This window comes from Silene latifolia, chromosome 11 (assembly GCF_048544455.1).
Source record: "Silene latifolia isolate original U9 population chromosome 11, ASM4854445v1, whole genome shotgun sequence".
Lineage (NCBI taxonomy): Eukaryota > Viridiplantae > Streptophyta > Magnoliopsida > Caryophyllales > Caryophyllaceae > Silene > Silene latifolia.
Window position 1 is genome coordinate 107468154 of NC_133536.1, and position 72089 is coordinate 107540242.

The window sequence follows — 72089 nt, forward strand, 5'->3', positions numbered from 1 at the left end:
CGAGTAGTTCTTGGAATGTTTTCCTGCAATATGGTTATTTTATCTGATTTTAGAAGATGGTGGAAGAATTGAAGGGAAAGAAAGAAAGAAAAAAAAAATGTTGAATTGAGAAAAAAAAAATGCGAAAAAGAAAAGAAGAAGAAAAAGAAAGAATAATCACATATGAAAAAGAATGAGAATTGTATAATGATTCACACTCCCATGTCTTATCGATATTTTATGGGGAGTTGACGATTTTTGGTGTTTTGTGAGTTTAGTGCATAATTTTTGCACCGTTTCATCTTGCTGTTATGAGTACGAAGTTGGGATGCAGTTTATATTTGGATCCGTTGTTGCTAGCCTGGCTATTAACCCCACATATCCAAATTCATTTTAGCCCCTTCTTACCCATTACCTCACTTACCCAAATGTAAGTCCTCGGCATGTGTCTTGGTCATTAGTATGGTTGGAATGCATATGTACGGTTGTAGAGACTTTATTCATGTCAACTGCATGCATGTTCTTATAGGTCGAGTTAGGTGAGTGTCTTACTTCTTCCTATCTTTTACATATATACTCACCTTGTTCCTGATTTTGAGTGACGAGCGACCCATGAGAGTCCGATATCTTTTGAGTCTTGCAAGGTCGACGGTTCAGTAAGTTTGAAACATTGATTTAACTCGTTTGCAGTTCTCATTTGTCACTTGTCATTTTGTTGCATTAAATTGGTTTTAGTGGGTGATTTGTAGCTGATGCGTTGGTCCCGTTCCATTGTTCACCTTAGTTACATTCATATTTGCTTCGGGACAAGCAAAGGTTTGGTTTGGGGAGATTTGATGCGTGTCTTTTATATAAGGTTTTCACCTCATTTTACACGCATTTCTGTACTTTTTATGTGGCATCTGGCTACAACTACCCCCGAATCTTCTACTTTGGCCCGTTTATTGTAATTTGCAGGAATTGACCGAAGATGAGCTAAATCGAACCTAATCCGTCCCATTTGTATGCATTCATGGAAAATAAGGAGCCGGAGCTTGGAAATCTAACACTTGGAAGACGCGTGAGCTGAGTTTGGGAAGCAATTCTAGGTCTAACGTGCCTATATAGCTCGATCGAGTAGTAAGCCACTCGATCGAATGCTTTATATACTCAAGACTGGTCGATCGACCAGTTTAAGGAGCCAATCGAGGAGTTTTTTGCAAGAGGTGCTCGATCGTGTGGCTTGTTACCACTCGATCGAGTGGTTTGGTGATGAAGTGCTCGATCGAGTAGATTATTTCTACTCGATCGAGTGGTTTCTTGCGCTTTAGTTAATTTCCGCCTAATTTTCATGGGCTTTTGTAATTAGTCTATAGATTAGGTTTTAGGATGGATTTTAGTATAAGACTGAGGAGTGAACTACGTTACTGAGCCCCTCTGGCTCTCACGTTCGTTTTACTGTAGTTCTTGTGACTGTTCTTTGGATTTTATTCTTCCTCTATACTTTGCTACTCGGATTCGGATTTGACGATTAGTATTATCATTCTAGTTTTATTCTTAATCTTATTTACCGCTTTAATTCTTCTTCTCTTTATTGTTATCATAATTGCTTAATTGAATCCTTATTAGTTTCATCATCATGACTAGTTTTAATTATCTGTTTGTTGTCATTGATAATTCAATGATTATGAGTAGCTAATTTTCTTATGCTAAGACTATAGGGGATCCATAATATGAAGGGAGAGTAATCGATTTACTAGGTTAATGCTGGTACTGTCTTTGTTGGTTAAATGTTACAGTTAATTGTAACCGCCTAATTGAGTCGACGCAATTAGACCTTTAATTCTTAGTGATCCTTGACCTGGACCGAAAGGTTGGAAAAGGCGAGACTAGTGGCGAACAATAGAGTATTGCAGTGAGGGCGAAAGTTAAGCTGTTTACACTTTAGGGTGAATTAGGGACCGAAAGGTGACGTTCGCTACCCCCTTAGACCGTATTTGCATTGACCTGAGACCTAGATTACTTGACCGGATGATTATTGATGCGTGTCTAAAATATGACGTTTCACACTCTTTTCTACACGCATTTCAGAGCTCAGATGTGCAATATATGCCTATATTCCCCTATTTTCTTCTACTTTCGTGTTTTTGTACTTTATTGCAGAAATGTGAAGAATTCAACGGGAAATCAAGCCAAATCCGTCCCCGAGTAGTCTGCTTTGCAAATGACGTAAAGGAATTGCTTAAGGAACGAGCTTGGTGCGCGATCCAAGGCCCAAAGACGAATCCACGAGAATAAAGCAGTCAACTAGCAGCTCAAGCAGTCGATCGACTAGACCCATCAGTCGATCGACCAACTGTCGGGATCCAGAAGCTACTGTTGCTGAGATCCAGTCGATCGACCTCCATGGTTAGTCGATCGACCACATTGCTGCTTCAGACGAGAATTAAAAGATTGAGGAACTTAAAGCCCATTGTGTTTAGGTTTTGGAATAAGATGTTACGTATATTTCCTATATAACGTAACCTAGATCACCAGTTTATCATCAAGTCTTTTATTCAGAATTTTATATCAAGTTTTAGCATTAAGTTTTCATTCAAGTTCTTTATCGAATAGTTAGGGTTTGGGATTATTGTGAGCATCGGAATTTCGGATCTTAATAATCAATCTTTCCCCTGCAATTCGGTATTCTTCCTGTTTAATTTCAGTTCATTTATTTTGCTAATAGATTAGAATTGCTAGTAGATTCCCGAAACCATCTTCATTATTGCATGTTAATTGCTTCTTTTCCTGTTTTAAGCATGAATTCAGTAGCTAGTTTTATCGTTTATGTTATTGTTTCTACCCTTAGCATGAGTAGCTAATTCTATAGTGCTAGGATGTAGGGGAATTGTAGCATACGCGGCATTAGATTGAACACGGACTGAACCCGCGTGTTAGTCGATCGACTGACATTGTTGGTCGATCGACTGACCTTGTAAGGTTATCCTTCGTTTTAATTGTTCTTAATCTTGTATTTAACAAATCGAATGCATGCGACCAGTTAAATACCTATTTTGTGACTGACCCATTAGATCAAAAGATAGGGAAGGTTATTTGACCGTCAATTAAATCGACTAGACTGTGCTAAGATCGAAAGATAGGTATAGTTTAGACCATTAGTCGCTTTTCAGGACGAAAGTTAGTATTAGTGACATTAGGGACCTATAGCGAGATCGAGAGATGCTGTTTGTTAAAGAGTGGACCGAGAGGACCTCTTTGTTTCCCGCCTTACCTGTGTTCGATTCAGACCGACTTAGTTGCTGCCGCCGAAGCTATAATGACCCGACCATCCTAGTACCCTTCTTTTATCTGTTTAAATCGTATTTTAGTTTATTATCTTAGTTCACTTTTAGCTATAGATCAATTCAAATCAACCCCCATAATTGTTACCTTTGACTGATCATAAAACAACTAGAATTTACAACTGCCTCCTTGTGGTTCGACCCTGTTACCGCTAGGCTAGGTTAGTCTTAATAGGAGATTATAAATTTTATCTTTGGTACTCACAACGACGGGTATCAAATTTTGGCGCCGTTGCCGGGGAGGCAATAGTCCTAATTTTAGTTGTTTTATTTTTTTGGTCTTTCTTAGTTTAAGGGACATCCGTTCCTTAAACTTTTCTTATATTCTTTTTGTAGTTTCATCTTATGCGCAGGTCACAGGGTGGAGAATTAGTACCGTTGAACCCTGAGCTTGAGAGATCCTTGCGCGAGTTGAGGGGAACACAAAGAGTATTACCGACAGAGGAAGAGCTGAGTACTCTGTCAAGCTATCACGAGAACGATCTGTTCGAAGAAGACCCGCAGTCTTCACCCGTTTCCACTTCTGCAGCCGAGACAGTTACTTCTCCGGAAATTCCAGTCATGGCCGAGGAAGCAAGTATAGCTAGTTATTCTGAGCCGACAGCCGACAACTTATATAAGGGGTTCGAATTACCGGGAGATGCCAGGAAATTCGAACCAAAGCCTGCCTACATTACCATGGTCGAGAGAAATCAGTTTGGTGGAGCTGCAAATGAAGATGCAACAAGACATATGGAGACCTTTATTGACTACTGCTGCTCCATTCCCCCACCAGCTGACGTGACCCAGGATCAAATCAAAGAGACCATGTTCATCTTCTCCCTTCGTGATGCCGCAAGGGAGTGGTATAGAGATTTGGACCGGACCGCTCAAGAGATCACTGATTGGAATACATTGGCATTGGCGTTCTACAAGAAGTACTTTTCTGCTTCAAGGACGATCGCTATTAGAGCTCAAATCACGGGCTTTAAACAAGGGCCAGATGAGAATTTCCACGAGGCATGGGTCCGATTCAATAAGTTAGTGCGAACCATACCGCATCATGGGTTCGAAAAGTGGAGTTTGTGCAATCATTTCTACAATGGGTTGTACGACGATCAGAGGGCCATTTTGGATGCTGCAGCCAACGGGAGATTTGCTGAAAATTTGGGAGCAACCAAGGGGTGGAAGATCATTGACGATCTAGCTACCCACAAGGCCGAGTATGGCAATTCGAGGGGAAACCAGAGAAGAGCTGCTGAATCCTCTTCTGTTGCTGCACTTGAGGCTCTCACCGCGAGATTTGACAAGTATAAGCTAGGAGGAGCCTCTAAGGGTGGGATGTACCAAGTCAACGCTGTGTCGGACGGTCCTTTCGTCTGTGAAAGGTGTAGAGTTGAGGGCCATGTCTCGAAAAATTGCCCTAGCCCTTTTGAATCTTGTGCTGCCTTTCAACACTATAGGTAGACAAACACCTACTACGAGCCAAGCCACCCAAACTTGAGTCTGAGGAGTCAAAATGTCCAAAATCCAACCCAACATCCGCAGCAGCAACAACCATATGTGACGCCTCATCAAAAGCAACAGCAGTATCAAAAGCCCTCTTATGTGCCGCAACAACAACAATCACAGAATTCTGAATTTTCTGAGCTTAAGAATCTGTTGTTGAAGGAGTCCCAAGCAAGAGAGGCCGGGATGAAGCTACTGGAGAGCCAAATAGCTCAATTGGCTAGCAAAAATAACACTCGAGCTCCCGGACACTTGCCCACTCAACCGGAACAAAAGGAGACCCTAAATGCCATCACTCTGAGGAGCGGGTCCACCCTTGATGGTCCTGCCATGGTTGAGGATGCTGTCGAGAAAGATGAGCCAGAGACAAGTCAAGAGAAAGCTTCAACGAACAAATCAAAGAAAAAGACGTCTGCCAGGCATTTCAGTCGATCGACTAAGATACCTAGTCGATCGACTGAAACACGAGTTCCAGGAGCTTCTGGAACTATACATCTCAGTCGATCGACTGAGCAGAGTGGTCGATCGACTGAGATCGTTGCTGATGCTGAAGAATTTCGTCCTTTGATGCCAAATAATCTGCGAGACCACTTCTTTCGGGGAACCACCGTCCCGAAGATTTTAGGGCGCACCGAGTCTTGATGGGTCGGGATCCCGGCTCCAAGTTCGATCCAATGACGGTCAATGGTTCTCATTTGAGACGGTCTGAGGAGGGGTCTAGCTTCAACAAAGAAAAGGTGACGGACTTTCAGCCTAAGTCCAAGGATACCGGCACACGCGACTTAGAGGAGAGGGCTAAGGTACTCCTTACAGCCCCATATCCGGAGAGACTCGTGCCGACGAAGGAACATGTATCTTTTAGTAAATTTGAGAAAGTTATTCGTAGCTTGAATGTTCAGGTACCCTTCCTTGAGTTAGTTAACCAAGTGCCAGCGTACACTAAATTTATGAAACAGTTGTTGTCAAAGAAAAAATCTCTTGAACATGTTCACACTGTTGCGTTAACTAAAGAGTCTTGCTCCTACTTGTCTCACACTGCGCCCCATAAGTTAGAAGACCCGGGCAGTTTTTCAGTTCCTTGCAGCATAGGTACCTTTTCTATCGAAAAGGCATTATGTGACTTAGGAGCTAGCATAAATGTCATGCCCTTGAGTCTAGCTAGAAAGCTTAAGTTGACCAGGTTTGCAATAACTGAGATGACAGTTCAGATGGCTGACCGATCTGCGGTCGAGCCTATAGGAGTCCTAGAGGACATACCGTCCGATAGGGAAGTTTTTCTTCCCCGTTGACTTTGTTGTCCTTGACATGCCCGAGGATGACCATATTCCCATTATTTTCGGTAGGCCATTTTCGCACACCGCCGGTGCGATTATAGATGTCGGTCTAGGAACCCTGACTTTCAAAGTGGGAAAGCACTCTATTGTCTTTGCCCAGCCGGCTAAGAAAAAGGATCCCATGTGGCCTGTTACATGTAATACGGTCTCTGAAAAGAGATCGTACTTTGTACTTCCCGATATGCCTATTGCTATTCCTGTTGTAACCCCTCCGTCCCGGATTGGGAGCAAACTGGAGGAAGATTTGTCTGTTTCTAATAATGCAGGAGCTGGTTTAGGGAAGAGCAAGCCGCAAGTTATTCCAGCCGCGAGAGAGCCTATCACTCAAAGAGGAGGTCTTGGATGCCTAAGCTATGGGACCGATGAGGAAGTGGAAAATGAGCCAGCCAAGGTGAGATGGTCTGATTTTGAGTCTAACGATCCCAAGGAAGTCCTTGATTGGGGAGATGACGAAGCTGATCAGCTGCGCTCTCCGACTGTTGAAGCTAAGAAGGGTGCAACTGATAACATGAGCACCTATGAGGCTACCTCTAGTAGCCAGAAGCCGACGAAGTGGGCCATACCGTGGTCCTTCTTGATCAACTATTAGTTGATCATGCTCGTTATAAACTTCATTCTTTTTGCTTTGTTAAGACATTTTTATTGCTTTTGTGTGCGCGAAAACTTCGCTTTTATTCTTTTTGCTTAGAATTTTTAAGTACTTTAGACCTCGTTCTGGGTTTTGCGCAATTTTGGGCGCGTGCTATTGTGCATTTGCAGGTATTTGGAGCTTGTTAGCTCAAATCATCGAGCAACTACGAAGAAATAAGACACTGCAGCAGTGTTGTCAGTCGATCGACCGACATTGTTGGTCGATCGACTGAATTGCAGGCTTACAGGAGCTACTGTTCACGTCAACCTGGTCGATCGACTGACCTCAGTGGTCGATCGACTACCGCTGCTGCTATATTCGTTCTCGACCTCTCCCCTGCTGTGTTTGGTCGATATGCGGACCTAAAGGAGTCTTCTACTCCACTTTATTTTCCGTCGAATTATCTATTTCTTCGCTTGTCTCATTTGTGCACAATTCTTACGCTTCAAAATTGTTTCCTTCGGTCTTATGCGTGGTTTTGATTGTCTTTCAGGCACTCTTATTGGTAGCACTGCTGGCTACTGAAACCTCCTAGCTCACGCTGGTTTGGGGAGGTTTCCTTTGCTGCGCTTAAAGTCTTGTGAGTTCCATATCTTTCCTTTATGTCTTGCTTATTTAAATTCTCGCAAATTCCCGCTTCTCTTTCCTTCATCACATGATTTTGCACAATGGGGACATTGTGCGGTTTGGTTTGGGGAAGGGTTTTGCGTCGCATACCATTTGCTTGCATTCACGTTTTCATTTCTGTTTGCATTTGTTATTTAATTTCCTATGTATATACAGAAAAATTCAAAAAAAAAATTGAAAAAATTCAAAAATTCCCATAAAATGCACGTTTATTTTAGCATGTAGGTCGAGTCGGAACAGTAGTATGTCAAGGATGATTTTGCATTTGCACCTGTTTAGCCTGAGCCTTGCTTGACTAACATGTTATTAGTAGAATCGTAAATGCATATCTACGAGTTTTCGTTGATTTATTTGCTGAACTTTAGACTTGACTTAGATTATTGGCAAGCTACATCATTTTTCTGAGTTTTAGAGCCTATAACTGGTGACATTCATGACCGGTTTATCTAGGAATGTGAGTAGTACTCCTTATGAGACATGTTCCCTTAATTTGCATGAATATTAATTTGATCTACTTAATACCTGTATGCATTAGGTCTGTGGTTTGTCGACACATGTGGTAGAGGTTTCCTTTTCTCATTTTGCCCAAAAGCTCCACACTGCCAAAAATATCCTTTTTTGTCCCATTTGCTACATACTACATATAGCCTACCTCTGTCAAGCTAGTAGTCTGGTTTTTGGGATTGTTACTCGTTTTTGGTAGCCATTGCTCTTTTGAGATGAAGTTGGAAAGATGAAAAGAAGGAAAGAAAGAAATAAAAAGAAAAGAAAAATGAAAAAGATGAAAAAATGATTCGAAAAAAAAAAGAGTTCTGTACTGTTCAAGGCAGTCGATCGACTGCCCAATATAGTCGATCGACTGAAGTTCGAAGAGAGAAAAGAAAAAGTCAATTCGCATAATTTAATCCTTATCTTTTGGCGATTTTTGCTCCCATGTTTTATTCTTATTTTATGGGGAGTTAGTTGATTACTTTTACATCTGGAGATTGTGAGATTTGTGCTTGTTATAGCACCATTTCGTTTGATATTGAGCAAGAAGTTGGATGTTGCCACTTGGTTCCGTTTTGGTACTAACTTGATCACTTGTACCCCCACTTTACCATAAAATGTTTTGCCTCTTCTTACCCATACCTTACATATCCCATATATACCTCGGCATGTGTCATTGGTCATCTGTTTGGTTGGAATGCGTATGTACGGTCGTAGAGATCACTTTCATATTTTATTGCTGGCATGTTCTTATAGGTCGTAGTTAGGTGAGAGTCTCTACAAAAATGAATTCTTTCTATCCTCTTATATAATCACCTGTGCTTATGTGTGATATGAGCGACCCGCGAGAGTCCAATTTGACAAGTCTCTACAGTCAACGGTTCAGCAATATTTTTAACGACTTTATAATTCGTTTGCATGATTCACATTACTAATTGATTGTTGGCTATGCATTGAATTGGCTTAGGCTTCACCTGTTGCATTTCGCTCTGAGATTGAACTCGTTCCATTAAGTCATTAGATCGAGTCTAGTTCTTGCTTGGGGACAAGCAAGGTTTGGTTTGGGGAGATTTGATGCGTGTCTAAAATATGACGTTTCACACTCTTTTCTACACGCATTTCAGAGCTCAGATGTGCAATATATGCCTATATTCCCCTATTTTCTTCTACTTTCGTGTTTTTGTACTTTATTGCAGAAATGTGAAGAATTCAACGGGAAATCAAGCCAAATCCGTCCCCGAGTAGTCTGCATTGCAAATGACGTAAAGGAATTGCTTAAGGAACGAGCTTGGTGCGCGATCCAAGGCCCAAAGACGAATCCACGAGAATAAAGCAGTCAACTAGCAGCTCAAGCAGTCGATCGACTAGACCCATCAGTCGATCGACCAACTGTCGGGATCCAGAAGCTACTGTTGCTGAGATCCAGTCGATCGACCTCCATGGTTAGTCGATCGACCACATCGCTGCTTCAGACGAGAATTAAAAGATTGAGGAACTTAAAGCCCATTGTGTTTAGGTTTTGGAATAAGATGTTACGTATATTTCCTATATAACGTAACCTAGATCACCAGTTTATCATCAAGTCTTTTATTCAGAATTTTATATCAAGTTTTAGCATTAAGTTTTCATTCAAGTTCTTTATCGAATAGTTAGGGTTTGGGATTATTGTGAGCATCGGAATTTCGGATCTTAATAATCAATCTTTCCCCTGCAATTCGGTATTCTTCCTGTTTACTTTCAGTTCATTTATTTTGCTAATAGATTAGAATTGCTAGTAGATTCCCGAAACCATCTTCATTATTGCATGTTAATTGCTTCCTTCCCTGTTTTAAGCATGAATTCAGTAGCTAGTTTTATCGTTTATGTTATTGTTTCTACCCTTAGCATGAGTAGCTAAATCTATAGTGCTAGGATGTAGGGGAATTGTAGCATAGGCGGCATTAGATTGAACACGGACTGAACCCGCGTGTCAGTCGATCGACTGACATTGTTGGTCGATCGACTGACCTTGTAAGGTTATCCTTCGTTTTAATTGTTCTTAATCTTGTATTTAACAAATCGAATGCATGCGACCAGTTAAATACCTATTTTGTGACCGACCCATTAGATCGAAAGATAGGGAAGGTTATTTGACCGTCAATTAAATCGACTAGACTGTGCTAAGATCGAAAGATAGGTATAGTTTAGACCATTAGTCGCTTTTCAGGACGAAAGTTAGTATTAGTGACATTAGGGACCTATAGCGAGATCGAGAGATGCTGTTTGTTAAAGAGTGGACCGAGAGGACCTCTTTGTTTCCCGCCTTACCTGTGTTCGATTCAGACCGACTTAGTTGCTGCCGCCGAAGCTATAATGACCCGACCATCCTAGTACCCTTCTTTTATCTGTTTAAATCGTATTTTAGTTTATTATCTTAGTTCACTTTTAGCTATAGATCAATTCAAATCAACCCCCATAATTGTTACCTTTGACTGATCATAAAACAACTAGAATTTACAACTGCCTCCTTGTGGTTCGACCCTGTTACCGCTAGCCTAGGTTAGTCTTAATAGGAGATTATAAATTTTATCTTTGGTACTCACAACGACGGGTATCAATTATGGTGAACCGTTTGTCTTAGCTGTTCTTCTCTATCTGTTTATTTCCTCCCTTTCATTCTCTTCTCCTTATTCTCTTTAGTTTAGAAAATCACATTTTATAAACCCCCAATTTGGTTACCTTGACGAACTTAGATTTAGCTGACAAATTCCTACCTCTCTGTGGATTCGACCCGACTTCCCTAGCTATATTAGTTAGAGCCAGTTGGTTATTTTTGACAGGTACGCGACAGACGTGTCAACACGGTAACATCGACACCATTAACAGTTGCATGCAACACACCATCCTTAACTTTCACTGATGCGAAAAATTGAACTACCTCAACCGGGTAAGTAGGACCCGAAAACCGACTTATATCACCCCATCCTTGAAAATCAAGAAAGTCGACAAAAAACTTAAGAGAAGGAATTTGTGTCAACCAAGATTTAGGGTAATACCTTCCTCCATGGATTGAATATGGCAAAACCCGAGAAACAAGAATACTTTGATCCTTTGTCATCCGAAGTCGGTTTAACCCAGCCTTTGTCGCGTTTTTCGAAGCTTCCCGAAACAGAGTTCTTGAAACCCCATTCCTAACAACGACCTCGGGTTCACTATCCTCCTCAACATTACCTACTATCACCTTATTCGACGCCTTTTACCCTCGGAAACCGCATCATCTCGACCACGAAACAGGGGAGGTGATTGTTGTGGGTTTGGTGAGGTAAAAGTGGAAGAATTAGGATGATGAGATGGTTGTTGTTGTGGTTGATTATTCGGATTTCATTGATGTTGGTTGCGGGTGGAGGACCGTGTTTTTGCATGTGAGGGATTCATGGTAAAGGTTGAAGATGATGATGATGATGGTGATGGTTGAAGATTTTGTGATCTTTTAGTAAGTGAAAAAGTAAATGCAAGTGGGTTGTGTGATCAATTGTACACGGTTTAGAGGTAATTATAGGGTAGGAGTCTAGGTTTAGTCTAGGTTTAGGTAAGTGGGTGGTAGTGAATTAAATTTGGTAAGTAAATAATATGAAAGTTGGAATAGGTGACTTTAGACGAGATTTTGTGTAGCAATATAGGAGGAATTTTTATAAAATATGGAAAGTAAAAGAAATATGGTGTATCTCAATTTTTTGTAAAAGATAAAGTTTGTATGCCAATTAAATTCCAAAATACAAATAGAATATAAATGATAAATAAATTTCTATAAACGTACATATTCATGCAACGCAATATACGGACACAGTCATACAATCTTATCTTTACTAGTCAATCATTGAGAGATTAAACACATATAGAAGCTTAGGTACCACTGATTAAACCAATTTCCAACCGTAAAGTCTCAAATCGTTCTCTAGCTAATGATTTTGTCAAAATGTCTGCCCATTGTTTCTCAGTACTACAAAATTCAAGTTTTATATTCTCTTTCTCAACATGGTCTCGAATAAAATGGTGTCTAATTTCAATGTGTTTGGTTGCGAGTGCTGCGCGGGATTTTTGGAAATAATAATAGCACTCGTATTATCACATAAGATAGGAATACAACCTACATAAACGCCATAATCACGTAATTGTTGCTTAAGCCATAATAATTGAGTACATACCAATCCTGCTGCAATATATTCGGCTTCTGCTATAGAAAGGGCAACTGAATTCTGCTTCTTTGAACCCCACGTGATAATACAAGTGTTGGAGTTTGTGTCCTCCAGTGAGTGCGGATAACGTCATTGCACGTACACTTGTACGGACAAGTGGGAGCTTGTTGGGGCTGGTGTCCTCTACAGTTAGTGCAAGGACTTATAAATCTCTAAAAGGATCAAAGGGCATACTTTTATATTATTATCAGTTGATCCACGTTTATCAATAACGGTTGGCTTGCTAGATAAGTTTGACGTTATTATCATACAGATGGCGGTGATCAACTGGTCCCTAAAAGTCACACCTATAGGATACGTTTGAGAGATGTGACGGTATGAAAATACAGTCATATTGATGCCTGATTTGACTAAGCAGTTAGTCGGAGTTATTGACTAATAATTAGTCAACCGCGATGTTGAGATATTTTATTTAATACGGATTAAATAATAATGGCTTAGGCGAATTAAACAGTTGATTCGTAAATTAAATATAAACGATTATATTTGATTAATGTATATTGAATAAATTAATTATACAATATTGTCGTTGTCGGACATGTATTATTATATCGACTAATTCATGTTAATAGACGATATTTTAATAACCGATAACCGATGACGATTTATAATAAAATTCCGTCATATACATTTTAGCATCGGACCAGAGTTAAAATAAAGAGGAAGTGAAAGCCCACTTCCCCATGCAAACCCACGGTTTGGCCGAAACACACAAAAGGAGAGCTCCTCTCTTTTGTGACCTAATTGTCTCATTTGAAACAAAAATTAGGGTTTTGAGAGTATTTACCTCTGAAAATCCTAGATCTCACATCAAGAAAACTCACAATAGCTCTCTCAATATTGCAAGTCAATTAGAGAGCATTTCTAGCACAAGGGGCATAGTCTCAGACGGTCTTGGGTGCAACGATTAGGAGGAAATCTCTGTTGATTTCTGATCTTAGGCCGAATTCTCAAAGACCCGAGGTTGATTCTTTATTCCTTATCGTTTCTCTTGTATTTATGTTTTATGACGATAATCACATGTTAATAATACGTTATAGTCCTAAATTTTAAGGGAATTTTACGGATATTTCCCTACAAGTGGTATCAGAGCGAGGCCACGTATTTTTTTTCATTGTGATTTTCATAAAAACGTTTTGAAACGATTTTTATTGTCTCGAAAACCGTGCGGCCTCATGTGTTTCACGGCTGTTTCGTGTTTGTTTTCGATCTGTTTTATGTATATTGTTATTTTATACGGAAATTATAGCAATATGTTAAGGTTTTGTCAAATTGTTGTTTTGATTTTATACGTATTAGATCAAAATCACCTTTGGTTTTGCTTTGACAAATGTTTTCACGAGGGTTTTTAATTTTCAGAACTGTTTTGGTCTCGATCGAGTGGATTTCTAATCGATCGAGAGTTTTTCTGACTTGTTGTTGCTCGATCGAGTACATGTTATACTCGATCGACCTGTTTTAAAACCCCATCTGTTCGATCGAGAAGTCCTCGTGCTCGATCAAACAGGTTTGCTAATATAAGTCCTCGATCGACCCCTAGTTTAGTCGATCGAGCACTTCCTGTTTGGCAATCCTCTCGATCGAATGGCAGCCTCAGTCGATCGAGCCCTTTTCTTCCTCGATCGAGGACATTTCATCTTTGGCAGCGTTGAAATTTTATTCCTTTTGTTTTAAATTTTCTTTTGGCCATAATTTGTACTTTATACGGATATAGTACACTCGCTTGATAGTGAAACGGTTCACTCACGTACCAGATAGTTATTTTAAAGCGAATTTAAAATAATGGATTGTAATGGATTAAAATTAAGTTGATAGAAGCGGTTTTCTCACATAATTTTAATCGTTAAAAAGGTGGTTTGGATAAATTTAACATAATTACGGAATTATGTCATGAATAAATTTTAGTTTTAGTTGATGCATTTTATTAATCGTTATTTTGAATGCCTTGAATGCTTTTAATTACGTATTTTTTTTTTTTTTACAAACGGTTGTAACTTAGTGTGGCCTTAGTAGAACGTGTTACCGTAATGATGGAACACGGTCTTGGTTGTATTTTGAGATCTCGCATCTCCGTTTTGGTTTTTCCTTATAATTGCAGTTTTTTATTTAGAATGTAAATAGGTTTATATTTTGTAATATTTAAATTGTAATTTTGAGAAGACCAAAGATGGAGAATCGGATGCTCACTCCCGCTGCATGGAACAAGATGGAACATCAAGACAAGCTTTTCGGGTCCAACGGTGGATTCCAAAGTTGTATTATGTTCATTTTTACTAGGATAGGCCACACTAGGACGTTTATTTACGTTTTGCATTCTTTTATTTTTATTGTAACGATAATTTGCATCATATTCCGCCTAAAACCAAACCACCTAATTATTGCATGAAAACTGACTCATATAGAGGTCACGCGTTAGTTTTCTTTGATATACAGATATCACATGTTTTTTTTATTAAGCCATCACCTAAATTAATTCATTCACGCAATGCTAGTTTTTCGTTCACTTAATATGAATTAAAACTAAGTCGATGGGATCTTCCTCGTATAAACAAAAATTGAGAATAGTCTTTATAGGTCAAACTCCAATGAATCCCTTCTTCGTTGGTAGGCATAATATGACCTCTTCTACGTCGGGTAAGTTGGAACTGATTGACTTATTTTATCTCAACACTATGGTCACTCGTACGATTTTGTGATTATGGTGGACTATAGATAGGATTTACGGAAATCTATCGACCAAGAGTTCTTACGGAAGAACTAGCTAAACAGTTGGCTTATCAATTTACGGAAATTGAGTCTTGGGATCACTTGTATTATTCTTGAGGGAGATCGATTATGCAAGTGCAATGAGTCTACACGATTAAAATGAATTTTAAATAGACTTAAATCACCTCGATGAGTTGCTTATTTCGTTTTGTTTTTCCTTTCTTTTTCAGTCTAGATCACGATCACTTAAACTCGCTAATAACAAAATGGTGGCCGTCCGACGACCCAATGCCAAGTGCCACATTGGACCGTGAGTCCTAGCTTCGGATCTTCATGAATCGGATGAATCATCAACTCGATCGAAGAATGATGGATCAAACTTCGCGGACCGGGAGGCGGCATTACGAAATCTTTGCCGCGGTGACGGGAAGCTCAAATTCGACAGAGCCCATCCCCAAAACCAGGTCCCACGGCTGGAGCTAACGAGATCTCCAAGTATAACGATTTCGTCATGGAAGCGGGTGTGATTAAAAACGTACTCATTTTTGCAATGGAATCCAATTTGCAGAAACGCTTCATAGCCCAAGGTGCAAACAAGATTTTCACCACGCTCACTAAGAAATTCTCGAAAGCACCGAGAATCGTGACCTATGAGCATACCACTCGCTTCTTTGATGCGAGACTCGAAAAATGGGCCAACGGTTAGCCCACACATTCTCAGCATGATTGAGAATGTCGAGAGACTGGAGGCGCTTGATTGTAAAATCGGCGAGAACATCGTGATTGACCGCATGCTTCATTCACTCCACGATGGTTTTGCGCTCTTTAGAGCGAATTACTATATGAATGATTTGAAGAAAAGTCCTCATGAACTACACTCCCTTCTCGTGCAGACCGAGAAGGACATGAAGTTCAGTGGGAGCTTAAAACAGGATGTTCTCGTTGTGTCAAACAAGGGCAAGGGTAAGGGCAAAGCTCGGCGGACCTAGCAGAGGTAAACCGAAGTTCAAGAAGTCGGGGTCAGGTAAGAGTGGGCCTGGTGAGGCAAGTAACTCATCGGGCGCGACAAAGAGCAAGACCGAAAACATGGAATGACATCACCGCCACAAGATGGGCATTGAGGCGTACATGTCCTGTTTACCATGAGGACATAAAAGCGGTCGCGTTAAACCCGTGGGTATGTCTTCTTCCTCTTCTACTTTTATTCATATGATTGAGATTAACCACGCAAGTTACGGAACTTGGGTACTAGATACTGGTTGTGGTTCTCATCGGTGTAATCATGTGCGGGGCTCAAACATCGAACCCCTCGTAAAGGGTGAGGTGGTGGCCTGCGTGTCGGGAATGGAGCACGAGTGGTGCCGTCTCGAGGGGAACATACGTGATCCGACTTCATAGCGGATTTGAGTTATTTTCATATAATCGCTATTATGTACCCAGTCTTTCTAAAAACATTATTTCGGTTTACGCACTTGACAAACTTGGTTTTTCATTTGTAATAGAGAATAATACTTGCATTTTCTCATTACACGATATGATTTATGGCAAGGCAGTCTCCATGAACGGAATTTATGTTTTAGATCAGACCACCGAAATATTACACGTAATGAATAAGAAGTTAAAGGTTGGTGACAAAGATCAAACGTATCTATGGCACTGCCGTATGGGACACATTAATGAGAAACGCGTAAAACAGCTCATAAAGAATGGAGCTATCTCGGCCTTTGATTTTCAATCATTTGGCACGTGTGAATCATGTCTCATTGGTAAGATGACTCGAATTTCCTTCAAAGGTGTTGGAATGCGCGCTGCTGACCTATTAGGACTCATACATACGGATGTGTGTGGACCTATGTCAATCACCACACGAGAAGGCTATAGGTATTTCATCACTTTCACGGATGATTTAAGTAGATATGGCTATGTCTACTTAATGAAGCACAAAAGTGAATCCTTTGAGAAATTCAAGGAATACCAGAATCGGGTACAGTACCTACTGGGTAGAAATATTAAAACACTGCGATCAGACCGTGGTGGTGAGTATCTTTCTCACGAGTTTTATCAGCACCTCAAAGACTGTGGGATTGCCTTACAGTTAACTCCACCTGGAACACCTCAATTGAATGGTGTGTCCGAATGGAGAAATCGAACACTACTTGATATGGTTCGATCCATGATGAGTCACACCGTGTTGCCTGACTCATTGTGGGGTTATGCTCTTCTGTCAGCTGCTCTAATACTTAACCGAAGTCCGTCTAAAGCTGTTGACAAGACTCCATATGAACTATGGAAGGGAACGGTCCCTAACTTGTCCTTTATACGGGTTTGGGGCTGCGAGGCTTATGTCAAGTGGAGACACGAGGATAAGCTCGGCCCGCGATCAGTCAAGACATACTTTATAGGTTATCCTAAAGGAACACTTGGTCATTACTTTTATTCGCCAACCGAACAACGTGTATTTGTTGCGGCTAGTGCGACATTCTTAGAGAAGGAATTTCTCGAGAATGCAAAGAGTGATAGATACTTGAATCGTCGGAGATTCCGGAACCAAATACCGAGCAACCATTGGAGGAACCAATTCCTTCAATCCCTACTGCGGTTAATATTCCGAGGAACCTAGGAGGTCGGGAAGAGTCTCTATTCCTCCGGACAGATACATTGGTATGGTCGAGGAACATGACATAGATGACATTCTACTCTTAACGAGTAGTGAACCCGCAACCTATAAAGGTGCCATGACTAGTTCCGACTCAAAGCTATGGCTTGAGGCCATGCAATCCGAGATGGACTCCATGTATGAGAACAACGTATGGGATCTTGTTGACTTACCTGCTAAGGTTCGTCCCCTTCAATGCAAATGGCTTTACAAGATAAAGCATTATGTGGAAGGTCAACAAGATATCTATAAAGTACGACTAGTTGCTAAAGGTTTCACCCAAGTGCCAGGTTTGCACTACGATGAAATTTTTGCACCCGTAGTCATGCTGCGTTCCATTCGGATTATCTTAGCGATTGCCGCTTTTCATGACTATGAAATTTGGCAGATGAATGTGAAAACCGCCTTCTTAAACGATTTTTTGGAAGAAGAGTTGTACATGGTACAACCCGAAGGTTTCATCGATCCTGAACATCCTAAGAAAGTATGCAAGCTTAAGCGTTCCATTTATGGACTTAAGCAAGCTTCTAGGAGTTGGAATCATCGTTTCGACCAAGTGATAAAAGAAAATGGATTTACTCGATCGGTCGAGGAACCATGTCTATATATCAAGTCCAGTGGGAGCAAGATTGTCTTCCTAATATTGTACGTCGATGACATACTCCTGATTGGGAATGACATACCTCTCTTAACTTCGGTAAAAGTATGGTTGAAGAACCATTTCCAGATGAAAGATCTGGGTGAGGCACAAAGAATTTTGGGCATCCGTATCTATCGAGATAGATCACGTCGGATGTTATCTCTCAGTCAGGAGTCTTACATAGACAAGATCCTAGAGAGATTCAGCATGACTAACTCCAAAAAGGGGTTTATTCCTATGGCTCCAGGGGTGCATTTGAGCAAGTCACAGGCACCAGAGACACCAGAAGAGAAAGAGCGCATGACACGGATTCCTTATGCCTCGGCTATAGGATCAATCATGTATGCCATGATATGCACACGTCCGGACGTGGCATATGCATTGAGTATGACAAGTCGATTCCAACAGCATCCAGGTGAATCACATTGGATGGCTGTCAAGAACATTCTTAAGTACCTACGGAGGACTAAAGCTTGGGCATTGACTTATGGAGGCGAACAAAAGCTATGCGCAACCGGTTACGCAGATGCTAGATTCCAAACGGATCGAGATGACTCAAAATCTCAGTCTGGATTCGTTTTTACTCTTAATGGCGCTGCAGTCAGCTGGAAGAGTTCCAAACAAAGTGTTACAGCAGATTCTACGACTGAGTCCGAGTACTATGCCGCGTCTGAAGCTGCAAAGGAAGCGATATGGATGCGTCAATTCTTACAAGGACTATCTGTAGTGCCTAATTCGAATGACCCGATCACCATCTATTGCGACAATAGAGGTGCCATCTTCCAGGCTAAGGAGCCTAAGTCTAGCAACAAGTCTAGATATGTACAACGGAAAGCTCATCTAATCCGAGATTACGTGGAGCAAAAGGAGGTAGTGATAGAAAAGATTGCTACAGATGATAACATAGCAGATCCTCTCACTAAACCATTACGACAAGATAAGCATGAAGGGCATGTTAATTCCATGGGAATCAAATGTGTTCCTGAGTTGTAGTACTCTTTTATGGATTAGATTCATTTTCTTTTGTACTCTATACGACATCATCGTTTTGATATTTATATATTTTGTTTTTCATGTGGATTTGTACGACAATTTTGAACACCACAAAGTGAACTGAACAAACATTATATTTTTGGTCCTTAATTGCCCAGGTGAGCTGATAACTCAAGGCAATTATTTTGTGACGTTGGTTGATGGTGGGTTCAACGAGCCATAAGTCAAAAGGTTGACTGACCAATCACAGAGGCGATATATACGGATATCTCAGAGGACACAATTGTGACATCGACGTGGAGTCCTAAATGTTTTATAACATTCGGTGCCAGGTCGTGGATAGGACCTCCATGGTGATCCTAAGAGTCGATTCTTTTGACTTTCGACTGTCTCTTGAGATTAAGGCAGATTTTGGGTGACTTTGGTTTCTTTCTCACGGTCATCCGTAAAAGGGGGCCAAGTAGATTTTTTCTGGGTCATTTCATGCTGTGCTTACATCGGCAGGGGTCGAGTTGAAGGAAATATTCAGCCTTTATCAGGTACTCGATATTTCTCAGGGCCACTCGAGGAGTCAGAATCGAAATGCATGGCCATGCTCGAATACGGATTCGTTTTATCAGTTAAGTTACTCTCTAGTCGGGGAAACCACTCTTGATACAGATCGATTGTAAAATACGACCTTTGCGGATCCGGATCTGCAAATTGTTTTACATTGAGTGGGAGAAATTTTAAATGAATATGAGAATCGGTTATCGCACATACACTTGTACGGACAAGTGGGAGTTTGTTGGAGCTTGTGTCCTCCAGTGAGTGCGGATAACGTCATTGCACGTACACTTGTACGGACAAGTGGGAGCTTGTTGGGGCTGGTGTCCTCTACAGTTTGTGCAAGGACTTATAAATCTCTAAAAGGATCAAAGGGCATACTTTTATATTATTATCAGTTGATCCACGTTTATCAATAACGGTTGGCTTGCTAGATAAGTTTGACGTTATTGTCAAACAGATGGCGGTGATCAACTGGTCCCTAAAAGTCACACCTATAGGATACGTTTGAGAGATGTGACGGTATGAAAATACAGTCATATTGATGCCTGATTTGACTAAGCAGTTAGTCGGAGTTATTGACTAATAATTAGTCAACCGCGATGTTGAGATATTTTATTTAATACGGATTAAATAATAATGGCTAAGGCGAATTAAACAGTTGATTCGTAAATTAAATATAAACGATTATATTTGATTAATGTATATTGAATAAATTAATTATACAATATTGTCGTTGTCGGACATGTATTATTATATCGACTAATTCATGTTAATAGACGATATTTTAATAACCGATAACCGATGACGATTTATAATAAAATCCCGTCATATACATTTTAGCATCGGACCACGAGTTAAAATAAAGAGGAAGTGAAAGCCCACTTCCCCATGCAAACCCACGGTTTGGCCGAAACACACAAAAGGAGAGCTCCTCTCTTTTGTGACCTAATTGTCTCATTTGAAACAAAAATTAGGGTTTTGAGAGTATTTTCCTCTGAAAATCCTAGATCTCACATCAAGAAAACTCACAATAGCTCTCTCAATATTGCAAGTCAATTAGAGAGCATTTCTAGCACAAGGGGCATAGTCTCAGACGGTCTTGGGTGCAACGATTAGGAGGAAATCTCTGTTGATTTCTGATCTTAGGCCGAATTCTCAAGGACCCGAGGTTGATTCTTTATTCCTTATCGTTTCTCTTGTATTTATGTTTTATGACGATAATCACATGTTAATAATACGTTATAGTCCTAAATTTTAAGGGAATTTTACGGATATTTCCCTACAGCAAGGTCCAACGAATGTGGCAACACCTGATGTACTTTTTCTGTCTAGAGAGCATCCTGCGTAATCGGCATCAGAATAACCGACCAAATCGAAATTGTATTCCATAGGATATCATAAGTATAGTTTGGCCGTTCCAATAAGATATCGTAAAATCCTTTTTACGGCCGTCATATGCGACTCTTTGGGAGATGATTGATATCTCGCACAAACGCATACGCTAAAGATGATATCTGGTCTACTTGCAGTCAAATATAACAATGACCCAATCATATCTCGGTAAGTTATTTCATCAACTGACTTACCGTCTTCATCTAGGGTTAACTTCTTGTCTGCGACCATCGGAGTAGGCATGGCATGTGAATTTTCAATTCCGAATTTTCGAATTAATTCCTTAATATATTTTTGTTGATGAATTTTGATGCCTTCCTCATTTTGTTGAATTTGCAGACCTGAGAAGAATTTCAATTCTCCCATTGATGTGGGCGAGGTCGTCACTCATCCAATCAAACACATTTATAATACTCAACAAACAACTAGTTAGCGGTAAGTCGAGGTCGATCCATGGGACGGTGTGCTTTGGGTTCTAAGTCTATCTATCTCAATTTATGCTAGTGTCACAATTTGTTTGGGTTTGTAGTTGTGTCTAGACTAATGCAAGCAATAAAGTAGAACGAGCAATAAAAGGAAAGATGTAAACAATTGATTAAAAGTGCTAGGATATCATGGGGTCATGGGGGATTCATGGTGTTGATCATACAAACATGTTTACAAAGTTGCAAGCAATTAATGTTGTGGAGGAACCGAGTTGGGTTATATCTTACGGTTCTTAGGAAGAGTTGGGTCCCGGAGCCGAATCGATTAGATTGTACAACACCTACAAGTCGACTTACTTTCCTCCTAATCAACTTCTATGCATGGTCTAACAAGACTCGAGTTGGGTTATATCTTACGAGTCAAGTTGAGTAGATAAGAGATGGTAAAAATGCAAGGATTCATAGGCTTAGCATTTCATCAAACATAACATGTGCATAAAGTTGACATCACAACAAGCAAGCAATTTAATCATGTGAACATATTAGATTAAGCATGAATCAATCCCATGTTGGTTTCCCCTAATTACCCACTAATCCTAGCTAAAGAAACTACTCACTCATTATCATGGGAAACATGTCATTAATGGTGTCAATCATCACAACAAGTATAAACATGATAATAGAATGAGGAAATAAACAATAAAGAGTAAAGAGTAAAGGAATTATACCAACTTAAGATGATCCAAATAATAAAGCAAAGAATAATAGAAGAACTTGATGATTGATGGAAGGTTGTCAATCTCCCAATAATAACCCAATAATCTTCAATTACTCAATAATAAACTTGAATAATAAACTTGAACAATAATTAAAGAGAGATTAATGTGTAATTTGTGGAAAGATTAAAGAGTAATCTATTCTAATCTACTCCTAATTTAATCTAAAGAAGGATTTTCTACTCTAAAAACTTCATGATTTGATTATTACAAATGGAGTATTTATAGTGGAAATTAGGTGGATGCATTAGGGTTAACTAAGGGCTAAACTAGTAATTACACTTTTGAGATTTGAGCAGGGAGACTCCGGTATTTTTCGGAGGAAGGGAGTCTTTCTTGAAAGCTTGAAGAACGAAATCATGCTGTGAAGGAGTCCGTGCGTATTGGAGTCGGGACGGGCGGAATCTGGCAAAGGAATCCGAGCGGATTCAAGAGAATCCGGGCAGATTCGGGTGGAGGAATCCGAGCGGATTCAGAGCAGGACGCTCGGATTGTTTAGTGGAGACGGGCGGATTTGAGACAATCCGCTCGGATTGTTCTTCAGCAGTGGTTCTTCTTCTTTTCTTCCCTTTTTGCTCATTTCCATTTTATTCTTGCGAGATTGGTCTTTAGTCTTTGCTTCCTCTTCATACTAGTCCATCTAGTGTCATCAATAAGCTTCCAAATATGCACGAAAGACGGGAATTTCCGCCTTATTATCTTCTTTTCTACAAAACACATGAAATGCGATAGAAAAGCAAATAGGAAGGTTTTGACGGATAAAATGGCCATGAAATGCTATAATAGTATGCAAAATAGGCTCAATTAGGGGACTAAATGTGCGCTAATTATGGTCACATCAAATATCCCCAAACCGAACCTTTACTCGTCCCGAGTAAAGAGGTGACAAAAACTAGACCTTTATCTAAACTAACCGACTAATATAACCGATATGAGACAATTAGCGGGTCTCACTCCGCCCCTTCAACTCACAACAAGACAACCATGAGGTAGGATGCCTTCTTGCAAGGCAAGGTGGGTCTTGCCAAAATGGCGACACATCCAAGCATTAAGCACACAAAATCAAGTAATGGATGCATCTACAAAAGAATAGCCACTTTCCTCATCTAAGTGGCGGAAATTATCTACAAGGGAAGCAATTCAAGGGTACACACTCCTTCATAGATACAATTTCTTCAAACTACTATGCCTAGAAGGATACCAATAAATCACCTCCAAGTTGTGTCAAGCTAGGGTACTTTTGTCCTCAATCGTTAAATGCTTTTGTCAAGAGTAGACTCCCTATGGTGTTAGAAACACTGGAGGATCGCGGAATTCCCCCTCTTGCCTAGACAAGAAGAAGGGTCGTCCCCTCTCTACCATGCACAAAAATGGATACGATGGATAAAGGGATCAATAGATATTTGAGTTTCACTTTGGGAGTTTGCTTTTGTTTTTGTTTTTCCCCCCAATTTCTTGTGGTATATAACATTTGAGAACACTTTCTTTTTGCCATTTCTTTTTTTTTGATTTTTGGCATTTCAATACTTGACAACTTTTTTGCATTTCTTCTTAAACATTTTCAAAGTCACCCCAATTAGTAACGAGGGTGCCTTGTATTTGAAGTTTAGGAGTCTATTTTTGCTCCTCTTTTCATTTGATGCAATTTTGCAAACTTTCTTTCACTTTTCATTTCACTGAACTCAAATTGATTTCTTTTTGATTTGTGCCCATTACCTTTGATGACAAAAATATGGTAGAACATGGATGAATGATATATGTATGCATGGTTTCAAGGGTCACCTTGGAATAAACGGTAGCCAAGGAGTTATCACACCACAAGGTACTCTTGACTAGGCCTTAATCCATGGGTCAAAGGATACTAGCATGACACATCCTAGGGTGTTTTACAAGTATTCTAACAAGCAAAGTCTTAAGAAGAAAAAGCATCTACTATGGCCTATATACACTTGTCAAGCTTCCCAAGTAGACGGTTTCGCAAAATTTTTCTAACACGCAACTACATGCCATGATGCAACTAACATATATACATCCTAATGCAAATGATTCTACCAACTAATATGCCATATAAACTAAATGCAAGTCCTAAGTTCACATTGTTTTTACCGCATCAATCAAAATAAAGCCACATAGTCATTAACATAAAGAGGAAAAAGGAGATTGGAAAGATCATACCATGCGGTCTTCAATATCCTCATGTCTCGGATGTGGCGTAGTCAATCAATGTGAACAAGGATGAACAAACACAATATATACAAAACAATATATACAAGTCTACACTACAAAGGAAATGAACTTGTTTTTGGATTTTTCAAATTTTCAAATTTTTATGGTTTTTGTTTTTATGAAATTAAAAGACATATTTTTGTGATTTTTCGAAATTTTTCAATTTTTATGCATTTTTGGAATATAAATTCCCATCCCTCACTTTATTTTGGACATTGTCCTCAATGTACATGTAGGAGTAGGAATAAAAAAGAAATACATGTTTTTTGATTTTTGATTTTTTGAAATAAAGTACAAATGCAATATGATATGAATGAATGCATGCTCTAACTAAATGCAATTTTATATGACATATATAACAAATGAATGCAATCTAAACTATCCTATATGATGCATGCTTTAAACTATGGTCACTTATGATCAAACCTCCCCAAACCGATTTAAACACTATTTCTAGTGTAGAAAAGAATAGGATTGGTCATTAGTGACTATGCATGAATTCTAGTCTATATGCAACTATCTACATGAATTATATTACAATGCAACTATATTATATGAACTAACTAATGTAGATGCAATATGAAATATAATACAAATGCATGCAAAAGCTACACTAAATGCAATGTAAATGCAAAAGAGAGAGAGAGAGATGGGTATCATACATGTGGTAGTGGTGAAGTAGGCCTCTTTCACTCGTCATCCTCATTTTGGTCATAGCCATAACCATGAGAGCTTCCGGCTTGATCAGCATGCCCGGGTGCTTGGCCCCAATATCCTCCTTGGTCAAAACCTCCTTCTTGACCCGAGTACCTTCCACCTTGGCTAGAATGTCCTCCATCGCCGCGACTCCAAGCTTGGTCCCCATAATTTGGGAATAGGAGTTCCGGTTGTGCCCAAGAGGGTTTAGGACCATTGGGGTCAATATACCCTTGTTGAGCCATGTTATAATATTGGGGGTAGAGGGCTAAGTAGTTGTCTTCCCTCCCTTTATGCACCCAAAGGTCCACTCTATTCATGAGTGCCATCAAATCATTAATACCCGGGGTATTGGGGATTGCCGGCTGAAATTCGGTATATGGAGTGGGGTAAGGTGGGATAGGGACGTAGGAAGGTGGGCGCATTTGTATACCCGGCCCTCCACGGGGTGGTTGACGGCGTGGCTCTTCCCTTTGAGGGGGATTTTCAAGAATTTGGATATCAAGGAGGTAGCTTGGTGGAGGAGAGTATGGACTCAATCTTGGGTCAATGCCCGGTATCTTCCATCCTTCAAGGATCATCGAAGTGCAACCCTTGGTGTACCATTCCACACTCCCATCTTGAGTGTAGTTGCACCATCGGTGACTATAGAAGATGGTGTGCTCATCAATCAAAGTCCTCCCTTCAAGAGGAATATAGGTTCTTCGGGCATTGAACCCGGGACAAAGGTGTTTAGCCAAAATTGTAATTAGACCTCCCATCACGAAGGTTTTAAGTTGAGATGTCCCTTGAGCAAAGTCATGGAATCTAGTGAGTATCTCAAGTGGCGTATTGAAGTTATAACGCCTCACCGCTCGAACATTTAAATAAAACTCAAGAAAAGTTAAGTCGATGAGAGTACACCTGTTATACCCCGTATTTTATAAATATAATCAATTAAAACGGATATTATTACATATTAATTATTATACATTTTATATTACTAATTATATGGGGTTAAAATTTTTAGTCGATAATTACAACACTCTTTAGTTAATTACTTATTAAAACCACTTTAATTAAAGTAGACATCACACTTATAATACTAATCCAAGTCATGCACTACCATTGCCAACAAAGCTAATCACCTTTTAAGTTGTCTACTAATTATGTACTCCACTATACCATAATCATTCCACCATTAACCATAATCATTATAAAAACATGTCCATCTTTATTACACCCACTCACGCCTCCCTCCTTCATCATCACCAAATCTCAGATTTTCACGCAATTCGAGAGAGAGAGTGTGTGTGTGGCTGTTGGTTACGCAGCATGGAAGAGCTAGGAGTGTTTGTCGACGGCCCTGGGTGGCCGTGGTGGCTGTTGTGGTGGCGGCAAGGTAAGAAGTTAACCCCTCCTCTGTTTTTCGCATTTAAGGTCGGGTGTTTGGGTGTTGTTTCGTGTCTTAGGGTGGGGATGCTGGTGGTTGGGGTCTGGGTATAGGTAAAGGGTGGTTGGAGTCGCTCCTGTTGGTGGTGGTTAGGTGGGTTATAGGTGGTGGATATGGCGGCAGAGGGTGTTGTTGACATGGGTAGCTGAAACGGGTTTGGTTATGGGTTTTCAGGGGAGTTTGAGACGGGTAGGTTTTGGGTGGCACCACCGTGGACTAGGGGGAGGTCGAAACGGTGGTGCTATGAGGTCTGTGTGCGTGGGTTGACGGAGAGCAAGGCGGTGGTGGTTTGGCATGGGTTGAGTGATACCTGTGGTGGTGGTAAAGGGAGAAACAGAGGCTGTTTGGTGAGCCGTGGTGGTGAACCAGGCCAAAAGAAGGCCACGGTCTGACTCGCCGGCGAGAGTCGACCGTCGTGGTGGTGGTCCTTGGTGGCTGGGTCAGAGTGGGTGTGGGGACTGGCGGTGGTCACGGTGGTAAGGTGGAGTGTGGGAGTGCGTGTGAAGGGGCGAAGGGATGACGGGTTTTTTTAATGTTTGAATCGGGTTTTTGTCATTGTTTAATCTTTAGAATCCGTTAAGTTATCGCATGCTTAATTAATTAATTTAATTTCCGAGTTGTTAATTAATTAAAGACGGGTTTAAGTCGGGTTTGATTCGTTCGTTATTATTTAAATTGTCGTATTCTTAACTAAATAATGTAATTTCCGTGTCATTTAAATAATTTAATTAATTTAATTCCCGAGTGCATTAAAATAATTAATGATGGGTTTGAGTCGGGATTGTTTGAGTTGTTTAAGGATTGATACGGGTATTTCTAAATCGTTTAATTCGTTTAATATTTTATTATCACATTAGTTATTTAATTTAAATCTCGAGTCATTTAAATAAATTATTCCCGAGACATTTAATAATTCAAGTCGGGTGTTGAGTTGTTCAAATATTGATGCGGGTTTTTCTTAAAAGCATAATTCGTTTAATCCTTTAATTATCATTTGGTTTTAAGTCCCGAGTTATTTGAAATAAAATAATAATTAATAATAATTATTATTTTAAAGACGGGTTAATGGAAAAGCTACTATATCGGGAAAGTTTCCATTTTAAGAAATTCTACTTTAGTAACTGTCTATTTTGGGAAGTTGGGTCAAATACTAATCGGGTTATTTTAGCTATCAATTGGGCATAAGTTGGTGTCGGGATTGTATTTCGGGAAGCTTCTATTTTGGGAAATTGCTATATTTAGTAGTTAGTAATTATAATTATTATAATTATTTTAGGTGACGAATTCGTGAAGGATCGATAATCAAATTCATTGCTTTATTTCTGGACTGCTTAACTGCTTAATTGGATTTGCTGGCACTTGAGGTAGGGAAATACACTTACTCTATTATCGTTGTCGAATTGTGTTGACTGGATTTCTGGTTGTTGATTTACGTTATCATTTATATTCGGAAAGATGATTGACTGATTTGATCGTATTGAGCATGATATCACAACATCGGGTAACTGGCATGATTTTATGATTCATCAGTTCATTGATTTATATATATATTATGTTGCATCACTTTCTTTTGAGCATTCATATGCATTGGAGATGGAGGAGGTTGTGGTGATGCGGTGTGATGATGACGGTGTTGTGATAAGGCCCAGGCGAGTTCTGCAGGACCTGCCCTGGTGTCCTCAGCTGTTGAGCTGGTATATCGACGACGGTCGATTGTTGTGTCTGCCGGGGATCGGTATGGCCGGGCGTAAGGGGATATGAGATATGAGATTGAGTTGAGATGGCGATGGAGGTGATGGAGTATCATGCATATCATATTTATTGTTTTATTGTTTTCCCTACTCAACCTCGCGGTTGACCCTGTGTATTCGTGAACACCTGTGATGAACCGTTTTATGGGGAGCAGACTTGACAGGTTTAAGAGATAGGACGGGAGCTGGATGGGCGTGAGACACTGGATCAGACGACTTAGTAACTAGATCATCATCTAGAAGACATCACTTTTATTTATGTCAGTTCTTGTAATTTAATTTGAAAAGAGAATTTGTAATAATTAAGTTAAAATATTATATAAATTGCCTTGGAGTTTAATTTGTTATTCACTACCTCGGGAAACCGAGATGGTAACAGTCCGTTTTATTCAGGAATGTCTTGACGAGGACTTCTTTTATAAACCGGGGTGTTACAAAGTGGTATCAGAGCGAACGATCCTCAGGCCTAAACCAATGAGCCCAATGAACATAGGATGTGTCTAATTAAAATGAACCCCGGGATAGAACTGTTAGGAGCACACTACGGTAAGGTATGAGTTAGGGGCCCCCTCACACCGAACCTGTGACCCTCTCAGTTGAACCGGAAACCATGAGTGTATACGAGAGAAAGGGTAGAATAGTTGCTTGAGGTTGAACAGGAAATTCATCTATGATTGCCTAAGTGTTAATTGATTGATACATTATTGCAGGACAACGCTACGGTAAGTAATTTGTATGAATGATGTGTTTATAGCACTACTATGACTAAGTAATATGCGGTTATGTGATCCCAAAGCCATGCTAGTATAGTCTTGTGATAGTAATTAGAAACACTACCGAATTGCATGTTTATAGCCATAACAATCGTGATTTAGATATACGGAGTAGATCAAGATACGAAGGGATTCTATGGGGTAGATGTTACGAATTGTATAGTGTGAGATTTAATTTAGGATGGATTAGCACCGATAGTATAGTTGTAAGAATTGGGACATAGAAAATGAATGACATACTACTGAAACTCGTTTAGTTGATGTTACTCTTTAACTGACGTTATTGCCATTTCTTTTACGTTCATTACCTAGGGATAAAAATTTTATGAGAGGTAGCCTCGTCAGTTAGTGTTTATTTGGTGTCAGTTTCATGCTTAGATGATAAACGGATTAGGAGTAATAAATACTTTAGTGAGCTATGGTTAGGAAGTTCCTGTGCAGTGATGTTTGACCAACGATTTTGTAAAAATCCTCATTTAAATCGTATTCATAATTTTTACATAATTCCAACTCCATCGATCAAAAGAGTCGCATATGTTTTCAAATTAATAAGCCACGAAAAATCTTGATGCTTCAATATTAAATGATAAATTTTACAAACTGACCCATGTTTTGGACCAATTGTTGTCACATGTTTGTTTAGACCAACTAAGTTGTAAAATTCTCTAAAAATGGAATTCTTGTGCTTTAAACCTAATTCTTTTTCCCTGTGTTTTAAATCTCCGTGTTTTATAAAAGTAATATGAATCAAGTTTTAATCGAACGGTTATTTGTTCGTGGTCTTTGGAAATTACAACGTGAATCAAAACATTTAAAATGTGTATTCTAGGTTGAGTTTTCATACAATTGTTTGGTTAATTCATGAGCTTTAATAATGTGAATTTATAATGTTTTATATGACGGTAGTAGCACGCATGGTCAGTAATGAGGTATCTTAACAAGTGATAACAATTAAAACTTAGCTGATAACATTGTCGGCATGATAGTATGAGTAAAATTTAATAGCTTTAATTGATTTTAATCAAGGATGAAATATTTTATACGAGTCCAGTTGTAGCATATTTTATGAATATTTGGCATGTTTTAATATTTCTAATGCGTTCATCATATTTGCATAATGGTCGGATATATATATAAATATAAAACTATATTGTCATATCTTGGTAAAGTTGATGGCGTTAAAAATTTAATTTGATTGCTCTAAAATACACGCTGGAATAATTATAAATAATTATGTTTAAATGTTTACACACGGATGGTAGTAATGAGTATGTCTAAATGTTCACACACATAGAATGTCATCTGAGTTCTAATGTCTTTTATGTGAGTCGGTGTGCCTATAGTTATACTTGCAACTTTCATTTCATTAAATTATTTCAGTTGAACCTAAAACCTATAACATGATAATAAACAGTGTCATTATTCCTTATTGAATATGTTCGTTATTATATTGTCATAAAATGCTAAAGTGATTTTTGCCATTGTAGCACGACATTTGACATATCTATATTCTCGAGTCGTCACTATCAATTATATTTCAATAAAGATTTTTTATGATAATTATATTAGCAATTATAATGAGATAACCCTTTGATGATTCACATGATATGCGTTGGTTTAAATGATAGTCGTTATAGTTACGTGTAATTGAGCCGTGAATATAACTGAGTAAAGAAGTGCAATTAAAATACTGATGATTGCGGTAATAGTCGTGCAATAATAAAGATAGGACTGAAATGAATAAGATGAACCTGTAAATTACGATATATGAGTCGACACCTAAGCTGGTTTTGTTTAAAGGAATTAAATTAAGTTTATCTGATTTTGAGTTCGTAGTAAGCTGTAAATGGATTCTATGGACGACTCTGTTGTAAGAGTTATGTTAAGAAATTTATTCACCGTCCAATATGAAAGTAAAAACTTTTGAAAATGAAGTTAAATTTTAGTGTGTGAGTATAAATTCGGAATGAGACTTCCAGCCAGTGTCTGGTTGCATGGTTTCATAATTTTGCTAGCCTGAGGGAATGAAACTAGAACGGAGTCACAAGTAGTGGATTAATTTAGTCATGTTGTTCATTCATGTAGCGAATTAAGTAAAGGAAAGTCAGACTGGACCTATTAAGGTATAAATTTTCATAAATCGATTTAGTAAGTTTTGGACCCTAATTCTTTTCTCATGTTGATTGATTCCTTATGTTTCTAAGGTAAAAAAATTACCATAATTGGTAAAATGAATAATTACTAATGATTTTTACTGGTAACGGTAGCCTCTTTCAGTTGTTAGCAGTGGTTTGAGAACTGTAGTTATAATAATGAAGGTTACGAGGACGTAACCATGTTTCTAGTTGGGTAGGATTGTAAAATCTTGATGCTTAATTTGCACTTGTTTGTAGGTTATAGTTGACCAAGTTGACGTTTAGTTGTGGGGTACCTATGCAAATGAGTCCTATATGTTTTGTTCCTACTTCGGTTAGTTGGTCGATGTGTAAAAGGAGAGTATAAGTTTAACTACTGGTATGGAGTTATGAGTTGTGGGGCCTTTGTGCCGGGTTATGTTTACGGTCCAGTGCGACCATGGTTATTGAGTTACTTGAGTTTGAGATTGGAATTTAGATGGAAGATGACGGTGTTCTCAGATGATTATATAGTTGTTATACAGTTGTGTTCTCAAGTAGTTATTAGTCGTAGTTAATTGAGTTAAGTAAAGACGAGTTAAACTTCGGGACGAAGTTTATTTTTAGGAGGGCAGAATGTAACATTCCGTAATTGTTATGTTAATTGATGAGTCAAAAGTGTGTTAACCGTGTTAGAATTGCGTGACGTCCGTAAGTACAATATATAATACCCTTCTGTTGTTTGAGTATGGGAGCGAACTTCGGGACGAAGTTCATTTTAAGGGGGGAAGACTGTAATACCCCGTATTTTATATATATAATCAATTAAAACGGATATTATTACATATTAATTATTATACATTTTATATTACTAATTATATGGGGTTAAAATTTTTAGTCGATAATTACAACACTCTTTAGTTAATTACTTATTAAAACCACTTTAATTAAAGTAGACATCACACTTATAATACTAATCCAAGTCATGCACTACCATTGCCAACAAAGCTAATCACCTTTTAAGTTGTCTACTAATTATGTACTCCACTATACCATAATCATTCCACCATTAACCATAATCATTATAAAAACATGTCCATCTTTATTACACCCACTCACGCCTCCCTCCTTCATCATCACCAAATCTCAGATTTTCACGCAATTCGAGAGAGAGAGTGTGTGTGTGGCTGTTGGTTACGCAGCATGGAAGAGCTAGGGGTGTTTGTCGACGGCCCTGGGTGGCCGTGGTGGCTGTTGTGGTGGCGGCAAGGTAAGCAGTTAACCCCTCCTCTGTTTTTCGCATTTAAGGTCGGGTGTTTGGGTGTTGTTTCGTGTCTTAGGGTGGGGATGCTGGTGGTTGGGGTCTGGGTATAGGTAAAGGGTGGTTGGAGTCGCTCCTGTTGGTGGTGGTTAGGTGGGTTATAGGTGGTGGATATGGCGGCAGAGGGTGTTGTCGACATGGGTAGCTGAAACGGGTTTGGTTATGGGTTTTCAGGGGAGTTTGAGACGGGTAGGTTTTGGGTGGCACCACCGTGGACTAGGGGGAGGTCGAAACGGTGGTGCTATGAGGTCTGTGTGCGTGGGTTGACGGAGAGCAAGGCGGTGGTGGTTTGGCATGGGTTGAGTGATACCTGCGGTGGTGGTAAAGGGAGAAACAGAGGCTGTTTGGTGAGCCGTGGTGGTGAACCAGGCCAAAAGAAGGCCACGGTCTGACTCGCCGGCGAGAGTCGACCGTCGTGGTGGTGGTCCTTGGTGGCTGGGTCAGAGTGGGTGTGGGGACTGGCGGTGGTCACGGTGGTAAGGTGGAGTGTGGGAGTGCGTGTGAAGGGGCGAAGGGATGACGGGTTGTTTTAATGTTTGAATCGGGTTTTTGTCATTGTTTAATCTTTAGAATCCGTTAAGTTATCGCATGCTTAATTAATTAATTTAATTTCCGAGTTGTTAATTAATTAAAGACGGGTTTAAGTCGGGTTTGATTCGTTCGTTATTATTTAAATTGTCGTATTCTTAACTAAATAATGAAATTTCCGTGTCATTTAAATAATTTAATTAATTTAATTCCCGAGTGCATTAAAATAATTAATGATGGGTTTAAGTCGGGATTGTTTGAGTTGTTTAAGGATTGATACGGGTATTTCTAAATCGTTTAATTCGTTTAATATTTTATTATCACATTAGTTATTTAAATTAAATCCCGAGTCATTTAAATAAATTATTCCCGAGACATTTAATAATTCAAGTCGGGTGTTGAGTTGTTCAAATATTGATGCGGGTTTTTCTTAAAAGCATAATTCGTTTAATCCTTTAATTATCATTTGGTTTTAAGTCCCGAGTTATTTGAAATAAAATAATAATTAATAATTATTATTATTTTAAAGACGGGTTAATGGAAAAGCTACTATATCGGGAAAGTTTCCATTTTAAGAAATTCTACTTTAGTAACTGTCTATTTTGGGAAGTTGGGTCAAATACTAATCGGGTTATTTTAGCTATCAATTGGGCATAAGTTGGTGTCGGGATTGTATTTCGGGAAGCTTCTATTTTGGGAAATTGCTATATTTAGTAGTTAGTAATTATAATTATTATAATTATTTTAGGTGACGAATTCGTGAAGGATCGATAATCAAATTCATTGCTTTATTTCTGGACTGCTTAACTGCTTAATTGGATTTGCTGGCACTTGAGGTAGGGAAATACACTTACTCTATTATCGTTGTCGAATTGTGTTGACTGGATTTCTGGTTGTTGATTTACGTTATCATTTATATTCGGAAAGATGATTGACTGATTTGATCGTATTGAGCATGATATCACAACATCGGGTAACTGGCATGATTTTATGATTCATCAGTTCATTGATTTATATATATATTATGTTGCATCACTTTCTTTTGAGCATTCATATGCATTGGAGATGGAGGAGGTTGTGGTGATGCGGTGTGATGATGACGATGTTGTGATAAGGCCCAGGCGAGTTCTGCAGGACCTGCCCTGGTGTCCTCAGCTGTTGAGCTGGTATATCGACGACGATCGATTGTTGTGTCTGCCGGGGATCGGTATGGCCGGGCGTAAGGGGATATGAGATATGAGATTGAGTTGAGATGGCGATGGAGGTGATGGAGTATCATGCATATCATATTTATTGTTTTATTGTTTTCCCTACTCAACCTCGCGGTTGACCCTGTGTATTCGTGAACACCTGTGATGAACCGTTTTATGGGGAGCAGACTTGACAGGTTTAAGAGATAGGACGGGAGCTGGATGGGCGTGAGACACTGGATCAGACGACTTAGTAACTAGATCATCATCTAGAAGACATCACTTTTATTTATGTCAGTTCTTGTAATTTAATTTGAAAAGAGAATTTGTAATAATTAAGTTAAAATATTATATAAATTGCCTTGGAGTTTAATTTGTTATTCACTACCTCGGGAAACCGAGATGGTAACAGTCCGTTTTATTCAGGAATGTCTTGACGAGGACTTCTTTTATAAACCGGGGTGTTACAACACCGATCTTGCTCGTACCTCCCATTGATGCATCCGGCTACAAAGCGTTCGGTGAATCGAATCACCGGATGTTGGATAGCAAATGTATAGCAACACTTTATATTGGTAAAGTCCCTCCCGGAGATAGCTTTCCAAAGAAAATCCACATTAAAATTATCGGGCTTTTCGGTATAGTTGGTCGGTATTTCAAGACCGAAAACATAGGCAAATTCCTCAAGAGAAAGAACATGGTCTCGGTTGCATAACCTAAACTCCATGCCTAAATTGTTGCGGGCATCCGCCATAATGCGAAGGCTACTCAAGAACTCAAGGGTGAGACTAAGGTAAGTCTCTTCATGAGCATGGAAAAAGTTCCCAAAGCCAAGGCCATTGAAGAACATCTCGGTAGGGTACCTTATCTTAAGGATTTCCAACACCCTAGTGTCAACAAATTGAGTAGGCTCGTATTTCTTACCTAGAAGCTCGACGAATTTTTCGCGGTGGTCGTCGGATAGGAAGATCACTTCTTGGAAGTTGTTGAGTTGTTCAATACCTCCCCTCATTATCACATCTCGTGGTGTTGAAGAGGTTGATCCCTTGCACTTCTTCCCGATTGATTCAATCAATTTCTTGGCCTTTCCCTTGGAGCTCATGTTGGTGATAGGAGTGTTTTTGAGGATGTGAAGGTGATTTTGAGGATTGAAGAGAGTGTTTTAGGGTTTGGTAAGATGAGGAAATGAGGGAGAAGGGGGGGGGGGGGTGATTATATAGAAGAAGTAGGGAATCCGAACGGATAGGGTTGGACCTAACCCGTTTTATCCGCATGAACAGTGCAATCCGAGCGGATTGCAGTCGGGACTGGCGGATTCTCGATGGAGAAGACGGGCGTCTTTTGTAGAATCCGCACGGATTCTGGAACAGAGAAATCCTTTGGTTGGGAAGCAGGGAAAAGACGGGCGGATTTTGTATGGGACGGACGTCTTTAATTAGGACGGGCGGATTCTTGATAGTCCGCACGGATTCTCGCACGCAGATTAAAATCTTGCTTTCGGACGTCATACGGGACGGGCGTCCCGTGAAGAAGACGGACGGATTGTCTGGGACGGGCGGATTTCTTTGAATCCGCTCGGATTCTTCCTCAGTTTCAACTTTTCTTTTCCGTTGGCCCTGGACGGGCGGATTTGCTTGGATCCGAGCGTCTCTGCTTCTTTCTCCTTCTTCTTTCTTCTTTCGTGAAATGATAAACCCCTTTTCACTGATTTTCTCTTTTTCCTTATCTTTTTCTGAAATTTGCTTAGGAAACATGTAAGATGACTCTCTCTCTCTCCTCTCTTATGCAAGAAATTAAATGCAAAAGTAAAATGTACACTATTGTACAAAATAAAAGGGTTCAAGAAATATCTTACAAATGGTGGTTTGAGGTAGGACTCCACCAAACTAGTTCAATTTGTAACAATTCTTATCCATAGAGCTCAAGGCTCTCAACAAAAGGTCAAAAGCTAGTGAACAAGCTCCAAACAAGCATAAGTATGGGTTGCTCCATTTGAAAATGAAATTTGGCCAAGGAGGCTTGTAGAATGTTCTTTTTCTTGCCTCCTCCTTAGTGTTAGGGCTTTCCCAATGCTTTAAGTAAATACATCCATGATTCTTGTTAAGATTAAGCATGAAGAGTGGTTCATTTCCATCCGGGGACTTCCACTTACCAACTTCTTCTTCAATTTGGGTGATGACGATAGCATTTTGATTTTTCAATCCTTCCAAGGTGGAAGGAGAATCTTCATGACTTTGATGATCGGATACCATGGGAGTTGAGATTATGGGTGCCAAATCTTCACAAGTAGCCTCACGAGCAATTTTCTCTTTGAGCTTTTTCACCAAATAACTCTTGTAAGACACTTTGGCTTTTTGAAGAAGATCTAACATATCCTCTTCAATGATCATTGGCTCCATGATAGGTGCCAAGTGGTCTTCATGAAGGATAAAGGAAGAACGTTCTTCTTCATGATAGGGTATCTCGAATGTCTCAAGGATAGGCTCCTCAAGCAAGGTAATATTATGAATCCCTCCTCTAGGTTCATCATCATTGTTGCTATCTTCACGTAAATCATGAATGGGGGCTTCATTTAGCTCTTTTTCCAACACCTCAATGTTCACATTAAAGGACACACCCTCATACTCACAAAGGTTAAGAACATTTGGTTTACTCAACCTCATGTCTTCCTCATCAAACACAACACTCTCATAGTCACAAGAGCTCAAGGAACTTGGCTCCTCCCACTTCTCATCTTCCATGTCAAAAGTCACTACTTCAAACTCGCATGTATGCTCAATATCCAAGGAACGGTGGTGAGTGATTGTGTGGAATTCTTTTAATTGGGCAATTTGAATCCCCAATTCCTTTCTTTGGATAGCGATGTTTTTAAGAACATCTTCTTTTCGGCTCTCTTCTAGCATTTGCTTGAAGAAGTTTTGTTGGTCTCCCATCATTTGGAGGATCATGTTTTGAATGGGTTCATTTCTTTGTTGTGGGTGGGTGCGAAAATGGTTGTATTGTGGTATTTGAAGTTCATTGTGAAATGGGTATTGGGTGGGGGGTTGTTGTTGATATTGGGTGTGGTAATTTTGGTGAGAAAAATTGGGGTAGTGGTTAGGATTTTCATTGTACAAATAGTAAGGTAGGTTTGTGTTGACTTGCTTTTCAAACTCCCCATACCCATAATTATACTCAAAAGATCTACCACATACTCCATAAATCATGTCTTGAGTCATCATAACTTAAGACAAAGAGATAACTACAAACAATGGAAACTACACAAAAATGGTAAGAACAATCCTTGAGGAACAAGTTCCTCAAGGTGAAAGCAAAATCAAAATAGACAAACAAGTAAGAACTTAATCACATAGCACCATCCCCAAGAACGCGGCGCCATTTTGATGTGGGCGAGGTCGTCACTCATCCAATCAAACACATTTATAATACTCAACAAACAACTAGTTAGCGGTAAGTCGAGGTCGATCCATGGGACGGTGTGCTTTGGGTTCTAAGTCTATCTATCTCAATTTATGCTAGTGTCACAATTTGTTTGGGTTTGTAGTTGTGTCTAGACTAATGCAAGCAATAAAGTAGAACGAGCAATAAAAGGAAAGATGTAAACAATTGATTAAAAGTGCTAGGATATCATGGGGTCATGGGGGATTCATGGTGTTGATCATACAAACATGTTTACAAGGTTGCAAGCAATTAATGTTGTGGAGGAACCGAGTTGGGTTATATCTTACGGTTCTTAGGAAGAGTTGGGTCCCGGAGCCGAATCGATTAGATTGTACAACACCTACAAGTCGACTTACTTTCCTCCTAATCAATTTCTATGCATGGTCTAACAAGACTCGAGTTGGGTTATATCTTACGAGTCAAGTTGAGTAGATAAGAGATGGTAAAAATGCAAGGATTCATAGGCTTAGCATTTCATCAAACATAACATGTGCATAAAGTTGACATCACAACAAGCAAGCAATTTAATCATGTGAACATATTAGATTAAGCATGAATCAATCCCATGTTGGTTTCCCCTAATTACCCACTAATCCTAGCTAAAGAAACTACTCACTCATTATCATGGGAAACATGTCATTAATGGTGTCAATCATCACAACAAGTATAAACATGATAATAGAATGAGGAAATAAACAATAAAGAGTAAAGAGTAAAGGAATTATACCAACTTAAGATGATCCAAATAATAAAGCAAAGAATAATAGAAGAACTTGATGATTGATGGAAGGTTGTCAATCTCCCAATAATAACCCAATAATCTTCAATTACCCAATAATAAACTTGAATAATAAACTTGAACAATAATTAAAGAGAGATTAATGTGTAATTTGTGGAAAGATTAAAGAGTAATCTATTCTAATCTACTCCTAATTTAATCTAAAGAAGGATTTTCTACTCTAAAAACTTCATGATTTGATTATTACAAATGGAGTATTTATAGTGGAAATTAGGTGGATGCATTAAGGTTAACTAAGGGCAAAACTAGTAATTACACTTTTGAGATTTGAGCAGGGAGACTCCGGTATTTTTCGGAGGAAGGGAGTCTTTCTTGAAAGCTTGAAGAACGAAATCATGCTGTGAAGGAGTCCGTGCGTATTGGAGTCGGGACGGGCGGAATCTGGCAAAGGAATCCGAGCGGATTCAGAGCAGGACGCTCGGATTGTTTAGTGGAGACGGGCGGATTTGAGACAATCCGCTCGGATTGTTCTTCAGCAGTGGTTCTTCTTCTTTTCTTCCCTTTTTGCTCATTTCCATTTTATTCTTGCGAGATTGGTCTTTAGTCTTTGCTTCCTCTTCATACTAGTCCATCTAGTGTCATCAATAAGCTTCCAAATATGCACGAAAGACGGGAATTTCCGCCTTATTATCTTCTTTTCTACAAAACACATGAAATGCGATAGAAAAGCAAATAGGAAGGTTTTGACGGATAAAATGGCCATGAAATGCTATAATAGTATGCAAAATAGGCTCAATTAGGGGACTAAATGTGCGCTAATTATGGTCACATCACCCATCATGCTCATCTCAAATTCAGAAGTCATTAACTCTTAAAAATATTTGCACAAGGACGATCCAAAGATGATATCATCAACGTAGAATTGAACAACCAAAAGGTCAGTACCCTCGGATTTTAGGAATAGGGTTTTATCAACAGATCCTCTATTAAATCCACTGTCAAGTAGAAATTTTGACAATCTGTCATACCAAGCCCTTGGTGCTTGCTTCAATCCGTACAGGGCGTTGTCTAATTTAAAAACATGGTCTTCAAATTTGATATCCTTAAATCCAGGGGGTTGTTCTACGAAGACTTCTTCGTGTAGATAACAATTTAAAAATGTTGTCTTGACATCCATTTGGAAGAGCTTCATTCCTTTATGAGCTGCGAATGCTATCAGAAGTCTAACGGCTTCAAGACGAGCAACAGGTGCAAAAGCCTCGTCATATTCTATTCCTTCTTGTTGATTATAACCTTGGACCACCAATCTTGCTTTATTTCGAACAATGACTCCGGCGTCATCTAGCTTATTCCTAAATACCCATCTTGTTCCAATGACAGATCGATCCTTGGGTCTAGGAACTAAGTGCCAAACTTTGTTCCGTTCGAACTGTTGAAGTTCTTCTTGCATAGCTATAATCCAATCTGATTCTGCGAGAGCTTCTTTGATATTTTATGGTTCGATCATAGATAGGAATGAGTAGAACGAGCAGAAATTATTCAAGGATCGTCTCATTTAAACACCCTTCTTAATATTGCCGAGAATATTGTCCATTGGATGTGAGTTCTTGTATTTCCATTTAGTTGAAGTACTTGGCTCTTCATCATTATTTGAACTTGACCCAACTTCATTTGGCTCAGAATTAGAGGAATTTCCCCCTGAATCCAGTCCGAGTGTTGTAGTAGAGCCGGTTATAACTTCGGACTTATTACCTTGATTTGGATTCAATGTTATAGTAACATCACCTATAACATTAGATTGGGAATTCTTATTTTGAGACAAAGTTATAGTATCATCAACTATAACTTTGGTTTTCTCCTTTTTATCTTTAGAAGAATGATCAAGCTCATCATTTATTTCTTTAATCTCATTATCCTCCATTTCTAATTCTGGGGGATCATCTCTGGAAAGACGAAAGTCAGGTTCGTCCAAGTCTTCTTCCTCATCCTGTAAGGGCTTATCAAACATGTTATCTTCATCAAAAATAACGTGAATGCTTTCTTCCATACAAAGTGTTCTTTTATTGAAGACTTTGTAAGCCTTGCTATGATCCGAATATCCTATAAAAATCGCCTCATCACTCCTAGGGTCGAATTTACTTAACCTATTTTTACCATTATTATGAACAAAACACTTACTCTCAAAACAACGAAGATGGGAGATATTAGGTTTGCGACCTCTTAGGAGTTCATAGGGGGTTTTCTTAAGAATAGGTCTTATCATAACACGATTATGGATATAACAAGAAGTACTAATAGCTTCAGCCCAAAAGTTACGAGGTAGACCACTACATAAAAGCATTGTATGAGCCATATCTTCTAGTGTTCTATTCATACGTTCAATGACACCGTTTTGTTGAGGAGTTCTTGGTGCAGAAAAGTTATGTCCTACACCATTAACTCTACAATATTCAATAAAAGCTTGATTATCAAATTCAGTGCCATGATCCGTACGAATAGACACAAGATTAGTCTTATATTTATTTCGAACGAGTTTCATAAGACAATCAAATTCATCAAAGGTCTCATCTTTTGAATGAAGGAAGATAGGCCATACATACCTTAAGTAGTCATCTACGAGGACAAAGATATACCTGGATCCTCCTCGACTTCTTACCTTTATAGGACCGCATAAGTCCATATGCACCAATTCCAATGCTTGATTCGTGCTTACCACTCTTTTAGGTTTGAACGATGATCTCGCATGTTTGCACCTAGCACACGTGTCACACATCTTTTCTTGGTCGAACTTGATTTTAGGTAGTCCTTCAACCAAGTCCCATTTCTTGAGTTTGTTCAAGGTTAGTGAGTAATGTGACCAAAGCATTTGTGCCATAAACAGGGATCATCAAGTGTAACTTTCATGCATGTAAAAGAGTTAGTAAGCACAACATTTAAATCTACCATATACACGTTCCTTTTCCTATGTCCTTCGAGAATAACATTGCTTGTACCTTCAATTATAATGCGGCAACCATCAGTATGAAAAACTACTTTATTACCTTTGTCGCATAGTTGAGATATGCTAAGCAGATTATGCTTGAGACCATCCACTAGATAGATATCACTGATTGCGTATGACATGGAGATTCCAACTTTGCCCACACCAATCACTTTACCCTTTTTGTTGTCCCCAAACGTCACTTTTCCTCCGTTCAACGGCTTGAGTGAAAGAAACAGATTCTTATCTCCGGTCATGTGTCTTGAACATCCACTGTCAAGATACCATTGATTGTTTTCTTTCACTAATACCTGTAAAAGGATTAAATACAGTTTTTAGGTACCCAAGCTAGGTTGGGTCCCTTATGATTAGTTACTCTATATACTAAATCCTTTCGTATCCAAACTTGTCTAATGGTCGTTTTTCTAAACCTTGGGTAGTTTTGTTTAGGAGGAGTTCTAGGTTTAGGGATTTCTTTAGGTCTAGCATGACTATTCTCCTTGTGGTTCGACTTGCTTTGTTTAGGTCGACAAGGAGTTTGTGAAGTACTAGGTTTCTTGGTGTAGTCAAAAGCCATATCATAGAACCAACGAAAGTTATTATTCCTTTCTTCGTTAGGTTCATCTGTGGAGGATTTTTCGTCCTCGACTGTTGTGTCAACCGTTTTAACAAATTCGGTATTTTTTCGTATATCATGAACACGTTTGACACAATTGTCTTGGATGTGACCCGTATGACCACAGTAATTGAAAATCAAATATTCAGGAAGATCAACATATTTTCTTTTTCTAGAATCGTAATCAGAAGGTGTTGATTTGCATTTAGAGTGATCTCTACGACTGTAGCAATCATAACCTAACCCCATCTTCATATTGTTGTCAGATCGTTCGGTTAGGAAGTTTAAGACTTTTGTGATACCTTCCCACTTATCATGGACTTTCCTTGCCTGTAGAAGTAAGTCCTTTAGGTTCTTAATTTCCTCGAGACATTTTGTGTGATCTAAGTCATTTTCCTTCTTATAATTGTCACAAAAATCTTAGAACCTTTTGTTAAGAATAAGCACAACATCTGAATGTTGTTTCTTAACATTGATCATCTCAGTTTTAGATTCTTTCAATTGCTTTGTAAGAGAACCAATTTCTTTCTTTTGCTCTAAAATCACTGCTTCATCAGATGTGATTTTAGTTACAAGAAGTTCCTTGGCTTTTCTAAGTTCTAAAGTTATAGGTTCATTAGCTATAACTTTAACTTGGAGGTGCTTAATATTAAGCTTTAGATCTAAAGTTATAGCTTCATTAGCTATAACTTTGGATTCTAATTCCTTCTTTTCAGCATTAGCAGAATCTAATGTTGTAGCTTTATCAGCTGTAACTTTAGATTTCAACTTCTTAGCTTTTGCCTTTAGAATATGATTCTTTTCAGCAATATCAAGAATATGTTCCTTTAGATCCTTTAGTTTCAAATCCTGTTCATGACATTTATCGAGGAATTGCTCAAAGAATTCAATTAAGGCACTTTTAGATAATTTCTTAACACGTTTTTTGAGTTCCAGATAACTTACCTCTTCATCGTCATCTTCGTCTGATTCTCCCAGAAAGCAATAATTTGAATGATGATTCAAGCTCTCATCGTCGCTGTCAGAGATTAGGTCAAGACTGACGCTGCTGAGACAAAGGTTGGCTACTTCGTCATCTTCGGATCCTTCATCATCTTCTGAGTCAAGATCTCCCCAGCACGAAGCCATCATTACTTGTTTGAACTCTTTCTTTGTCTTCTCGCGTTTCGCCTTGTCCTTAATTTTCTCCCACGTCGGACAATCCTTGATCATGTGATCGGATTCTCCACACTTGAAGCAACCTCTATTAGCAAAGGATGACTTTGATTCTGTTGCTTTCTTGTTAAACGACTTGTTATTGTTATAAGATGATTTTGCTTGTTTGTTTCGAAAGATTCTATTTTTGAAACGGCGTGCAAACAAGACGGTTTCATCTTCTATGTCGGAGTTAACATCTTCGCTTTTTAATGCCATACTTTTACCTCTTCTTGGTTCAGCGTCATCGGCATTCAGAGTAATTTCATGGGCCATGAGAGCACCAATAAGTTCTTGGTAGGATAGGTTTTCAAGATCTCGTGATTCCTCCATTGTTGTGACTTTGGCACGCCACTTTATAGTCAGGCTCCTAAGAACCTTCCTTGCAATGTCCTCGGTATTGAACTTCCTTCCTAGGTTTTTCAATTCATTTATGATACTTGAAAAACGTACGGACATGCTATCCAAGGACTCATTCGGCTCCATACTGAATAGCTCATATTTCTACATTAACAAATCTATGCGGTGCTTCCTAACAATGGAAGTACCTTCATAAGCTAATTTAAGGCCATCCCATATCTCCTTGGCCGTTGTGCACGAAGAGAACCGATCGAATTAATTAGTTGTCATATCATTCTGCAATAAACTTATAGCCTTAGAATTCTTTTCGGCCTTCTTGTAGTCGGCCTCGATATAGTCCTCTTCCTTTTTCTCGTAAGTGGTGCCTTTAGTGGAAACAACCAAGATTTTACCTGGTCCGTTTTGGATAATCTTCCAACACTCCCAATCAAGACCTTTCACATAGTGAGTCATCATGTTTTTCCATAACCCATAATTCTTCCCATCAAAGACGGGACACTTGAGGTATTTGGAATCCATTTATCACGTGATAGGCAGCGGAATATAAAACGATAAGATAAATAAAGATAGACAGATCAGCCTCTTTGCAGTTAGACAATCAAGAGCACGAGGCTCTGATACCAATTGAAGAGTTTATCGATCCGAAATACTCAAGGGGGGAGGGGTGAATTCAGGATTAAAACTTTTTCAATTGTAAATGTATAATTAATTATTTAAAGCTTGATGATTATAGGTTAACTAATTAAATAATTAATGAAGAAGAACGAAATAAACAAACGAACAAAAGAGAGAGACGCACGGTTTTTGAAGTGGTTCAGTTTCACAAATCGAAACCTACGTCCACTATTCTCGATTAATAAATTTAGTACCTTTCTACGGATTACAAATTTACCAACCCAACTCGTACAACTAAGCCTAGTTGTAACTCAAGTGAGTACAGTTAAATACTCGAGTGACTAACTTACGCTAATAAGAAAGCACTAATGATTCTTGCAAAGGTTCACGTTAATGAACAAGTAAGAATTCGATTGAGCACTATTATCTTATAACGATAACTAATGAATGAATATACGAGTTTATAAACACACGACCTTTTTCTAAAATAGCAAAACGGGTTTCTTGTTTTGAAACACACGGTTTTTGCTCTTAAAAATTAAAATCAATTTATGCTTAAAGGTCTTGTTTTCAAATGTTGCAAAAGCAAAGTATTTATAGGAAAAGAAAGAGCATGGCTCACGGTTTTCTCAAAACTCTAATAGCCGAAATATAGATATGTAAACAAATCATATCTCTTATTATTTCTTTTCTTAAAACCCTTAGAGATAATAGAGAATATTCCAAAAGATAAAATATAAATTATTCTTCTATTAACTTTTCCATAAATCTAAAGATATGATAAGATTTTCCATAACAAAAATATCCTTATCATAAATAACCATATCAAGTTAAATATAAAAGATATGCTAAGATTATTCTAGAGAATAAAATATTTACAATAACAATCTTTTATTCCTTAAGGCAACACGAGATAACACGGCACATATGCCTCGTGATCCGTGGAAAACCTAGCCTGATATTTAGGTTTGATTTAGGGTTTAAGAGTATGCCATGTTAAAACCCTAATTAGTAATATGGCTCAACTCATAAGTTGATCCAATATGATTACTAATTACAAGTTTAAAATAAGTCCAAACTCCATATTAAAATGAGCTTCCTTAATAAATACTTTTGCTAGAACATTTAAAAGAAGCAAAAATATTTTTCAAAAACAATTTTGAAAACATTTTAAGTCGTGTAGTATAAACTCATCATCTCAATGTTATAGTAGAGGCGCTATAACATTTAGCCCTTTCACAAGTAATGTTATAGATGTCAAGCTATAACTTTACCTGTATAAGAAATTCATTCATATGTTATCATTACGAGATAATCACCTACACTATTCTAATCTTCTTAGGAGATCTTCGAGTGTAGACTACTTCATCATCCAAGCTTGAATAATCTTCAGACGAGCTTCGTCTTCTCATGATGCTTGAATAATTCTTTCACAATCTTGATTCGTAATTGAGGGCTTGATCATAACATAGTCTTGTATACATTCATCACAACTTTCTTAGCTTGACAAATAGTAAGTCTAATCTGAAAAGACTAAACAAACAATTACGCGCAACGAGTACATAAAATATAAAGCACTCTTGACATCATCAAAACATAAACATATATATACTATATGGTTCAACATTAACCAAGTTACAAGATCTTGGAAAATTCGATGTGAAAGTCTAGCACCCTATCAGGCTAGGATAGATCAAGTTGCCCAATTATTCGATCAGGTCACTTATCTACACCTACCTCGTGAATAGAATCAATTTGCAGATGCTCTTGCAAAACTTGCAGCCTTTATCAATATGCCAGACAAAATGGTTGAAATGCCTTTATGCATCAAACGACGATCAGAACCAGCCTATGTACACCACCTTACAGATGAAGAAGAAAGCCCGGAGGATCCCTGGTTCCAAGCCATTCTAAACTTCAAACTCAATGGTACATACCCACTGAAAGATCACAGATCCATATTAGACTCTCTAATAAAAATTAAATTATCTCATAATTTGTCATTTAGGTGATCTATGTAACATGCATGCTAATATGAAAGCATAAAAATGAAAGTATAAGGAAAAACAATTTCCTTACATTGATTTTGTGGTAAAAAGGGCACAAACTAGTTCACCTTACTAGCTTGTTCTTGAGCTTATACCAAATGGATGATCCTCCTCACTAATCTTCAAAGAGAAGATCTCCTTCTTGTTGCACCCAAGAACTTACCCAAAAATAATAACAAGTATTTAACTAGAACTTGTTATTATTATACCCTTGATATTATATTAAATATTACTAACAAGTCTTAGTAATAATATATATTTACTAACAAACTTAGTAAAGATGAATAATATTTTAGAGAGAGGAAGATATTATGTTCACATGCAAAACATTCAAAATGATGTAGTGTAGAAAAATGAACAAAGGATGTAGTGTAGTAGTAGAAGTGGCGGGTGGACTTAGTGGAGTGAGGGAGTGCACTTGTTTTTATTTTTTGTCCAATCTTATATCACATGCAAGTGATCATAAGATGACTTATGGAAGAAACAACAAGTAAAGTGAAATGATTATGTCTATAATCATCCACTACACTCCATTTACACGGTCCAATCTCCCATTTACGGGTCCATTTTGGTCCTTATATTTGTCGCACAAATACGTGTAAATTTTATTTAAACATCGTATCATGTTTAAATGCATCCAATTAATTTCGTCTAAATCACTCCGTAAATATATGTGTACCGCTACACATATAGTTTACGTACCAATACTAATCACATTAGTCAACTAGTACCAATTTAATAATTAACTGCTTAATCATTAATTCCCGTCTCAAAAATTTATTATTTAATTATCGCATAATTAAATAATAACTGCCGCTCCTCGAGTTCGCAACTCAAAATCTCTCTAAAAATAATCGACTAACCTTTTAGTCTATAAATCAAGGTACTAAATAAATTGTATCTCATACAATTAATTAGTTGTCAATTGGGGTTCGTTCTTTTAGGTGTGACCGAAAGGGGTCAGTTGATCACCGCCGTCTCACGACAATAACGTCAAACTCTAGTCAGCCAACTGTTATCGATTTACGTTAATCAACTGACGAGGATCAAATAATTAAATATCTGATGATATTCCATTAATGAGATTTATTATGTTAACGCACTATTGTGGAGGACACTAACTCCAACAATCTCCCACTTGTCCGCCACAAGGTGTGCGCTACCAATTCTCTTGTCCGTTTTAATCTCCCACTCAATGCAAGGTGTCTTTCTGGTCGCACTTACACACGAACATATCGCGAGTGGTTTTCTCGATCGGGAGTGTGACTACCTGACCGGAAAAATCTCTCACAGATTACTTCCGAGCGTGGCCACGCATTTGTAGTCATTAACTCCTCGAGTGGCCTTGAGATATAGTTACCCAACGTGGGTGGACAATTCATGTATGCCCTATCTATCCTATTGCACAATACAGCTCACCATGTCCTAGTAAATGCCCTTTTGGCCTCCTTTCACGGCACGACCTAGGACAAAAACAAAAGTCACTCGAAAACTGCACTTGCTCAGATAATAGTCTCCACTCAAAAGAATCGACTCATTAGAACATCTTAGAGATCCCCGCCACGACCAGGCGTCTATAATAGAACTTAGGAACTCTCTAAGTGGTCATTGTCCGACAAAGTGTCACACACTCTGCCTATGTAATCGACCAGTCATCATATATGACCTTATGGTGTTGAACAACCATCAATCGACTCACAATCTAGTCACCCCGAGACGTCACCTTATTAAGTTATGAGGGACATAATACAATGTTCATCTTATTCACTTGAATATTGTTCAACATTGTCTCCACAACTTATTCAGATAAACAAGGTATTCTTGTTTTCAGTCAAACTGAATAATTGAGTTCTTAAAGAAACTCTAACAATGAATGCGATCATCACTTATGTAAATATCAATACTCTATCCAATATTTACATAACGATCTTCAGCAATTAAGGTATACTGCTCAATCACATTGAGATGACATAACCATCATGTCTTCCTTATGCCAACGGCTTTGGTTAGAGGATTAGCAACAGTTGCATCACTCTAATTTTCATTGCTATTTTCCTTTGTTCTATGTAATCTTTTCATCACATAGAGTCTTACTAAGTACATGTCTAAAAAAGTTTTTAGACTCTGGTTCTAATCCAATCAAACACTCCCACTGTTTTCACAGTCTCTTGGGATACGATATTCGGCTAACAGAACTATTCTAGTCCCATTAAATTCCGGTTATCAACTATCTCTTTTACAACATCGGATGTTGTAATTTACTTAGCTTTCGTTCATGATTTGTACGTATAACACTTATACATACACATCCTTCATATGACATCTTTTATGTATGACTCCTCATACATGTTTGCTTTAAACATGTATAACTTCTTATACATATATGTATAACTTCTGATACATATTTTATGCACATAGCACTCTTACATGCTAACCATTCCTTAACGTGGCCCATAACATCTTATAAGCATAGGAATGTTATCGTGTGACCCTTTTACACGAAATTCATAAATTCCTTCAAACTACAAGAGTAAATCCTCAGTGCTTCTGTTGCAAAGTTAGTAGACTGGTTGTACTGTAAAGCTGATAGGCTTTGGATTAGATGGGTAAACCAGGTTCATATCAAGGGAAGGAATTGGCATGACTATCTTCCTCCTGCTGATGTAGCTTGGTCTTGGAAAAATGTCTGCAAAGTTAAAGAACTGGTCAAGGATGCTTATGTAGAGGATCAATGGGCTCCTGAGAGTCATGGCTTCACTATCAGGAACTGCTATGAATGGCTAAGACATAGAGCTGCTCCTCAGAATTGGGCACCTGCTGTTTGGAACACATGGAATGTCCCTAAACACTCCTTTATCACTTGGATATCCATGAACAATGGTCTTAATACTCGAGCTAAACTTGCATCTTTTGGTTACTGTCAGGAACAACTCTGTTGTATCTGTGAGAGTTCAGTTGAAAATCAAGAACATCTCTTCTTCCAGTGTGAGTACAGTCAAAGAGTCTTGCAGGAAGTTAAAAAGTGGTGTGGCTTTCGTATTGATGTTACTATGGCAGGCTTGGCAATCACTGGCAATAGCATAAAGGGTCTGAAGGAACAGGTGCACTGCCAGCTCTGGACTTCCTGTCATTATCATGTCTGGTTGGAAAGGAATAGTGCAAGGGTGAATGCAGTTGTCACTCCTCCCATCAAGCTGGCTGAAAGAATAATCGCTGAAGCTAAGACAAGAATTCTGAGTAAGATAGGCAATTCCATATGTGTTCAGGATAGAATTTGGTTGAGAAAATGGGGTTGTATGGTAACATGAATGTAATCTAGCTTTTCTCATGCTTGTTCTTTGGAAGATAATCCTTGTATATCTCTTTTGATTCATAATATAATTCTTACATTTCACCAAAAAATCCTCAGTGCGTCTCAAGTACTCAAGGATGCTCTTGATAATCATCTAGTGACCCTCACTAGGAAATGATAGGTAATTACTTATCATATTCTCAATATGATAAATCCCAACGAGAGAAGCTTTTAGCATATTTAATAGATCCTGCAGCGAAAGCACAAGAGATCATATTAATTGTTCAACAACTTGAACGAGTCAAGAATCTTATCACATAAGTCTCTTGACTATAATGCTAATATCCATGGAGATCTATCTCATTAGATCCGGATATTTATGATGCGCCATGCTACTCTCAAATATTCACCCGAGAATATTTCAAGTCACTAATATGTCAAACACATATTTAGACTAAGAAACATCACCTTAGCTATATTTCTAGTCAATAATATGTCAAACACATATTTTAGACTAAGAAACTCACTTTAGCTCCCACTAAACTCCATGTATCATCATGGTACCTCGACACTCGAGTAATACCATTTTGATAGACTACATGATTGAACCCAAAGTTCCAACTCTTTGACGTTTATAGATCACAAAAGGGATCTTTCAAGCATACCATGCTTCTTAGCATTGACAAGATCAACAAAACTTCTCCCATGGAGAAAGTTTCGTTATCCTTTTGCCTAAACTCTTCCTCATGAGAGGCTATATTGCTAAGACCATACGAATTGATAAAGGCATTTGTGTTGTCACAAACTCTCTATAACAAGCCCAAATTTTAAACATCTTATGTAACTTTTACGACAAGATCAAGGTAACCAACCAAAGTATTCACCTTAAATCAAGTCTCGAAAACATCTCGTGTTTCCTTCCTTATCGCATCGTGTGCAAGGAGATCAATTCGAATTGCATGGTGACACGCCATCACATAGAGTTCATACTATAGAAAAGCCTTTGATGAGGGTTTAAGATTCGTCACTAAAGTAACGCAATATTATCGCAAAATTATCTCCTTATAACCACTGAGCCACAATAAAGAACGTCTTCTTGCATTGTACTCACCACTGAGCCTCAATAAAGAACATCTTCTTGCATTGTACTCAGTTTGTGGGTCTTGGACTTTCGCAAGTTCAAAATTTCTCCCACTCTGTCTTCCAGAAAATGAAAATCTTTCTGGAAAGACAGTATTATGAGCCACAAACTCTTTGTTCTCGTTTTGGAGGAGTAAAAACCAAGTGGTTCAATTTTGGATAACCCTCACAAATACACAAATTGGTTCTGAACATAAACATTTATGATCCCAAATGTATAAAAGACAAGTTAAGGACTCTCCCTATCCATATCTCATATGAAGTCATTTAGGCTATTATAGTCGGGTTTTAAACTTTTAGTGAGAAAATAGCTTACAAAATTGCGAAAAACCTCAAACTATATCTCATAAAGTTCGGTTTATATACTTGACTACACCATACTCTATGGTGTCCCAAGGAGAAGGTATTATGTGAACTGGTTCACAATCTTCTTAGTGATTATCAAGATCATTACTTGATATTACCCATTTGATCTTCAAGGTCATTACTTTGAAACTTCCGATCAACATCTTGATCTTGACGTGCTTTTGGTTTACTACTTCATTTTAGAAAAATATTCCACGTTTCAAAAAATTACTTTTATGTCTTATTAAATAGATATGAGGTTTTCATATCTACTTAACATTACGGTAAAAGTAACGAAGTATATATATATATATATAACCAACTATCGGCCTTACACATCCGTATGTATATGGTCAATCACCTCACTATTGTGTTTCTTTTCTGCAAAAGAAAACATAATTTATGCACACACACCATAAGATTCTCAATCAAATGGTTGTTCGATGTGCTTATCGTTTATTCGTTTAAACGAATTTACTTGAGGTTTGATCAATTGGGTTCACCAGATTAGAGACTTTAAAATCTACAAGATAGTATAACATTTAGTTTTCGTGAAGAATGTAAAATTCCTCTAACTTAAGTGGTCTAAACCAACCACCAAGTTATCATAGGAGTAGGTAAAACATTTTGTTTTAAATCACATAAGTGATGCCTTCTATGTATAAACATAGATGATTACATTCTTTTAAAACCAAATTTAGGTACATTTGTCCCCATCGAAATCATTGCTAATCTAGCACCATTTCGATACAAAAATGTCCTATGCTAGATGTCTTACGTTTTATCAATTCATGTAAACTTCTTTACAAAGAAATGACCCGTACTTGGTATCTCATACCATGATAGTGGAACTAGCCTATCCATTGAGTAGATGTCTCTTTTAACTTTGTTTTATCGCATACATCTAGGGTTGATTCTTCTTAACTCCCACTCACTTTCACATTCCTCTTTGCTTCAATCAAGCAAAAATGAATCTCATGAAGACCTCTCTTCATGTCATTCGTGATATTTTATACACTTAGTAACAGTGAATTACTATAAAGTGAGTGCAACATGTGGCAAAATCTCAACTTCTTGCGAAATTGGACTACCTAACCGTTCAATTGTTATCATATGCCTAAACTCTTTAGCGCATAAACAATTGATTTGGCCTTTCTCAAAGTGAGCCATTTGACGGTATCATATTGGAGTATTCTTTGTGTTTTTGAAAACTCTTTTCGCAAACATTTAAATTACTCTTGAGTAATTAAAATTAATATGTCATCATCATGACGAAGGTGTCACTTTCGAAATCAAGACTCTCTTGATAAAATTTGACTCCCTTTTAAACTCGTAATATGAGTTTGCAACATGAAAACCCCTTTTTAAATATGTATGGATGTTAAGTTGTATAATAATCGCAATAATTGTTGTAAGCTTATGTAGGTGAATTAGTAAATCATGTTACCAATCATTGCTACCGAATTCTTTCAAAGAAACCGCTTCCTATGGAAGAACGAAACGAGTATAATAATAAATAGAGGATGAAATGAGGATGAAGTGTGATTTTGTTGGTCTTGCAAGGTCGATAGGTTGGCTATATTTCTGAACAACTTACAATTCGTTTGCGTATTGACTGCTTAGCTTTAACTGTTAGTTTTTGTTGCATTAAATTGGTTCAAGTAGACAAGTTAAGCTAGCTCTGAGTTATCATTTCCGTTCCATTAGGTTGTGTATAGTTTTGAGTTTACTCGAGGGCGAGAGTAAAGGTTTGGTTTGGGGAGATTTGATACGTGCCTAATGTATAGTCTTTTTAGCCTATTTCAGCACGTATTTCTATGCATTTTTATACTGTTTTTATAGTATTTTGCCCCGAATTGGCTACTTTGGTTCGTTTTGTCTATTTTGTAGAAATGAACGCGAAAGTAGTGGAATCGTACCCTTTTTCGTCCTTTTTACATACATTTAGAGGAGACGGGATTGTTCCCGAGTGAGATACTACATTTGGAAGCGTCGTGGCACGCATTACGAGGCATTTAGGCGAGGACTTGAGCTGAAATGAAGTCAAAGTACTCGATCGAGCTGTTTTACCACTCGATCGAGTGGTTTCTACGTCCCATAAGTGGTCGATCGAGCACTTTGTACTCGATCCTTAACTTGCAGAAAGACCAACTACTCGATCGAGTAACTTTCTGGTCGATCGAGTAGATTTGGCTGAGGATTTGGTCGATCGAGTGGTTTTAATCCACTCGATCGAGTGGTTTTGATGGTTATGGGCTTTAATCAGCCGCGTGAGTGTTTATTTCGCTAAACTTAATTATTTTGCTACTTAAGCACGCTTTACTAGGTTAATTTGAGCTATCTTTCATTTTTATAAACTTTGCTACTGAGAACTTTGTTACGTACTCTTTCATCATTCACTGTAACCTTATTTTGGGATTATTATTGCTCGGATTCGATTGTTCTTTACGCCGGATTCGCATTGATTGTAATTCCTTCTCTTCCCTTAATAATAATTAACCTTTTGTTTGCTTTAATTCTTTGTTTGTCTCATTATTTCTTTTGCCCTAATTTCTCTTTTATGCAATTTATTGTTTATTTCATAATGTTTACTGCTGGAAAATTAATTGCTGTTAGTTTAATTAGCGACATGAGTAGCTAAACCCCTTTCATGTTGGGATTAGGGGATCTACGGTAGAAATGTGACGATGTAGTAGATAAATTAGATGAATTAATTGTGAGACCCTGTCACCATAGCAATTTAATTGTATTTATTCGACTTAGTTGAGTGCACGCTTCTTTGTCACCCTTTAATCTGGTTAAAATTAATCCTGGATCGAAAGATTGGACTAAATGGGCCTGCTATGAACAGTAGACTACCCTAATGAGGATGAAAGTTAAGTTAGTGGTATTTTAGGATAGAAAGTGGACCGAAAGGACCTTTCAACATCCGTCTCGCATATAATTCGTCTGAATCATTTACAGCTGAGTCACTGGACTACCGTAGTGAACCGAATTCCCGACATGTCCTTTCTCTCTTGATAGTTTAATCTTATTTCCTTGCTTTTACTGCTCTTTACTTTATTTCTCTTCCTTCAACCCTCGTAGTTTAGCAACCAATTCAACAACCCCCATTTGTTACCTTAAGATTAGAATAGGGCAACTGATAATTGCATCGCCTCCCTGTGGATTCGATACTCGACTGCCTCTACTACATTTTAGTTGAGACCGTTAGGTTTTATCTTTGACAGGGTACACGATAGCCGTGTCAAATTTTGGCGCCGTTGCCGGGGAGGCAATTGTTCAAATTATTAGTTGTTTTATCTTTAGTCTTTCTTTTAGTTTAAGGGGCATCCGTTCCTTAAACTATTCTTATATTCTATTTGTAGTTTCTTCTTATGCACAGGTCACAGGGTGGTGAATTACTCCCATTCAATCCTGAGATTGAGAGAATCTTGCGCGCAAAGAGGAGATTATTTCAAGACCAACAGTCAGAGGAAGAGTCTGGTTCTCATTCTAGCTTTTACGAGAACGAGTTGTTCGAGGAGGATCCACCTTGCTCTCCAGTTTCTACTTCATCAGTTGAGACTGTCACATCTCCAGACATGGCTGAAGAAGCAACCATTGCCAGTCACTCTGAGCCGACAGCTGCGAATCTCTATAAGGGATTTGTATTACCGGGGGAGGCAAGAAAATTCGAGTCAAAGCCGTCCTATATCAATTTGGTTGAGAGAAACCAATTTGGGGGAGCTGCAAATGAAGATGCAGCTAAGCACATGGAGACCTTTATCGATTATTGTTGTTCCATACCCCCACCAACTGGCGTGACCCCGGATCAGATAAAAGAAACCATGTTTATTTTCTCACTCCGCGATGCTGCAAGGGAGTGGTACAGGGATCTGGATCGGGCTGCTCATGGGATAACTGACTGGAATTCGCTGGCTTTGGCGTTTTACAAGAAGTACTTCTCTGCCTCGAAGACAAATGACATTAGAGCTCAGATCACGAGCTTTAAACAGGGCCCTGATGAGAACTTTCATGAGGCATGGGTCCGTTTCAAGAAGTTGGTGCAAACCATTCCGCACCATGGTTTCAAAAAGTGGAGTGTATGCAATCAGTTCTATAACGGGCTGTATGACGATCAGAGGGCTATCTTGGATGCTGCAGCTAGTGGGCGATTTGCTGAGAATATGAGAGAGACTAAGGGGTGGAAGATCATTGATGACTTAGCCACCCATAAAGCTGAGTATGGGAATTCCAGAGGGAATCAAAGGAGGAGTGCTGAATCTCCTTCTGTAGCTGCACTTGAAGCTCTCACTGCGAGATTTGATAAATATGAGTTGGGAGGAGCTTCAAAAGGAGGGATGTATCAGGTAAATGCTGTTTCAAACGGTCCTTTCGTCTGTAGAAGATGTGGAGCTGAGGGACATGTTTCAGAGAATTGTCCTAGTCCTTTTGAGTCTTGTGCTTCCTTTCAACATTATAGGCAGACAAACACTTATTATGAGCCGAATGTCCATCCCAATTTGAGGTGGACAAGCCAAAATGTGCTCAATCCTACTCCTCCTCCGAACCAGCAGCCGCCGTATATTCCTCCACACAAGAATCAACAAGGCTTTCAGAAGCCTCCTTCTTTCACTCCTTCTAATCAAGGTGCATCATCTTCCGATGGGGTGAGTGAAATTGGTGAGCTTAAGTCCATGATGCAAGCCCTTACAAAGCAGTTTCAGCTGAGTGATCAACAAAGAAACTCAAGTGATCAACAGAAGGACGCGTCTATTAAGGCACTTGAAACTCAAGTTGCCCAACTAGCCGCGAATCAATCCACAAGAAAGCAGGGTCATTTACCGACTCAAAATGAGAAGAATCCACATAAGATGGTAAATCTGATAGAATTGAGAAGCGGTCTTTCTTATGAGGGACCAGAAGTGTCGAAATCAGACCCGAGGAAGGCTAAAACTGATGGTGAACAGTGTTCTGTCAAAGAAAATAAGCTCACGGCAAAGCAAGTGCTCGATCGACTGATTACAGGTGGTCGATCGAGCAGAACTGGTGAAGAAACTGGTCGATCGAGTAGTTTTTCTACTCGATCGAGTGAAGAACAAAGTGGAGTTGGTCGATCGAGTGGAAATTTTACTCGATCGACTGACATTGATGAAGAAACTGCTCGATCGAGTGAGTATATTGGTCGATCGAGTAGTATTGATGATGGGAAGCTTATTCGAGAGCCTGCTAGTGCTCGTTTAAGCGAGGAATCACCAGAAAGACCTCGTTCGAGAGGTAAGAAGCGTCCAAAGGATACAGAACTTGCACCGGAAGATACATTGGAAGCGAGGAACAAGGGACTTGAGATACCCATCACGGTTCCCTACCCGAGGCGGCTGCAGAATACAAAGGCCAATCAACAATTCGGCAAATTTGTCGAACTTCTGAAAAGCTTGGAAGTCACTGTGCCGTTCACGAGTTCTTTGACAAAGGTACCCTCTTATTTAAAGTTTATGAAAGAAATTTTATCGCGTAAGAGGACTATTAATGATAGTGAGACCGTAGCTTTGACTGAGGTGGGGTCAGCCCTATTTCAAAATAAGTTACCTCCTAAGCAGTCAGATCCGGGTAGTTTTTCGATCCCTTGTCATATCGGTATCCATTTGATTGATAACGCGTTATGCGATTTAAGCGCTAGCGTGAGTGTCTTACCGTTGTCTCTGGCTAAGAGGTTTGGTTTGACAAAGCTGAGTTGCACCAACATGACTGTCCAGATGGCCGACCGTAGTTTATCACGGCCACTAGGTGTAGTAGAAGACGTACCTGTTCAGATCGGGAAGTTCTTTATTCCCGTTGATTTTGTTGTCTTAGACATCCCCGAAGATGCACACACCCCTATAATTTTAGGGAGACCATTTTTGTCTCATCGCCCGTGCAAGTAATAGACGTCGGGGGAAGACTTTGACTTTTCAGGTAGGGGACGAGGAGCTGATTTTTCATCAGTCTAAGTTCCGGAGAGCTCCCATGCAAGCCCAGCCTTGCAATGCTCTCTCTTCTATTGATCCTATTATTGACACTCCAGATGAAAATTTGGAGAATTGTGCTGCTATTGTTAACCCTCCACCTTAGACTGAGAGCAAAAAGGAGGAAAGTTCGTCTGTTTTCCTTGCTGCAGGTACAGATGAAAGCAATGAAGGAGCTGTCAAGGGAAATGGTGCAATTAAAGTCGATCAGATTGGAGATGATGACGCTACAGCTGGTAATAAAGGAGCAAGGACGAGGAAAATTCGCGCTTACGTGGATGTGAACTACTCCCCTCCTACCGTCTCAAGCGATAATTCATGCTCATGGAAGTTGAAGAGGACAGTCAATGTTGCTGAGGTGACGTCCTCCAGTAAGGAGCCCACCGAGGGGCTACTGAAATTCGTTGGGAATTAAGCGGGGAAATGCCCCGTGTAACACTTTGTAATAGACAATTCTTGAATTTCTTTTGAATTTGTTTTATTGCGTTTTAATTAGGACAATTAGTTTTAGACAGTTTTTAGCGTAGACGTAAGACTATAGATTGTTCTTATGCGTATTTGGTATTTTAGGAAATTTTTGCATGTGTTTTTATGCAGGTTTGGGGAAGTTTTACGCATTCCAAGGAAGAAATGACGAAATTAAAGAGCTTACGCGAGAAAAAAGCTCGATCGAGTACTTTTTGTACTCGATCGAGTGAAAATATGGTCGATCGAGCACTTTTGCAGGTCGATCGAGTAAAGCAAAAAGGGAGACTTCTCGATCGAGTAGAATTCTACTCGATCGAGCAACTGGAGCATAAAAGTGCTCGATCGAGTGGTTTAAAACCACTCGATCGAGTGAAATGAACAGGACACAGGGAGTCTTTTTGCCTTAAACTCTTTTGTTTTGTTTTTACATTCATTCATCCCCTATTTTTCGTCTATACACCCTTAATTGCGATCAAACTCATCCCCAAATCCCATACTTTCTTGCCCAAATCTCCAAATCCGCCACCTACAATCCTTTGCTTGCTAATTAATCTTCAAAAGCCCCTTATTTTCCCTTTAATTTGTGTCGATTTAGACGGTTTTAAAGAAGGGTTAAGGTTTGCGGTTTTTAGCTCGAAAAATCGCCTATTGTTCTTGTTCTTTGGAGATTAATTTCTTATTGTAGGTTCTTTGCCATCAAGTAAGTGATTTCTATAACCCCTTTGCATTATAATTTCGATTATTTCGAATTTTATGAGGTGAAATTGAATTTAGGGTTCGAAATTCCTGTTTAGTCGATTTTTTTTCGACTTAATTTGTCATTATATGCCCTTTATTATCTTGCTTGATGATCAAATCCCCCTTCCTCGCTGTTGTTGCTTGCTTAATTCGAATTTTCCGCGATTTTGCGATATGGGTTAAGGACAGTCGATATCTTCGATTGTCCCTGTGGTTTTTGTTGCTGTAATCTGCCTAGTAGGTTTAGGGTTGCTTAATTGTTGTTAACATTACCTGTTTTGACCACCTTTTTGTCAAATATATGCTATTAGGGTATTTCAGTCGAAGTCTTCGACTGTCAGACGGGTTTATGAGCTTTCATGCCTTGATTAGCCGTAGTCATCGCTTACTCACTGCTGTTGATTAACTGTCATCCCGTACCCTATCACCATTTGCATGCTGTAGTTCGAAATTTTTGAGGATTGTTGGGATTTGTATGCTGTAAAGTCGAAATTTCGACTGGTAGGGGATTTACATGCTGTCATATGCTTGTTCTTCGTGCTGTTATAGCCACTATTAGCAGCTGTTATCTTATCGTGTCCCCTACCCTATGTTCGCAGGATGGAGTCTAGTACTTTACCTTCTACCAGTACCACCTCCAGCCCGTCCTTGAGTGAGTCAGTGGCCCCTGCTGTTGCCACTACCTCCGCCTTAGTCACTACTGCAGCCCCAGTGTTCCTAGTTTCAGCTGTAGGGACGGTTTTTACTCCAGCTAGCTCAGCTGCTAGCTCAGTTCAGGCTGCCACTTCTTCTACGGTCACCACCACTGCTAGCACTGGTGCTAGTCCCTCTTCAGGGGTGACCACAGCAGCCACTACGTGTACACCAGCCTCTACTTTTACTCCTGTGGCGGACTCGCCAGCAGTCGTAGCTGCCTTCAGAGCAGCCCTGGTTCCTCACACCGTCGCTTCACGAGCGTCTGCTTTGAGTTCCAGAGGCCGAGGTCGTAGACAGTCTCGAGCTACGCCAGCTCCTGTTACCTCTACTTCCGCTCCTAGCACTTCTACAACCGCTTCGCTTCTACTGCATCACATACGGTCCGAGGGGACACCTCCCTCGACCCTCACCCAGATTATCCGCAGGTATTATTCGTCAATTCTTTACACCGTACGAAATTTTATAACCTGCTAAAGTGTGTACATGTACCTTCTCGATTTTTGGATAAATCGGAACTAGAGAGACTCCGCATTTACGAGTCGGTTTGTGAGTTACTACGGGTCACGGGGATGCCTGGGCTCATCACTATGAGAGGCCATACCTTTTTAGAGCTGAGCCTCGAGTTTCTCAACTCTTTTACCTTCTCCCCCGGGGCACACGAGACTGACCCCGAGAGTTCTTCAGTGTCCTTCCGGTTGTTTAACCGGACCTTTCCGATGGCACTAGGGGAGTTTGGTAGGTTACTTAACCTTTCCTCTACGGGCTTGACTGCTGCCCGAGGAAGGTCTACCGTCAGCTTTGGCGGTGTCTGGCCCATACCACTTTTCAGGAGCGAAAGCTCCATCAGGTCCACCTTCCCCCTGCCCGTTGTTTCCTTAGACTGATGGGGAGCACTATTTTCGGCCGAAAGGAGCCGAACAACATTACCAACAACGAGCTCTCCATCCTGGGCGGTTACCTGAACGTCGACTGCGAGGGCCCCTTCACCCTCAACATTGCCTACTTGACCGCCCAGTACCTCCACAGCCAGGGGCTGAAGGAGACGGGAACCATTGCCTGCGGTGGCATAGCCACCATTCTTGCCCGTCGTCTCTACCCCACCTGGCCACGTGACTTGCAGTACCTCACGGGAGAGAGGTTACTGAGTCTGGATGCCATGCACTCTCAGCATTGGCTGACCCCAGACCACCGGACTTGAAAGATTGACGGCTCCTTGTCTGTTGACTTACCTTGTGACAGTCTTCCCCGTCTAGAGCCCTTGCCCACTGTTGCAAAGGGACACCGTCTGCCAGCATTGCCTCTACTTCACCTTCCACTCCGACCACATCCATCTCCTGATGCACCCGCCGCCAAGAAGCGGCGACTTGAGACTGGAGAGGGGTCTACACCTTCAGGGAGTACCCAGCCTTCCACGGCTACTCCCGATCCGACCCCTACTCCCACTACTACTACCACTCCTACTCCACCTCCCACTGACCAGACACAGACTGAGCCGGTCTTACCGGCTACTTTCGTACTACCTACTCCTTTTGTGGCGCCCGCGGTCCAGGACCAAGGGGGTGCAGTTTACGGTTTGTTGCTTGAGGTTGCAGCGCGTCAGGCTCGTATGGAGAGGGACATGGCTCTTGCCTTACACCCTCTGTACGAGTACCACTTGCGGCGACACAGACCGATCCCGGAGAGTTGGCCACACCCTTCCTTCTTTCGGTACCCAGCTGAGGGGTACCCAGTGTCCGAGGAGGAGGAGGACGAGGACCCAGAGGTGGCAGTGGAGAGAGCTCGTGCTGAGGAGCGGAGGAGGAGAGAGGAGGAGAGAGATCCAGAGTACCGACTGGATGGAGATGGAGATGGAGACAGCAGCGGCGACGACGCTGACGAGTAGCTACTGGTCTACTCACTTCCCCAGTTTTCTGGCTGGTTTGGGGAAGTTCGTACTTTGTATGTATCTTCTTACTCTTTTATTTTGTCTCCTTTATTTTTATTGTTTTTATTTTGTTGGTTGTATATTCCCATTCCCCTGTATATATCTGCTGGTGTATGCTGGAGGACAACGAGGGCGTTGTCCGTTTTGGTTTGGGGAGGGTATTGCATCCTTTTGAGTCTGCATTTGCATCTGTTTTGCATTCACGTTTATTTTTCATCTTGCATTGTTGTTTATTTTCTTTAAAAATCAAAAAAATTAGAAAAAAATCAAAAATTCAAAAAAATTCACGTTTACTTTTGCATATAGGTTGAGTCGGAACGGTAGATTTCCATGATGACAATGCACTATAACTTGTCAATTTACTTGAGTCTTGCACTTCTGTTGATAGTTATTAGCTTTGTCATACGCATAGTCTATGAGTTTCTGTTCAAATATAGCTGACTGTTTAGACTTGACCTATAAATTGGCAAACTACTTAAAAATTCTGAGTTTTAGAGCCTTATAACTGGTGACATTCATGACCAGTTCATTAGGAATTTTGAGGAGTACTCCTTGCATAACATGTTCATCTATTTAGCACATTTATGACATTCAATTTCTCGTCAAATGCACATATTCGGGTTTGTGGTTGGTGTCACATGCAGGGCGGTGCTTGCAAATTTCCCTTTCCTTATATTTTTCACCTATTTAGCTCCACATTAGCCAAATTTGCCTTTTTGACCCATTAGCTACATCCCAAACTAAGCCTGCCTAGTCAAGCTAGTTAGTATGTTCTTTTGTGGTATGTTTTCCATTGCAGTTTGGTCCGTATTTCTTGTTTTGGAGTTGGTATAAAAAAAATTGAGGAAGGAGGAAAAGGAAAAAGTTTGAAAAAAAAAGGTATTGAAAATGAAAAAGAGAGAAAAACGTGAAAAGAAAAAAAAAAGGAAATGGAAAAAAAATGAAAGAGCTGAATCACGTGGAAAAGGAAGAAAGAAGAAAAAAAAGTTTGAAAAAAAAGAAGTTGATTTGTTTCAGTTGGTTTATTCAGACGGTGTTTAAAAAAGGGAAGTTTGTGACCGTCTGACTCCTTCGTTCTATCCCATATTTTTGAGGAGATTGTGTTTGAGTTTAGTGAGCTTTGTGCCAAATGAAGGGCACTTGTACTTAGTTTTTCAGTCAGTTGAGATTCGGATGGTTTACTATGGTCCTGTTAGGAACTAGCTTGACGCTTTTACCTCCACATTTCCATAACATGTTTTGCCTTTTCTCACCTGAACCTCACTATTCCCACATTATTTGTAAGCCCTCGGCTGTGACGGACATTATTGGTTGGAGTGTGTGCATTAGTACTTGAATTGTCTTTCATTTTTGTTGCATGCATGCTATGTAGGTCGCAGTTAGGTGAGTGACTGTCTTTTCTTCTCTCTTTTACATATAACATTCACCTTTGCTTCATGAGAGAAGAGTGACCACGAGAGAGTCCGATTTTGTTGGTCTTGCAAGGTCGATAGGTTGGCTATATTTCTGAACAGCTTACAATTCGTTTGCGTATTGACTGCTTAGCTTTAACTGTTAGTTTTTGTTGCATTAAATTGGTTCAAGTAGACAAGTTAAGCTAGCTCTGAGTTATCACTTCCGTTCCATTAGGTTGTGTATAGTTTTGAGTTTACTCGAGGGCGAGTAAAGGTTTGGTTTGGGGAGATTTGATACGTGCCTAATGTATAGTCTTTTTAGCCTATTTCTGCACGTATTTCTATGCATTTTTATACTGTTTTTATAGTATTTTGCCCCGAATTTGCTACTTTGGTTCGTTTTGTCTATTTTGTAGAAATGAACGTGAAAGTAGTGGAATCGTACCCTTTTTCGTCCTTTTTGCATGCATTTAGAGGAGACGGGATTGTTCCCGAGTGAGATACTGCATTTGGAAGCGTCGTGGCACGCATTACGAGGCATTTAGGCGAGGACTTGAGCTGAAATGAAGTCAAAGTACTCGATCGAGCTGTTTTACCACTCGATCGAGTGGTTTCTACGTCCCAGAAGTGGTCGATCGAGCACTTTGTACTCGATCCTTAACTTGCAGAAAGACCAACTACTCGATCGAGTAACTTTCTGGTTGATCGAGTAGATTTGGCTGAGGATTTGGTCGATCGAGTGGTTTTAATCCACTCGATCGAGTGGTTTTGATGGTTATGGGCTTTAATCAGCCGCGTGAGTGTTTATTTCGCTAAACTTAATTATTTTGCTACTTAAGCACGCTTTACTAGGTTAACTGGAGCTATCTTTCATTTTTATAAACTTTGCTACTGAGAACTTTGTTACGTACTCTTTCATCATTCACTGTAACCTTGTTTTGGGATTATTATTGCTCGGATTCGATTGTTCTTTACGCCGGATTCGCATTGATTGTAATTCCTTCTCTTCCCTTAATAATAATTAACCTTTTATTTGCTTTAATTCTTTGTTTGTCTCATTATTTCTTTTGCCCTAATTTCTCTTTTATGCAATTTATTGTTTATTTCATAATGTTTACTGCTGGAAAATTAATTGCTGTTAGTTTAATTAGGGACATGAGTAGCTAAACCCCTTTCATGTTGGGATTAGGGGATCTACGGTAGAAATGTGACGATGTAGTAGATGAATTAGATGAATTAATTGTGAGACCCTGTCACCATAGCAATTTAATTGTATTTATTCGACTTAGTTGAGTGCACGCTTTTTTGTCACCCTTTAATCTGGTTAAAATTAATCCTGGATCGAAAGATTGGACTAAATGGGCCTGCTATGAACAGTAGACTACCCTAATGAGGATGAAAGTTAAGTTAGTGGTATTTTAGGATAGAAAGTGGACCGAAAGGACCTTTCAACATCCGTCTCGTATATAATTCGTCTGAATCATTTACAGCTGAGTCACTGGACTACCGTAGTGAACCGAATTCCCGACATGTCCTTTCTCTCTTGATAGTTTAATCTTATTTCCTTGCTTTTACTGCTCTTTACTTTATTTCTCTTCCTTCAACCCTCGTAGTTTAGCAACCAATTCAACAACCCCCATTTGTTACCTTAAGATTAGAATAGGGCAACTGATAATTGCATCGCCTCCCTGTGGATTCGATACTCGACTGCCTCTACTACATTTTAGTTGAGACCGTTAGGTTTTATCTTTGACAGGGTACACGATAGCCGTGTCAAAGTGCGCGATGTCATAGTAAATTCATTAATGAAAAAGAACGAAAAATAGGAAAAATTAACATTCAATGTTTTAAAAATACTTGTGAAAAACATGTTCAACAAGTTTTAACATTTATATAATGATCTCCCACTAAATTATATAAATGCTTCCAAGACCCAAATATTAAACAAAAATGAGCATCTCTTAGGCGAAACATCCCATAATTGTGTAAATTCGGTAAGTCACGTTGACTAATTCTACCTCTAGAATTCTTGGTCGACGAATTTCCTTAAATCCATCTACTAGCCCCGGAACACAAGACTGTCTTATATCCCGTTGAGTCCAACCAATTTTGGCGTGTGATAACCGCTTACCACCCTACTTACTCAAGGTAAAAAGAGAACACCCCGCTTGGGCGAGCGTGGCTCTAATGAACAAGATATTCATAGGTGTTACTAATTGGTAAGGCTAATCTCAATTTTAGTTATGTGAGAGATCTTGTCAATTTAGTCATAAATTCCCTATAAGTGAAATAAGTCGGTGAATGTAAATGACGTGAATTGACAATCGCGAAGATAAAATGCATGTGAATGGCGATTTTGGCATGCGCGAAAATAAAACAAGCAAACATGTAAGCATATGAATAAATCCTAGTATGGCGACCTAGTTAATAAAAACTAGTCTATTACATTTCCGAAACCAACTCCTTGGTCCCTTGCCTCTTCATTCCAAAAGTGTCTCTTCCTTGTGGGATTTGGAACACCTTCCAAAAATAGACTCCGTCTCGATGTAATCCGTCTTTGGAAACGCCGGTAAAAATAACTATTACAAATGAATTACATAGCTATTCCTATTATAAATTAATTAATAAAATAAATAAAACTATTAATTAATTACAAACCGACGATACGAGATCGTATTTAATTACAAACAAATCGATATTCCCATTCATTTCGGGTAATAACGATTAAATTAACTAGGTCATACTAGGTACAACAAGATAAATACTTTAAATAAATGACAATCATTCATTCAACATAAATAAATATGCTTAAAATGCTGTAAAATGATGCCAAAATCGCCCTATCTATCAATCGTTGGTATCCATCTCGGTTTTGGTGGATTTAATCGATTTTTAACATGTAAAAATCAATAATCAACTCTTAAATCTCATATAAGTCCAAACTAATTTTCCAAACTATTTTGAACCTCAAAATTAGTCCTCACTAATTTTATGATAAATAATTAGTTTGATTTGGTGATATTTTGCTAATTTAATCGGTAAAATCATAATATTTAAGTAAAAATCCAAAATAATTGAACAATTACCCAAACAATTTTTAAAAAAAATTTGAGTATTCTGGAACACACCCAAGAACACCAAAATGTCAGAAAAATTGCCCAAAAATTCCGGATAAATTTTATGAAGAAAAAGACCGATATTTATCGGTTTTTAACCACTAAAACCAATAAACATCAAAACAAAGTGAAAACACACATGAAAAATCACTTTTAATATTTAAATAATATTTTTAAATGTAAATAAATTTATCATGGGCAGAATCAAATGTTTCGAAATTATGATTAATTAATTTCACTTTTATCGACTTTTATCTCATAAAATCAATAAATATGCAAAAAATTCGAACCAACCTTCAACTTTTTGCATACAATCAGTAGAAAATATGCATGAAATACCATAAAAAATCCATGCACCGAATCAACTTTTAACTATTTTTAGTCAATTTTTTTAACTAAAACACGGCATTTTGACTCGTTTTTTACCAAAAATCATTAAAAATAGTAAAATAACTTCAAAAATCACCAAACTTAACCACAAACCTTTTAAGATCAGTAGGTATGCATGTCCCAAAAATTTCGTGCTAAAACCTCTTCTAACACCATTTTTGAGTTTTTATAAATTATCTCATAATTCATTAAAATGCTTAAAATCAACATGAAAATTACAAGCCTAAGCTCTGATACCACTTGAAAGATCACAGATCCATATTAGACTCTCTAATAAAAATTAAATTATCTCATAATTTGTCATTTAGGTGATCTATGAAACATGCATGCTAATATGAAAGCATAAAAATGAAAGTATAAGGAAAAACAATTTTCTTACATTGATTTTGTGGTAAAAAGGGCACAAACTAGTTCACCTTACTAGCTTGTTCTTGAGCTTATTCCAAATGGATGATCCTCCTCACTAATCTTCAAAGAGAAGATCTCCTTCTTATTGCACCCAAGAACTTACCCAAAAATAATAACAAGTATTTAACTAGAACTTGTTATTATTATACCCTTGATATTATATTAAATATTACTAACAAGTCTTAGTAATAATATATATTTACTAACAAACTTAGTAAAGATGAATAATATTTTAGAGAGAGGAAGACATTATGTTCACATGCAAAACATCCAAAATGATGTAGTGTAGAAAAATGAACAAAGGATGGAGTGTAGTAGTAGAAGTGGCGGGTGGACTTAGTGGAGTGAGGGAGTGCACTTGTTTTTATTTTTTGTCCAATCTTATATCACATGCAAGTGATCATAAGATGACTTATGGAAGAAACAACAAGTAAAGTGAAATGATTATGTCTATAATCATCCACTACACTCCATTTACACGGTCCAATGTCCCATTTACGGGTCCATTTTGGTTCTTATATTTGTCACACAAATACGTGTAAATTTTATTTAAACATCGTATCATGTTTAAATGCATCCAATTAATTTCGTCTAAATCACTCCGTAAATATATGTGTACCTCTACACATATAGTATACGTACCAATACTAATCACATTAGTCAACTAGTACCAATTTAATAATTAACTGCTTAATCATTAATTCCCGTCTCAAAAATTTATTATTTAATTATCGCATAATTAAATAATAACTGCCGCTCCTCGAGTTCGCAACTCAAAATCTCTCTAAAAATAATCGACTAACCTTTTAGTCTATAAATCAAGGTACTAAATAAATTGTATCTCATACAATTAATTAGTTGTCAATTGGGGTTCGTTCCTTTAGGTGTGACCGAAAGGGGTCAGTTGATCACCGCCGTCTCACGACAATAACGTCAAACTATAGTCAGCCAACTCTTATCGATTTACGTTAATCAACTGACGAGGATCAAATAATTAAATATTTGATGATATTCCATTAATGAGATTTATTATGTTAACGCACTATTGTGGATGACACTAACTCCAACACCCACTAGATATGGATAAGAGGGGACAACGCGCCATACGCCTACTAGCCTCTCAATACCTTCTCATGCAGGGAGAATAGTACAACAGAACACCTCTTGGCGTCGTCTTGCGTTGCCTTGATCAATCACATGCACAGAAAGTGATAGAAGAAGTTCATGATGGAGAATGCGGTCCTCACATGAGTGGACCCATGATGGCAAAGCAAATCACGCGTCTAGGATATTACTGGACAACAATGGAGTCAGATTGTATTAAATACATCAGACATTGCCATAATTGCCAAATCTTCTGGTCAGATTAAACTTATGTTACTATGCTCTTGCATGATGACATTTCGAAATCCTCATATCATCAAATAAATTGAATTGCACTTCCCTTAGGAGTAAGTAAAGCACATTCTTATTTTTTTTCTAAAGTTCATTACAAGCTCTTGCTTCGAACAGTTATTCTTTTATATTTACTCGAACTACGCACAGGGTTTGATTTCATTTTTTCTAATGAATACGTAGGCAATCCTTCACAGGATACAACCCGTCATTTTAAATATAAATAGAAGGACCTTTGCATTTGCATTTGAAATTCGACAAGGATAATAAAAGAAAATCACAACAGTTTCTTAACTAATAAATCTTTTATTCATTGTTCCATAAATTGTAATAATATAATATGTCAAATACATATAAAATGAAAATGCTGAAAAAATGCTAGGCTAGGTTCTAAAAACCCCGCCATTTATTACAACTTAAATAATAATAAATAATACTCTAATAAATGGCTAAGGCTATTCTTCCATTTTCCCCTTGCCTTTGTCACCCTTGTCATATTGCTTGTCTCGACCACGAGTCGGGCGCTCTTGCGTTGTCTCCGACCTAATCACCAACGGTCGTTCTCGCGGTCTAGCCTTACCATTTCAATCCATCACCATCTCTACGGCAAAAGCAGCTCTCGGTTTCTTCGACGGACGAGTAACTAGGAATCCGGCTTCTTCTTCCTCTTCAGTCAAGTACTTTAGATTCTCCTTTGCTACTTCGCGGATCTTATAATCCACAGGTCGTGCTTCCTCAGCTTCTCACGTCGTTCTTCAGGAGTACCAGCCTTTCTCCATTGCAAGTATGAGTTAGATACCCATAACGAGCCAATAGGAACTCGTATGAACCACATGTTCCTCTGAGCCCACCTGATTACCCACTCTCGACAAGACTCCGAAGTGTATGCCAAAGCAGTCTGAGGAACGATATCAAGTTTTGGGTCTTCTGCCTAAGGCCCACTTGCCTCATCAATCTCTCCGGGAAAATGCAAACCATAAATTCCAAGCCTGGGATGCGAACTGACCGTGTCGGGTCCAAAGATGAGACTCCAGTGACTGACCTGAGATGCCACCACAGCACAATCCATCGAATCAAGGGACCACCTTCACTCTTCAACTTATTTTCCCAATAGTTGCATACCCGAGTGAAGTCCACCATATGGAGCCTAGTTCTCATTGCAATTGATCGAGCATGATATCCTGGCACATTAACTTGGGGCTCGATCAACCGTTGCGTTCCATCAGCCAAACCTACAAAAGAAGACGGGAATTAGTACCCATTAATCAACCGAAAAGAGAAAAGAAGAAGACAAAAAAAAAAAAGAAACAAAAAAAAACGAAAAAAAAAGAGCAAAAAAAGATGGTTGAATAAAAAAAAAGTAGGTTATTACCAGTAGAATGACGGGACTTCCCAAATAAGGAAGCTCGCGATTGGCCTTTCTGTTATCCAAACCAAGAATGGTCTCCCCTAAGCAAAGGCATGATGGGCTCTTGCGCAGCTTTATTTGTTCCACTAGGCTCAGAAAACGAGGATCGCCTCTCATATCCTCATCAACATGCCCTCGAAGGACATAGCAATGAAGTAGACAAAACCCAAAGGCCCTGCGCCTCGCAACATAGGAAATAGTAGGGTCCTCCTTATTTATAAATCGATCGATAAAGTTAAACATACGGACACCTTTTGAGGTCACAAGACGGTCTACCTCAGCCTTGGTCAATCCAAGCAAGTCTCTAAATTTATTCTTATATCCTTGAGAGCTAGGGGGTATAGCCGGTACATTTTCTAGGTCTCATCCACCAACAGCAGCTATTTCTTCAGGAAAAGGACAAATATCGCCTCCAGGAAAGGCAAATACGTGAAAATTTGGGTCCCAATACTCAAGACAAGCATCCAAGAAAGGCTTCACAACTTTCACTAATTTGAGACTCAAGATCGATCCGAAATTAAAAGCACCCATGTCGTGTTTCTCAACATTTGTGAACTCATTTGTCCACTCCTTCAGACGGTTTTCAAAGGCATCCATAATTTTGAATTTTTTTTGAGAAGATATGAGAGTTTTTATGTGATAGACGGAAGAAAGAAGAAGGAATTGTGTGAATAAAAGCTTCCCCGAAGTGTCTATTTCTACTATTCGCTGTTTCCTAATTTCTATCGCGGACTGACAAACTGGAGAAATGACGCAGCATCTGTTGCGCCTCTTCCCCAGGCCTTTTTCCGTGTTCTCAGCCATGGATCTTTCCTATTTTCCTTTCGGCTATAATTTCCTATTCCTATAGGATCTTAATTTGGTAATTTCGTCAAATTACCAAGTTTTATGTTTCCTAATTCTTTTCGAGTTCGCTTTTCGAGACAAAGTCGACATTTTTGCTAAACGAGCACACTTACCCATTTTTATTTCTTTTCTTTTTTAGGGGAATCATTTCACTCCTCTTTTTTCAATACATTTCACACTTAGCCATTTCTTTTTAATTTTTTTTTAAGGGGGTAGCCCTTCCTACCGTGTGGTCATTTTTTGCTCATTTTTGCGCATTTCTGAGCATTTTTTGTCATTTTTGAACATTTTTGTCATTTTTGCTCATTTTCGGGCACCTTTTTTACTTTTTTTCATTTTGCACCAATTTAGGCCACCTATGTGCTATATGTTTTACGTGTAAATTCTATGTAAATTTCAGCAGCATGACGGCACAAACCGTCACCTACCAAACCTGTTTTTTAAGCTAACCTGCAGGAGCAGCAAACGCCCAGCAGCAAAGGCACTCAGGCCATTATGTACACAACCAAAAGACAGTATATACATCAAACTGGGGGCTCTCGCCCAAAACAAGGTCCGAAAAGTCCAAAAATGTGCAAGATATATGAGGCAAAAAAAAAAAAAAAAACAGCTAGTCCTGGTAACCCCTCAGCTCAGCCACAGTCGCCTCAGGAGCAGCGATCTCGGCGTCCCTAACCTCAAGCTCCCTCAACAGACAAGTCGTCTCCTCCCGAGACTGCGCCAACTCGCGCTCAAGGTCACGCTCGCGCTCTAGGTCACGCTCTCTCTGCATACAATTGAAGAGATGCCTAATTTCAATCATTTTAATAAAGGGAAGTAACATTTTGCAACGAAATTCAAAATAATAAAAAAGGAATGGGAGGTTCATACCTGCCGTCCCCGGCCACCTATGAGTGGCTCGATGGCTGTAGCCCGCAGCCGGTTGGCTATCCTCCACAGCGCCACGTACCGAGACGGTGCCACCTGCATTCGAATACAAAAAAGGGTTCAAAAAGGAGCAAAAGACTTCATATGGAATAAAATAATAAAGACAGCCAAAGCTGGGGGCTTACCCTCCTCACGACGTGCTGCCACTCGTCCAGGCCAACGTCGGTCACCTCCTTACCAAAGTCGCGGATTTCCGAGATCGTTGTCATGCCCTCTGCGTCAGTGTACTCCAACACCTCGGGGTAAGATGGGGGCTCGACACCCGCCACCTCGATCTCCTATAAGGTTCAAACGATTCTTCATTTGATGATCATTCATCAAGTCAATTCAAAAACAAGCAAAAAGGTAAAATGCTTACCACGATCGGCCAGTACGCCAGCCTCTGACGAACAAACTCCAAGTACTCCTCGCCAGGAAGAAGGAGGGCGTCACCACCCGCGTCAGCCAAGTCAGCCTCCCTCTCGGCCTCAAAAGGCTCCCTAAACATCGTCCGTGGATGATCGATTGGAAACGTAAAAGTGTCACGAGACCACTGCTGAGTCAAACGCTCGCCCAAGTACCACACAGGTCCCATGGGCGTCCTCAGCAACAACCGCCTCTTGCTCCTAGGATGAAGGACCTCAGCCACGAAAGCTGGAGCCTCAGGGTAGCTCTCCCAAGGTCTAGACACCCACTAAAATAAGGAAACGAGGGGTCATTCCTATGATATGCTCTAAACGGGAAAGGGGTTATTCCTATGATCACTTGATCGCTTCTAAATGAAAGACAGAAGAAGAAAAATAATCAAATAAGGATCAAAAGCACTTACGTTGTCCAACGTGAGGTCATTCACGCCCCGTCGACAAACATTGTAAGAAGAGAACTGGCTCTTCCTACGGCATACCACCCAGTCCCTCACCACGGGGTACGCCATCGGCTCAAGCTCTGTCCTCTTAGGCACGAAGCCGGGAAAGTATAAGTACACCCACGCCTGTAGACAAGATAATCATTTATTTTTCTACATGGCAATAAAGAAATAAAGAAATAATGATCTTTCTTAATGCAAAAGAAAGGTTCGTACCTCCAACAAGAGTCCCAGACCGACAGTAGAAGTCCCCTTCTCCATCAGCTCCGGACGTACCATGGCCCTCATGTAGCGAGTGAGGACCACAAAGCCAGGAGTAACCCAGTCCCAATGACCTAGGCTACTCAGGTCAGAAAGAAAAGGAAGAAGCTTTGTCGACGACCTCTCCCCCTTGTCTCCGAGGTAAATCGAAGACAAGAACCACCACATCCATAGGCGAGCCCTCTGCTCCGCAATACAAGGAGGAGGAACCACCTTCCTCCCGTCCATCATCACTGTAGCCAG

General features: G+C 39.2%; 1 protein-coding gene, 1 long non-coding RNA gene and 1 other non-coding gene across 4 annotated transcripts; 2 read left to right on the forward strand and 1 right to left on the reverse strand.

Annotated features, from left to right (window-relative positions):
- The first annotated feature begins 27667 nt into the window (after nucleotides 1-27667).
- Nucleotides 27668-34647, forward strand: LOC141615018 (uncharacterized). 2 transcript variants are annotated; one of them, XR_012529550.1, is made up of 3 exons: nucleotides 27668-27961; nucleotides 33833-33920; nucleotides 34463-34647. It is a non-coding gene; the product is annotated as an uncharacterized LOC141615018 (long non-coding RNA). The 2 variants fall into 2 exon arrangements; XR_012529551.1 differs by lacking the exon at nucleotides 27668-27961 and adding an exon at nucleotides 32471-32505 and having other exon boundaries at nucleotides 34463-34530.
- A 14095-nt stretch (nucleotides 34648-48742) lies between these two features.
- LOC141613780 (uncharacterized) lies at nucleotides 48743-49575 on the forward strand. Its single transcript, XM_074432523.1, has 2 exons — nucleotides 48743-48750; nucleotides 48870-49575. Exons 1-2 carry the CDS (start codon nucleotides 48743-48745, stop codon nucleotides 49573-49575), a joined length of 714 nt encoding a protein of 237 aa, XP_074288624.1.
- A 5434-nt stretch (nucleotides 49576-55009) lies between these two features.
- Nucleotides 55010-55116, reverse strand: LOC141616163 (small nucleolar RNA R71). The gene has a single exon (XR_012530529.1). It is a non-coding gene; the product is annotated as a small nucleolar RNA R71 (small nucleolar RNA).
- Between the last annotated feature and the right edge of the window lie 16973 nt (nucleotides 55117-72089).